Here is a 72,089-nt window from a genome sequence, read left to right as displayed (position 1 = left end):
ACCCACACCGAGTCATTCCCTCGACTCGTCTTGGGAAAACCGGTAATGAAATCCATGGAAATGCTTTCCCATTTCCCTTGAGGAATCTCCCATGGATGTAGTCCTCCAACCTTAAGACGTTCATGTTTATTGACCTGGCACTTACTGCATTTCAGCAAATAAGTTTGGGCATCCTTAAACAAACTAGGCCAATAAAACTGTCTTTTTACTAGTGCATAGGTCTTCTGAATCCCGGGATGACCCGCACTTGGACTGTCATGACTTTCTTTAAGAATTTGGGTCCGAAAGTCACCAATAGTTGGTACACATACTCTACCCTTGTAGAGTAAGTACCCGTCGTCAATGGAGTAATAAGCATCTTTCTCCCCCGACGAAGTTTATCACTTTCCTTTGAAGCCGTGGCAGTCAAAGGTGATGAAGTGCCTACGTCAGAGCTCTCCGGCTCCAAACTATACCGAGAAGACACGGCTAGTCTCTCCGGACTAACCCTAGCTTCCCTTCCTGTTGCACCTTCAGCCAGTCTCTCCGGGGACTAGCAATCCATGCCAACGAGGGAGGTGGTCGCGTCTGTGAAGAAGTGCATACGCGTACAGCGTGCCAGACCTCTGTAAAAGATGGATCGTGCTCACATAAACCACGTAGTGACTCCAAGAAATCATTCTTGAAGACTGTGAAACTAAGTTCGTTAATTTGTGGCATGCGACTAAGTGCATCTGCCACCATGTTATACTTACCTTTCTGGTAACGTATCTGAAGGTCAAACTCCTGTAGAATCTCCGCCCATCGAGCTTTTCTACCCTTCAGCTCATTTTGACTTGAAAGCCATTTCAGACTTTCATGGTCCGTCCCCGGACCTCAAAAGTAGCACCATATAAATAGTGTCTCCACTTTTTCAGTGCATGAACTATCGCTAGTAACTCTCGCTCGTAAGCCGAGTAGTTACGTTGCGCACGATCTAACTTTTTACTCTCAAATGCAATTGGGCGTCCCCTTTGCATAAGTATGGCCCCAATGGCCTCATTACTAGCGTCTGTTTCCAAAACAAATGGCTCATTTGGATCGACAATAGTCAAAATAAGTGCAACTTCTACGGTCACCTTGAGCTTATCAAAGCTCTTCTGTTGGGCTTCCCCCCAACTAATGTTTTAGTTTTTGACCGTAACTGGTGGGACTGCGATCTTTGCGTAGTCCTTCACATACTCTTGGTAGAACCCTGACATGCCAAGAAAAATCTGCAGTTCCTCAAGATTCTTCGGCACTGGCCATTTAAGAATAGCCTCTACTTTTTCTGGCTCCATCCGCGTACCATCGGCGGATATAATACGTCCAAGGTAGTGAATTTTTATTCAAAAAATTCACATTTGCTCTTCTTTGCAAATAGTTTGTGCTTTCGACTAGACGCAAATGTTCTATGTGTTCTTTCTGTGTCTTACTGTACACAAGAATATCATCTAGGAAAACTACTACGAATTTTCCTACATATGGATGTAAAATGCTGTCCATCAGCGTCATAAACATCGCTGGAGCATTGGTTAGCCCAAATGGCATAACCAAAAACTCAAAACGCTCGAAACGGATCCTAAATGCTGTCTTCGCAACATCTTCTTGTTTAATTCTAACCTGATGATATCCTGATCTCAGGTCCATCAGAAGCACACGTGCATAATAGCCTCCACGATTCACACAAGATAGTTTGCATGCTTTTGTGGAGCATGTATGGATGGTGATTAGTAAGATTGTGCCTCGAGAGGATGAGAAAATGCACGGATATAGACAATGCTCTCTCCTAAGCCTCCTTTGCAATCGAGTGTGGTTGGATAAGCACATTGGTCCTATGTTCATGGTGGCCAACTATGGTGAGATGATAGATTTGCTACAAGAGGGTGATGTATTTACCATTATTGTGTTGAGAATATAATAGCGAGGGAGTAGACTGCTATCTCATGAGTTGCACTAGGGAAAAATGCATCATCAACCTGGATACGATGGATAATCATGGATTGTCTTTTAATGCCCACATAGCATGATTGTGGCAAGCCGATTCCACTAGTAGATTGGACATTGTTTGGGGGAGTCTTGGGATCTAGTAGTGATAAGGGAGTTAGAGGCAGTTCAATACTTTCATCTATTGCTTGGTGTCACGCTCACTCTTAATCGAGTACAGAGTCACCAACTTGGATCTTGCTTGCATTTTTGGCTTTGATTCGTGACCATGAGAGAATTTTAGAGTATTTGAGAGCTAGAGAGGGTGTTGATGGATAGATCTCTATATTGATAGGGAATCTACTTTTACCATCATAGTACTATTTCTTTTTTTATGGTTGTACTTTTAGAGGAATTTCATATTTGCTCATATTGAAATTTCTTCTACCTCGATTTTATCTTTGTACTTTATCAGTGCAGCCATAAGTAGCTCCCAAATGAAGGGTAAGGTGAGTGCCACACCTCGCATCCTTTCCATAGCACCACATGCACTTAGAGTTGGCTCTAGTAGATAGCAAAGTTTAGATGCCAATGAGGTTGGTGCTTTGTGAGACCGAGTAGTGGTCGTCTAGCTAGCGATGATCACCTACTAGGTGAAGACACTAGAGCCTTGATAGAAATATTATGGGAGAGGCGAAGTCGCATGCCTTACTAGTTTTCAAAAAGGTTTTGCACAAGAGAGTCACAAGAGGAGTGTTCATTGAGCACGATGCTTGGTTTCTTGAAATCACCAAAACCGAGTTGTATTCTCAACTTTTGGCAGCATTTCCAAAATCAAAATTGGGCAGAGGTAATCTAAGGGGTGTAATCCTTGGTTTGTGAGTTGCTAATGCGACCCGTATTTTTTTCACTACCATGTTAAGTTCTAACTATTTTATAATGTGTTCCATTCTTTTAGTGGGCATTAAGAGCTGCCTCATAGGCCTCGTCATTTCCTCCACTCTGTTTTGTGTGCAAGCACGGAGGATACCCATTACCATATGATGCCTTGTGTGGAGAAAACTTTCACATCATGTGGTTCACTTGCACGGCTACAGATGATAGATCTTGATGCAAGTGACCAAGAGATAGTGACATGGTGACGCTATGACTATGTGACATTTAGGCCACCCCTATATATGGCACACTCAATGTGCTAAGTGGCAGGATTAATGTCAGTTCAGAGCATGCATGGTAGAGTTCCCTATTGGTGTGGTTGTCTCTATGGTCGATTTTGGAGAGAACTACACCTTCACACCTTTTCAAGGGATACAATCTGAGTATTACTTCTAAGAGTAGCTAATGGTTATATTTCATATTATTTGTTTCACATTTGAGCTATATTACTTACTTGATTTTTTTGAACTAATCACCTCTCTCCCTAACCTCGCCAGGTTGCTATTATGGTCCACATTAGCTATCAACATCATTCAAGGGCACATATAGATGGGATAGGGAGTACCACTGAGGCGCATGCCATTGTTCAGGAGTATCATTTCTACATCAGTGTGATCGCTGACATGATGCACATTTTGTGTAACAATGTTATAAGAGCTCTCACATTATGCATAGAGCTCTCTTTCAACTCTATGAGATCTATGCATGTATAAGGGCTCTTATCTTATGCATAGAGTTCTCTTTCAGCTCTATGCACAAGTTAGAGCCCTTATGTGCAAATGCATAGAGGCTTTATAAAATTCATGAGAGCTCAATGCATTTCCATAAGGTCCCTTACCTTATACATGCATAGAGGGCTCTACCAAGTCATGGATATATATCTCTATGCATTTAGCACTCTATGCATGCATAGGGATCTGTATGAGCTCTATGAATATGCATAGAGGTATCTACCAAATACATAAGTACTCTATGCATAAGGTAGAGAACTCTATGCACTCTTCTATGAGCTCTGTTTGTATGCATAAGGATCTTCCCTATGAGCTCTATGAATTCATAAAGTTCTCCACGCATGCATAAGGGCTTTCTATGTACGTATAGAGCTCTCTACGAACTCTATAGATGCATAGAGTTCTCTATGCATGGATATAACTCTCTACACATTCATAGAGATCTCTATATGAGCTCCATATATACTTAGAGAGCTCAATCTCTCATGCATGTATAGAGTGCTATCAATCATGCACATAAATAAATTTAATTTATGCATATTTGTATAAGGGATTTCATAGAGGCCTCTATGCCTATGCATTTTGCATCTATATAGGCCTACGCATATGCCTTACCATATGCATGTGTCTTTACTTTATGCCTTGCATCACACAAATCGAGAAGTAATGTAGCACTTTGAATGCTCTTTCTATCCAATTGTTATGTGTTGTAAGTTGAGAAGTAATGTATCACTTTGAATGCTCTTTATGTCCAATTTAATGTGTTGTAAGTTGAGCTGGGGGTGCCTTAATTGCTACACTTCTTATTTATCTCCTTCTGTTTGAGAAAGTTTGCTTTGGATTATCCTCGTTTTAATCTTACGTCTTCTCCTTTAACTTTCTCTTATGCAGTTCGGTGTGAGCTTAATATCCTCTTGGAGTATTGCCTCGATTACTTACACTTCTTATTTATCTCCTTCTGTTCGAGAAAGTTTGCTTTAGATTATCCTCGTTTTAATCTTACGTCTTCTCCTTTCCTCAAAAGTTTCATGGGCTTCAACACTTTCTTTAGGGACATCTTTGCCTTCTACTTCTTTGATAAGGACTTCACTTTCTTCTTCATCTGTTGATTCTTTGGGCATGATACGTGGGACAAATGACTAAAATTTTCCTTTGTTGTCCTTATAGAAGATCTCAAAGACAACGATGATTGGACCCAGGTTTGAATGCTTGGACGAGAGGTCGAGGACATCGATCCGAAGCCCTATCCTCTTTCTTTTTTCTTTTTCACTCCGATACTCTCACTAAGGATGGTGGTGAGATGGCCTAACAAGAGCGAACAGGAGAGAGAGAGAAAGAGAGAGAGAGACGAATGGTTAATTGTATTATCGTTGATGAAGTTCGTACATCCGTTTTGACTAGGCATATTATTCAATAGATCTAGTTAAGCATTAAAATTCTATTATGGTCGATTACATTCCCAACGTTGGACGCAACGGGCAAACTGGCAGCTGGTCACGTTGTCGTGGACGGTGACGGAGATAGTACCTGATCTGTCGGAGAATCAGCGAGTGAGGGCGAGGGAGAGGGAGAGGGAGGGAGTATGGCGGGATTGCCGCTGGGACCTTGGACGGCTAAGGACGGAACTGCAGCGGCTGCTCTTGGGGAAGGCGACAACGTAGGCGAGATGGATAGGAATATGGGGGCCTCCACAGGCGCCGAGTTGGTGGGAGAAGGTACGGTAGGCGGCGTTGCGGACGGCGAGCTGGGAGTTGTAGCGGTAGTACTGCTAGAGGAGCTGCTGGACGCGGGCGGTGGTGCTGAGGCTGTTGAGGACGGTGACGCCAGTGACGGGGTGTTTTGTGGAGTGGAGGGCGAAGAGGGCGCCGGCGCTTCTACTAGGACTGACGGCGACGGAGCCAGCTTAGATGAGTGCAGTGGCGGAGGTGAAGCTTGGGCAGCGGCGAGGGGATACGGAGTGGGACGTGGGGCTGCGAGTAGTGTGGGCAGGGGTGGACAGTGGCCGAGCTGAGGAGGGCTGGCGGTGACTGACGTAGTGATGCGGCGGTGGCAAATGAGGATAGGCCCGCTGTTCAGAGTGTCCCGGCCCATACGTCGTGAGGGGTACTCCGGGAGGCAGGTGGCGGGAACCCTGGCACACATTAGCTACGACCAGCAGAAGTAGTGGCAGAAGCATTGCCGAAACCGATGAGGCCCCCATCTCTGTGCTGTGTGCGCGTGTGTGTGTGTGTCTCTGGGGTTCTCATGTGGCACCCTAAGGGCTTCCTTTTATACTCGCGTAAACAGCCAGGCACCATTCTTTACCAACTCCCACTCAGCTCTCGCGTTGACTGGCCAAGCTGCCAAAGGCTTTTATAAACGAAAAATACACTTGTTGGGCCTCTTCACACGTGGTCAAAAGTTTTGAGAGGACGGCTACCCTTGATGACAAATGTTATGGTGAAAGGCCGGTGTGAAGTTTTCAACAATGAAAAATGAAAGCTTGTATATTCCTTGGTATAATTGTCTCCACTACTAGGTGTGCTCTTTTTAGGATGGTCCTACATCTATGGGTGTGAGGGATTGTCTCTCTCTCTCTCTCTCTCTCTCTCTCTATGCAGCCAACGTTTTAGTTAAGGATGTTTTTAAACTTGCAAAGGAAAACCCTTCCTGACAAATGGGATTGGCACAACTTCACACAGTGAACTTTTTAATTAAGGATGATTTCAAACATGCAAAGGAATCCCTTCATGAAAAATGGACATGTGTGAAGTTCCATCATTGAAAAATCAAATCTTGGATAATCCTATCTAAAATTGTCTCTACTATTTTTGAACAAAGGCATCCTATTAGGATGATTCCTTCTAATTACATCCATTGCCTATTCTAGATAGGAAGTGGTAGCGTATTTTCATGGGTTTCATTATGGGTTTGCCTAGAACTAGGAAAGGCTTTAATACTATTTTTGTCTTTGTGGATGGATTATCTAAGATGGCACATTTTGTTCCTACTATGAGCAAGGTTGGAGCTCTACAAGTAGCAAAATTATTTATTGACAATGGCTTGCCAGAATCCATTGTGTCAAATAGAGATCCATTGTTTACATGTAGTTTTTTGGCAACATGTTTTTAGTCAACTTGGCACGCAACTCTACTTGAGTAGCGGTGATCATCCACAGACTGATGGTGGTCAGAGCAAGAGAGTCAATAAAGTCTTGGAGGATATGTTAAGAGCTTATATCAAAGAATGACAGAGTGACCGAGAAAAGTATTTACCTTTATTTAGAGTTTGCATATAATTTATACAAGCATTCCTCTACAAACTTTTCTCCATGTGTCTTGAATTATGGGTATAATCTATTGATGCCAGATACAATTAGATTACCTCAGAAGACACCAGTGCAACTGAATTTCTATCTTAGATGCATATAAATTTAGCTAGAGCTCGAGATTATATCCATCAGGCTATTGATCGAGCGGTTAAGTATACTAATCCTAAGAGGATAGCTCATTCTTTTACAGAGGGAGAAAAAGTGTATCTTCTTATTCTTCAGACAATTGAAACATATACTACACAATACAATCCCAATAGAATGTGGAGTAGATTACTTTGTTCCAAGTTCTCAATGCACACATAGCCTATCAATATACATGTGGCAATTTAGGTCTTTGCATTACATATTGATTTTATTGCTAGAATGTATAATACCTCACATGCGTTTATCTATAGATTGCTCAAACAATGTGACTATATTTTCATAACTAGAGGTTTATAAGTATTTGTGTTTAGCTTTAGAATGCTTCTTAGCACATTTTTCTTTTTCAATATCAAACTTTGACTCGGATACTTTCTTTATAGGTTTATGAAGTCCCTTAAAGTCATGCCTAATGTATCCATTCTCTCTTCTCATTTGGTGCCCTATGCGATCTAATCAATATCAATATAGGTATGTAACTTAAACCTTTATCTCAAGCCCATATTTTGTTTTCCATCTGATGTTCATAACTGAAAAGAAATAAAAACCTCAGGGTATATATAATAAATCTTAGAGCATTTATAATATTTAAGAAAGAAATGTTCTCACTCATAGAGCATACATATTAAATCTTAGAGCATTCATAATATTTGAGAAAGAAACGTTCTCACTCAGAGAGTAAACCAATATCTAGATAAAGAAGCACTTATTGGATATTTTTAGATAAGGCTTCGTATCCCTTGAGTAGCTTAACTAAAATTTCCTGGAGGTCGAAGAGAGAGGAGAGCTAGCATAGTAGTGCTACAAACTGTTCGTCTTTCATATCTAGTAATCAAGGAGAGGAACTATGCGGATGCTTTGGCTACTTAACGGGCTATTGTGGTGGTCATAAGCATCTCCCAAATGAAGGGTAAGGTGAGTGCCACACCCCGCACCCTTTCCATAGCACCACCAATAGTGAGAAACGGTTCAAAACATGTATCGAAAGATCACAGGTCAAGAATACCTAATGGAGAACCTGCCCTTTTGGGGATGAACTACCATATGCTGCTATATTCAAATTAGATCTAGTACTAAAGTGGAGTGAAGACATCTCCAAGTATCTAGCCTATGGATTTCTATAGGTGACAAGCCATTGAACAAGGATAAGATGCAACAACTTATCAAGTTGGCGGCACCTTACCAATTAATAGTTGGTCGATTGTATAAGCTAGGCAAAGATCACATGCTTAGATAGTGTGTCAGGAGGATGAAATCCTAACCATTTTAGAAGAAGCTCAAAGTGGAATTACCAATGATGGACATTTTGTGGGAAACGTAACAGCGAGAGAAAGATCTTACAAACAAGGTATGTTTGGTGATGCCATGGAATTCATGAAACAGTGTGATGAATGCCAATGCTTTAACATTCCCCATGGACAAGACAGAATGCCTTTGGTCTGATCATTGTGCAACAATCTTTTGAAGAAATGGGGAATAGACTTCGTTGGACCCACCACTGACCCAGAAGCGACTATTTTATAAAGTGGGCAGCAAAAGCAAAAGCAATATGAAAGGTGAATGCTCGTACAATTGCTAAATTCTGATACAAGCATATCATATCAAGGTCTAGGTGTCCCCTAGAGCTAGGTAGCAGCAATAGGGGCTTCCATTTTACTAATAAGGTCATTGAACATCTATTGATTCAATTTTTGGTGATGTACCGAAAGTTGGTGGCATCATTTCTAGACCTGAAAATTGAGAAAAGGTCATTTGTGGGGTGTAAGAATTGGTTTGTGAGGTACTCACAATAATGCGATACATGTTATTGTGTCACTACCATGGTGAGTTCTAACTATTTTATGATGTGTTCCATTCTGTTAGTAAGCATAGAGAGTTGTCTCATAGTCCTCCTGATTTCATCAACTCCTTTTATGTGCACGCACAGAGGATTCCCATTACCATATGATGCCTTGTGTGTGGAGAGCAGTTACACATCATGTGGTTCACACACAGCTATAGATGGTAGACCTTGATACAAGTAACCAAGAGATAGTGACATGGCAATGCTATGAGTATGTAACACATCACCTCCAAGGTGATGGGTGTATTCCAGGAAGTTGGCTTGTGGACAAACAATGCATACACCATTTCATAGTGACATTTAAGGAGAAAATCTACCCCTATATATGGCACACTCATTATAACAAGTGGGAGGATCCTCAATTTTGAGCATGCCTGGCATGGTGTGGTTTTTTCTATGGTGGTCAATTTTGGAGAAAACTATACATTCTTACCTTTTCAGGAGATACAATCTGAGTATTGCTTCTTGGAGCAAGTAATGGTTATATTTTATATTATTTGTTTCATATTTTAGCTATATTATTTAATTGATTTTTGCGACCTAATCACCTCTCCCCTAATATTATTTGTTTCATATTTGAGCTATATTACCTAATTGATTTTTATGACCTAATCACCTCTCCCCCTAACCTCACTAGGTTCCTATCATAGTCCTCATTAGCTATCTGCATGCAAAGGCACATGTAGATGGGATAGCAAGTAGCCCGAGGCCCATGCCATTGTTCGAGAGTATCAATTTTACATCACTGGATGATCGCTCACATGATGCACATTTTGTGCAACACTATTTCCATCTAAATCATGCTTTTTTTTAAAGATCCTGGGGTCACATGGTGTCAGCAATGGGTTTAGTCAGATGATTATGGTGCATAGTTCAAGTGGGCACAACAGTTCTATTAGCTCTACAGGTGGTACTTGTAGTTCTCAAGGATCTGTAAATAACCTAAATTCACTAGAACACCTTAAAAAATATAATAACCAAGACTTGTTTTATGGGTTTATAGGTGGCATATACAGTCTAGTATCCCAGTGATTTGAAGCTTCGTTGAGACTGGTCACAGAAGGAAGGGTAAGCATGATGGTGCAGGTGCATGTTTGAAACAAAGACCATATTAGGGAGTTTGGGAAAATCCCCTTACCTTGGGAGTTTTCTTTTTAATCTACTTTTTGGTGTATCTTGAGCATACCAATTCCAAAGTTTTCAGAGAATGTGGATCTAGAAATTACTCTTCAAGAGCTTTCTAATGATATGTCACATGAGGGGGTTTTGACAAAATCTTAAAAGGGTTTAGCATGACCCCATTTTTTTCACTACAAGGGATCCGGCTCATACCCGCGCTCCTAGCCGCTAAAAATGACTTGTGAAAAAAAGTAGCGGGCCCGTGTGTATCAGCACGTGTATAATCGCGGCCACAGACATACGTGTAAAAGCGCGTGTATAGGACTTCCCAGACGCGCTCATACACGGGTGTATACACGTGTTCTGTTCAGTTCAGATGTACTCAGACACGTTGATACATGCGTCTATACACGCGTTTTTTTAATTTAGATGCGCTTATACACACGTAATTGTCAGTTTTGACGCGTTTATACACGCGTATTTTATAGATTATCCGCGTATATACACGCAATTTTTAGCAGTTCTGACGCGTTTATACATGCGAACAGAGAGCAAAAAAAAAATCCAGAGAGTGCTATTTGGTGCCTGAATACTGTTCCAGCATTCCAGCATCCAATAACACTCTCTGGATTTTTTTTTTTGTGCATTAGACCATCCACGAAGAACATATGCACGAGGGAAATTAAGACAAGAACGACATGAATGCATACATTGTCAATACACGATTCAAGACAGACATGAATGTAATACTATCGATTCATGATTCAATATTACTATCAAAATTTCACACATATATACAAGGGAGTCCATATCTCGAAGTAGCCCATGGCTTCAGTTTACAAAAAAATATATACAACCACATCCTCAATATGGAATGTGATACTATAAGTCTGAGTACTACTCAGACCCAGATGATGACTCGGTGCTCCCTCCATGCTCAGATGAGCTCACATCGGTCGGAATGTTCGATGAGTAGTGCTCACGTCCACCCTCTGCAGTGGCGGCGGGTGGATCATCAGCAGCTTGTGCCTGTTCAAGTAATATATAGTATATAAGTATATATATATGTAGTTCAATAAACCAAAATCATTTGTTTAGAATTTTCAAGTACCTGTCGACCGTATGGTCTCATGGCCATCTCAAACTGCCCGTCTGTAATACGTCCCTCGGCTCTGAAGATGGCCCACGTGTCACGTTTGCTATGCCGGCGAGCATACGCAGTATCGTGGGTTGTGGGCTTCCTCCCCGTAACCCGTCCTCCCTGTATCATAATCAACACAATTTGTAAGATTAAAACAATCATAGAATCAATGAATTAAGTAAACAATCAAATAAAGTGGCAAGATACTTATGAACTTTGCCTCCCATGACTCGACGCCGCCAGATCCGAAATGCGAAGATCCAATGGTCTCCATCTGGATCCGTCGTGCCTCCACATGCTGCCTGCTCTTCACGCCACCCTCTGCTCGTTTCTTTGCCTCCTTCCACTCGTGTTTGTGCGTAGTGGCAGGTTTCTTGGCAGGATAGCCACCCGCAGCTACATTTAGCCGGTCATCGTACGTGAGTTTTTTAAGGTGAGATCTTTTATTACTTAAGATCTCCCTTATTCGCGTCCTTCCCCATACATCCGAGAATGTAGCATGTGGGGGATTGGGGTACCGACTATGTACAGCCTCTATCACCTCCCCAACTAATCGGCTATTTTGATCTTTAAATTTAATAAAACAATTTCTATATGAGTTTGATACTACCCCACGCATGTACTCCATTACCTCCCTCCCCCTCGCATCCATCACTATCCCGCCCCTATCCGTCACATCATAGCAGATCACTCTCTCCACCTCTCTCATCTCCTCCTCTTCCGAACTGTCTCCTCTAACTCTTCTCCCTCTATCTCCTCTCTCACCGCGTGCCCTACTACCTCCCCCACCTCCCCCACCTCCCCCACCAAAGCACCCGTCGCATCCTCCACTCCCACTCTTCCTACTGCTGCGGGTGGAGTCACGACTGGGGGATTGTCTACGTGACGGTGGCTGTGAGCCCTAACGTGACGGTGGCTCTGAGGGAGCACGTGATGGTGGCTGTGAGGGTGTGCGTGAGTGTGTCTGGGACGACGAGGTATGTCTCCTCGGTGGACGTGGAAGAGGAGAAGCTGCATGCCGTCCCGTCGGACTCGTAGGCATAGACGGCACTGGAGTGCCCTGGATACTCGCAGTAGGGGTATAGACACCAGGCAGGGAAGGAGGGGGATGGGCATACATATACTCTGTAAGCTCAACTGGACCAGGATGGCGCCCAAAATGATTTAGCATCTCCATCAGCCAATTGCTGTACGCAAATGGATCGGATGAAGAACCTGGAATATCCATAAAGAACCTGCAAAAATAATCCTCATGTACATCATGGGCTGTCTCTTGACTCACACAAATATCATCATTCAAGTCACCTATCAGCCTGCAAATCATAGAAACAGGAAACGCAGTCTCGTGTATACACCCGTCCAGAAACGCGTGTATACACCCGTCAAAAAATGCGTGTATACACCCGTCCATAAACGCGTGTATATCCGCGTGAACAGACTCTGCAGACAGGATACACGCGCTTTTACACGCGTTTCTACACGCGACCTGCGTAAAATTTTTTTTGAAAGGAACTGACCTCCGACAAAGTGTCCTTATAAAAGGTCCACTGTCGCCCCTATCAGAGTCGTTCACCCAAAATCGTGTGCACAGAAGCAAAAGGACGGAGACAAACCCAAAAAGCAAAGAGAAAATAGCATAAACAAATCTGAGGAAGGAGACAAGGCAAAGGACAAACTGACTCACCTCTGAAAAAGTGAGTCTTCTTTCTTGCTCGGTTTCCTCCCGTGTGTGCTCCTTCTCTGCTCCCTCCTTGCACTTAGGTTTCGTTTCTGTTAGAAGAGGCGAAAACGAAAGCAGTGTTGATATGTTAGTTCAAAATCTTTATTTGGGGAAGGCGGGCTATTTTTAGTTTAAATAGACCGTCGCGTTTATAAACGCGTGTATCTTCGCGTGTATGATAATTTAGCTGCGTTTATACACGCGTTTTGCAGGAATTACCCGCATTAATACACGTAATTTTTAGGAAATAGCCGCGTTAATACACGCAATTTTTAGGAACTAGCCACGTCAATACACGCGATTTTTATACTTTCATTAAAAACATATTATGATTTTGTGTTTTCTGGATTGTACATAGGATGTCATCAACCTCTTCAAGCAGTTCTGGGGAAGATGAGACAATGCGTCATCGTAATCGCGATGTGTGGTTGGGACAACAGATCAAATGTATGTGTAATCGATGTCAAGGATGCATTGTACGAGCACGTCGAATTACCTTGAATCACATCTCCATGTATGGAAAATGGAATCAAACAGGTTTAGTGCAAAAGATTGGAAGCGTATTTGGGAGTCTACAACTATTCTTCCTCCAGATGGCATGAACAGGTATAGTAATGTTTTTTCAATCGTGTTTTGTGTAGTCTCTAATTGGATTAAAGGTCACATAGAGCAATCCCTTGTGTAGGTACTCCATTTTCTTTCGGCTGCCATATCGGACCCATCTTAAGATCAACCATCTTCTTGATCCCATGCACATCTTCAAGAATGTGGGATCTGGTATTTGGGAACATATTATTGGTAAACGAGACAATGTTAGCGTACGTGAGGACTTGCGGGTCGCAGGACGTATGCGTCAAGCTTGGCCACGAGAGGTGGGTGGGCACGTTCGTCTTCCGCCTGCACCATGGATTATATCAAAGAAAGAGGAGAAGCAGGTAAAGCAGGCCATCACCACTTTGCATACTCCCACTGGATGCATGAGATCATTGAAGGGAGCCTTTACAACCACTAAGAAAAGAGGCGTTGAGCAACTATATGGGTTGAAGTCCCACGATTGGCACAAGATGCTTCAAGTAAGTGTTTTCCAAGTCTTGTACATTGAAATTAAATTTTGTAATGCCATAAACCATACATACATGTGCTCTTATGTGCGCAGTTCATACTACCTACTAGCATCGACCATTGTGCAAATAAGAGTTTGAAAAAATGTATTTATAAGATGGGCGAGCTTGTGAGGTATGTAAAACCCATGTCAGATCACCCTTCATTATATCTTGCAAAATGAATGTGCATGAGGTATAACGTACTATTTATTTATTTTTCAGATATGTTAGTTCCAAAGCAATTGATCCAGCCACGTTGGATGATGCGCGTGTTATGGCAGTGGAGGTGGTTTGTTTGGTAGAGGAGACTTTTCCGCGAACCATTCTCACAAGTCAACTACATCTCATTGTGCATTTAGTGGACGAAATCGCTTTATGTGGTACTGTGCATGCACGTTGAATGTTCTTCCTAGAGCGCTTACAAATTGATCAAATGGATATTGATGTTGATCGTTTGGCAAGGATGGATCTTATTGAAGATGAGATCGAACCCTAACCAATCCTTCACTGTACGTTCTAAATTGATGACATTTCTATCATCTCATATGCATGATTTATTTTTGAATATATTTCATTGTTGTAAATGCATGTAGTGGGATTGTGTAATAATGTATACTGTAATGTACTATGAGATGGTTTAAAGAAAATAGTTCTTAATTTTCTAAAGGAATTCAGTTTTTCTTCAGTTTTTTTTTCAGTTTTTCTTTACCATGCGTGTATTAATCCGTGTATGGTGGCGTGTATTAATCCGTGTATGGTAGCGTGTATTAATCCGTGTATGGTAGCATGTATAGATGCGTGTATTACTGCGTGTATATAAATGCGTTTATACACGCGTTGATAAATGCAAATATACACGCGAACTTAAATGATAAAATACACGCGCCCGATTCTATTCAAATACAGGCGCGACCATACACGCGCTCGTAATTTATCGCGTGTATGAAACGCGTATATGGCAGCACTATCTTGTAGTTTTTTGTCTTACAAAACGAGAATTGGGATTTTCCCAAACTTTGTAATATGGTCTTAACACACTTTAAGGTGTCGACAAGATGCTGAGCGATTCAGAGATGCATGCCAGGTGGTCGACTGGTGTTCCCAACATTTGTGTGGGAGAAGAGCATCATCCTAACCCTTACATGTTGCTCAGATTGTCATGAGATGTTTTTGGTGTGTGGATGGTGCCTTTATTGACCATAGAGGCCCACATGATTGTGACACAATACCAGGCACCTTGGGCTTACATTCCATCAGAAGCACAGGTGCATAATAGCCCCCACGATTCACACAAGATAGTTTGCATGCTTTTGTGTAGCATGTATGGATGGTGATTAGTAAGATTGTGCCTCGAGAGGATGAGAAAATGCACGGATATAGACAATGCTCTCTCCTAAGCCTCCTTTGCAATCGAGTGTGGTTGGATAAGCACATTGGTCCTATGTTCATGGTGGCCAACTATGGTGAGATGATAGATTTGCTACAAGAGGGTGATGTATTTACCATTATTGTGCTGAGAATATAATAGCGAGGGAGTAGACTGCTATCTCATGAGTTGCACTAGGGAAAAATGCATCATCAACCCGGATACGATGGATAATCATGGATTGTCTTTTAATGCCCACATAGCATGATTGTGGCAAGCCGATTCCACTAGTAGATTGGACATTGTTTGGGGGAGTCTTGGGATCTAGTAGTGATAAGGGAGTTAGAGGCAGTTCAATACTTTCATCTATTGCTTGGTGTCACGCTCACTCTTAATCGAGTACAGAGTCACCAATGCATATAGCACTCTATGCATGCATAGGGATCTGTATGAGCTCTATGAATATGCATAGAGGGATCTACCAAATACATAAGTACTCTATGCATAAGGTAGAGAACTCTATGCACTCTTCTATGATCTCTGTTTGTATGCATAAGGATCTTCCCTATGAGCTCTATGAATTCATGAAGTTCTCCACACATGCATAGGGCTTTCTATGTACGTATAGAGCTCTCTACGAACTCTATAGATGCATAGAGTTCTCTATGCATGGATATAACTATCTACACATTCATAGAGATCTCTATATGAGCTCCATATATACTTAGAGAGCTCAATCTCTCATGCATGTATAGAGTGCTATCATTCATGCACATAATTAAATTTAATTTATGCATATTTGTATAAGGGATTTCATTGTGGCCTCTATGCCTATGCATTTTGTCAATATAGGCCTATGCATATGCCTTACCATATGCATGTGTCTTTACTTTATGCCTTGCATCACACAAATTGAGAAGTAATGTAGCACTTTGAATGCTCTTTCTATCCAATTCTTATGTGTTGTAAGTTGAGAAGTAATGTATCACTTTGAATGCTCTTTATGTCCAATTTAATGTGTTGTAAGTTGAGGCTAGTAAAAAACAAACCATAAAATAGGAAACATCACACTCAAACATAAACTAAAAAAATTTATTATTCTAAAAATCATCAAAGTAATATCATAGACTCAGATATACATTCTAAACTCTAAATACGTGAAGCCTCTAAGAATTATTTCAAGGGAGCATTACACACACACACACACACACATAAGAATAATTAAATAAGCAAATGAAGGACACCAGACACAATTACTTACACCCATAGATCTAGACAAGACGGGTATTGTGGCGCAGCCACACCGTAGCTTCTAGGTGATGATAGTGATGGATGGAAATCTGGTAGATGGACGAAAGACTATTGCAGGGATGAAAATACACGCTTCTCCCCACTTATCATTTATCAAATCAAGCTCAAGCTTAGTATAAGGCTTCCCCTATAGCCCAAAACAAAAGCCTAGGCTTAAATACCAAATGTTAGGCCTCCATGCAAGGCAACCTATGTCCTTGAATCAAGCCTCATGCAAAAACTGTGAGAGAGAAGAAGATGAACTCAAGAATAGTAAAAAGAAACATAGCTTGGCATACCATGTTTAACCACCTAACCATTATTATACCAATGACCCAGTGTGTACCTTCCCAGCCACACGCCGCCTATTTACTACTTCTGCTGGTCGTAGCTAATGTGTGCCAGGGTTCCCGCCACCTGCCTCCCAGAGTACCCCTCACGACGTATGGGCTGGGACACTCTGAACAGCGAGCCTATCCTCATTTGCCACCGCCGCATCACTACATCAGCAGTCACCTCCATCCCTCCTCAGCTCGGCCAACCACTGTCCACCCCTGCCCACACTACTCACAGCCCCACGTCCCACTCCGTATCCCCTCTTGCGGCTGCCCAAGCTTCACCTCCGCCACTACACTCATCTAAGCTGGCTCCGTTTCCGTCAGTCCTAGTAGAAGCGCCGGCGCCCTCTTCGCCCTCCACTCCATAAAACACCCCGTCACACTGGCGTCACCGTCCTCAACAGCCTCAGCACCACCACCCGCGTCCAGCAGCTCCTCTAGCAGTACTACCGCTACAACTCCCAGCTCGCCGTCCGCAACACTGCCTACCGTACCTTCTCTTGGTGATGCCATGGAATTCATGAAACAGTGCGATGAATGCCAATGCTTTAACATTCCCCATGGACAAGACAGAATGCCTTTCGTCCGATCATTGTGCAACAATCTTTTGAAGAAATGGGGAATAGACTTTGTTGGACCCACCACTGACCCACAAGCGACTATTTTATAAAGTGGGCAAAAGCAAAAGCAATATGAAAGGTGAATGCTCGTACAAATGCTAAATTCTGATACAAGCATATCATATCAAGGTCTAGGTGTCCCCTAGAGCTAGTTAGCAGCAATAGGGGCTTCCATTTTACTAATAAGGTCCTTGAACATATATTGATTTAATTTTTGGTGATGTACCGAAAGTTCGTGGCATCATTTCTAGACCTAAAAATTGAGAAAAGGTCATTTGCGGGGTGTAAGAATTGGTTTGTGAGGTACTCACAATAATGCGATACATGTTATTGTCACTACCATGGTGAGTTCTAACTATTTTATGATGTGTTACATTCTGTTAGTAAGCATAGAGAGTTGTCTCATAGTCCTCCTGATTTCATCCACTCCTTTTATGTGCACGCACAGAGGATTCCCATTACCATATGATGCCTTGTGTGTGGAGACCAGTTACACATCATGTGGTTCACTTACACGGCTATAGATGGTAGACCTTGATACAAGTAACCAAGAGATAGTGACATGGCAATGCTATGAGTATGTGACACATCACCTCCAAGGTGATGGGTGAATTCCAGGAAGTTGGCTTGTGGACAAACAATGTATACACCATTTCACAGTGACATTTAAGGAGAAAATCTACCCCTATATATGGCACACTCATTATACCAAGTGGGAGGATCCTCAATTTTGAGCATGCCTGGCAAAGTTCCCTATTGGTGTGGTTTTTTCTATGGTGGTCAATTTTGGAGAGAACTATACCTTCTTACCTTTTCACGAGATACAGTCTGAGTATTGCTTCTTGGAGCAAGTAATGGTTATATTTTATATTATTTGTTTCATATTTTAGCTATATTATTTAATTGATTTTTGCAAACTAATCACCTCTCTCCTAATATTATTTGTTTAATATTTGAGCTATAGTACCTAATTGATTTTTGTGACCTAATCACGTGTCCCCCTAACCTCACTAGGTTCCTATCATAGTCCTCATTAGCTATCTGCATGCAAAGGCACATGTAGATGGGATAGCGAGTAGCCCGAGGCCCATGCCATTGTTCGAGAGTATCAATTTTACATCACTGGATGATCGCTCACATGATGCACATTTTGTGCAACACTATTTCCATCTAAATCTTGCTTTTTTTTTAAGATCGTGGGGTCACATGGTGTCAGCGATGGGTTTATGATTGTGGTGCACAGTTCAAGTCGGCACAACAATTCTATTGGCTCTATAGGTGGTACTTGTAGTTCTCAAGGATCTGTAAATAACCTAAATTCACTAGAACATCTTTAAAAGTATAATAACCAAGACTTGTTTTATGGGTTTATAGGTGGCATATACAGTCTAGTATCCCAGTGATTTGAAGCTTCTTTGAGATGACTGGTCATAGAAGGAAGGGTAAGCATGATGGTGCAGGTGCATGTTTGAAACAAAGACCATATTAGGGAGTTTGGGAAAATCCCCTTACCTTGGGAGTTTTCTTTTTAATCTACTTTTTGGTGTATCTTGAGCATACCAATTCCAAAGTTTTCGGAGAATGTGGATCTAGAAATTACTCTTCAAGAGCTTTCTAATGATATGTCACATGAGGGGGTTTTGACAAAATCTTAAAAGGGTTTAGCGTGACCCCATTTTTTTAATCTTACAAAACGGGAATTGGGATTTTCCCAAACTCTGTAATATGGTCTTAACCCTGTAAGGTGTCGACAAGATGCTGAGCAATTCAGAGATGCACGCCAGGTGGTTGAGTGGTGTTCCCAACATTTGTGTGGGAGAAGAGCACACAATACCAGGCACCTTGGGCTTACATTCCATCAGAAGCACATGTGCATAATAGCCCCCACGATTCACACAAGATAGTTTGCATGCTTTTGTGGAGCATGTATGGATGGTGATTAGTAAGATTGTGCCTCGAGAGGATGAGAAAATGCACGGATATAGACAATGCTCTCTCCTAAGCCTCCTTTGCAATCGAGTGTGGTTGGATAAGCACATTGGTCCTATGTTCATGGTGGGGCCAACTATGGTGAGATGATAGATTTGCTACAAGAGGGTGATGTATTTACCATTATTGCTGAGAATATAATAGCGAGGGAGTAGACTACTATCTCATGAGTTGCACTAGGGAAAAATGCATCATCAACCCAGATACGATGGATAATCATGGATTGTCTTTTAATACCCACATAGCATGATTGTGGCAAGCCGATTCCACTAGTAGATTGGACATTGTTTGGGGGAGTCTTGGGATCTAGTAGTGATAAGGGAGTTAGAGGCAGTTCAATACTTTCATCTATTGCTTGGTGTCACGCTCACTGTCAATCGAGTACAGAGTCACCAACTTGGATCTTGCTTGCATTTTTTGTTTTGATTCGTGACCATGAGAGAATTTTAGAGTATTTGAGAGCTAGAGAGGGTGTTGATGGATAGATCTCTATATTGATAGGGAATCTACTTTTACCATCATAGTACTATTTCTTCTTTTATGGTTGTACTTTTAGAGGAATTTCATATTTGCTCATTGAAATTTTTTCTACCTCGATTTTATCTTTGTACTTTATCAGTGCAGCCATAAGTAGCTCCCAAATGAAGGGTAAGGTGAGTGCCACACCTCGCATCCTTTCCATAGCACCACATGCACTTAGAGTTGGCTCTAATAGATAGCAAAGTTAAAATGCCAATGAGGTTGGTGCTTTGTGAGACCGAGTAGTGGTCGTCTAGCTAGCCATGATCATCTACTAGGTGAAGACACTAGAGCCTTGATAGAAATATTTTGGGAGGCGAATTCGCATGCCTTACTAGTTTTCAAAAAGGTTTTGCACAAGAGAGTCACAAGAGGAGTGTTCATTGAGCACGATGCTTGGTTTCTTGAAATCACCAAAACCGAGTTGTATTCTCAGCTTTTGGCAGCATTTCCAAAATCAAAATTGGGCAAAGGTCATCTAAGGGGTGTAATCCTTGGTTTGTGAGGCGCATGCCATTGTTCAGGAGTATCATTTCTACATCAGTGTGATCGCTCACATGATGCACATTTTGTGTAACAATGTTATAAGAGCTCTCACATTATGCATAGAGCTCTCTTTCAACTCTATGAGCTCTCACATTATGCATAGAGCTCTCTTTCAACTCTATGAGCTCTATATGCATGTATAAGGGCTCTTATCTTATGCATAGAGTTCTCTTTTAGCTCTATGCACAAGTTAGAGCCCTTATGTGCAAATGCATTGAGGCTTTATAAAATTCATGAGAGCTCAATGCATTTCCATAAGGTCCCTTACCTTATACATGCATAGAGGGCTCTACCAAGTCATGGATATATATCTCTATGCATTTAGCACTCTATGCATGCATAGGGATCTGTATGAGCTCTATGAATATGCATAGAGAGATCTACAAAATACATAAGTACTCTATGCATAAGGTCGAGAACTCTATGCACTCTTCTATGAGCTCTATTTGTATGCATAAGGATCGTCCCTATGAGCTCTATGAATTCATAAAGTTCTCCACGCATGCATAGGGCTTTCTATGTACGTGTAGAGCTCTCTACGAACTCTATAGATATATAGAGTTCTCTATGCATGGATATAACTCTCTACACATTCATAGAGATCTCTATATGAGCTCCATATATACTCAGAGAGCTCAATCTCTCATGCATGTATAGAGTGCTATCATTCATGCACATAATTAAATTTAATTTATGCATATTTGTATAAGGGATTTCATAGAGGCCTCTATGCCTATGCATTTTGCGTCTAAAAAGGCCTATGCATATGCCTTACCATATGCATGTGTCTTTACTTTATGCCTTGCATCACACAAATTTAGAAGTAATGTAGCACTTTGAATGCTCTTTCTATCCAATTCTTATGTGTTGTAAGTTGAGAAGTAATGTATCACTTTGAATGCTCTTTATGTCCAATTTAATGTGTTGTAAGTTGAGCTGGCCTTAATTGCTGCAAACCTTTCCACTATCTCTTACTAACTCAAAGCTAGTAAAAAAGAAACCATAAAATAGGAAACATCACAATCAAACATAAACTAATAAAAATTATTATTCTAAAAATCATCAAAGTAATATCATAGACTCAGATATACCTTCTAAACTCTAAATACGTGAAGCCTCTAAGAATTATTTCAAGGGAGCATTACACACACACACACACACACATAAGAATAATTAAATAAGAAAATAAAGGACACCAGACACAATTACTTACACCCATAGGTCTAGACAACAAGGGTATTGTGGCGCAACCACACCTTAGCTTCTAGGTGATGATAGTGACGGATGGAAATCTGGTAGACGGATGAAAGACTATTGCAGGGATGAAAATACACGCTTCTCCCCACTTATCCTTTCTCAAATCTAGCTCAAGCTTAGTATAAGGCTTCCCCTATAGCCCAAAACAAAAGCCTAGGCTCAAATACCAAATGTTAGGCCTCCATGCAAGGCAACCTATAACACCATATTCGTGAGTTTGGGAATCTCCCAAGTCCCATTTTTGTAATACTAAGAAGGTGGGACCTGATTAACATGTCTATAAGTTTCTCAAAACCCTATCATGTGACCTATCATTGGAAAGCGCTTGAAAAGAGGGATCTATTAAGCTTTAAAGCGCACAATTTGGAGTAATGGTGTTCAAGTTATGGTAAATCCAAAGTTTTGACCATGTGTCCCAAACTTATGGGAAATTCCCATATTCCCCAATATGGTGTTCTATGTCCTTGTATCAAGCATCATGCAAAAATTGTGAGAGAGAAGAAGATGAGCTCAAGAAGAGAAAAAAGAAACATAGCTTGGCATACCATGTTTAACCACCTAACCATTATTATACCAATGACCCCGAGCATCCCAGTGTCTACCTTCCCAACCACACGCCCCCTATTCGCTACACATCACTAGGTCTTTGGCCTACAACCGTCACGCACAAACATTACCCACTCACACTTACAATTATAAGTGATGATGTGCAATAGTATGTTACCATTGGTTTTCCCACACAACGTCTGCATGTCCCACGCAGTACTGATGTGTAGATCCCATGTAATAGTGTGTATACGTTCCATGTGTAAGGATCATAACAGTAGGTGTGTGTTGTACTAAATATAAAATAAAACACACCTCAAGAGAGGAAGGCCAAAACCTCAAGGAAAAATAACGTCGACGATGTATGTAAAATTATGACCAAGTCTCCTTAATGCTAGCTATTATTCTTTACTAGTTATTGATGTAGCGCCTATTGCTACTGTTCCTTGTTTTTCTAGTTATGGATATAGCCTTTTCATACAAAAGGTCACGAAGCTCAACATGTGGTTGCTTGTAGAAAACACTCCACGAAGAAGTGGTTTTGCCATGATTTTTTTGTCGATAAGAGACCTAAGTCATATAATGGTTATAGAATAACTGATATAGTGTGGATATGGGGATCACTTTGGGACATGTTCATTACAACCTACCTAAAAGAACTTCATTTGTAAAAAATTATGCATACAACTTATGTTGTAAATTGGATCCTCGGAGAGAGACAGAGACAGAAATAGAGATAGAGACACAGAGAGACAGAGAGAGAGAGAGAGAGAGAGAAACAGAGATAGACACACACACACACACACACACACACAGAGTACGTGGGTGTGTAGGTATTTATTGTTCTGAATATAGAATGAAACACACCTCAAGAGAGGAACGCCAAAAACTCAAGTAAAATGACGTCGAGGATGGAGACAAATTTTTGACAAAGTCTCCTTAATGCTAGCTATTGCTCTTTACTAGTTATTGATGTAGCCTATTGCTATTATTCTTTGCTAGTTATTGATATAGCCTTCTCATACCAGGTCACGAAGCTCGATCTGTGGTTGCTTGTAGACTTGGGAAGTTCACTATATGTAAATCTAGTAGATCACGTGTGTTCAAGACCTATATCTAAAACTCCTTCCCTGTGTGTTGTAAGTTGAGCTGGGGGTGCCTTAATTGCTACAAACCTTTCCACTATCTCTTACTAACTCAAAGCTAGTAAAAAACAAACCATAAAATAGGAAACATCACACTCAAACATAAACTAAAAAAAATTATTATTCTAAAAATCATCAAAGTAATATCATAGACTCAGATATACATTCTAAACTCTAAATATGTGAAGCCTCTAAAAATTATTTCAAGGGAGCATTACACACACACACACACATAAGAATAATTAAATAAGTAAATGAAGGACACCAGACACAATTACTTGCACCCATAGGTCTAGACAAGATGGGTATTGTGGCGCAGCCACACCGTAGCTTCTAGGTGATGATAGTGATGGATGGAAATCTGGTAGATGGACGAAAGACTATTGCAAGGATGAAAATACACGCTTCTCCTCACTTATCCTTTCTCAAATCAAGCTCAAGCTTAGTATAAGGCTTCCCCTATAGCCCAAAACAAAAGCCTAGGCTCAAATACCAAATGTTAGGCCTCCATGCAAGGCAACCTATGTCTTTGTATCAAGCCTCATGCAAAAACTGTGAGAGAGAAGAAGATGAACTCAAGAATAGCAAAAAGAAACATAGCTTGGCATACCATGTTTAACCACCTAACCATTATTATACCAATGACCCCGAGCATCTACTAGTGTGTACCTTCCCAGCCAGACACCACTCACACGCCCCCTATTCGCTACACATCACTAGGTCTTTGGCCTATAACCGTCATGCACAAACATTACCCGCTCACACTTATAATTATAAGTGATGATGTGCAATAGTATGTTGCCATTGGTTTTCCCACACAACGTCTGCATGTCCCACGCAGTACTGATGTGTAGATCCCATGTAATAGTGGGTATACGTTCCATGTGTAAGGGTCATAACAGCAGGTGTGTATTGTACTAAATATAAAATAAAACACACCTCAAGAGAGGAAGGCCAAAACCTCAAGGAAAAATAACGTCGACGATGTATGTAAAATTATGACAAAGTCTCCTTAATGCTAGCTATTATTCTTTACTAGTTATTGATGTAGCGCCTATTGCTATTGTTCCTTGTTTTTCTAGTTATTGATATAGCCTTTTCATACAAGGTCACGAATCTCAACATGTGGTTGCCTGTAGAAAACACTCCACGAAGTGGTTTTGCCATGATTTTTTTGTCGATAAGAGACCTAAGTAATATAATGGTTATAGAATTAACCATATAGTGTGGATATGGGGATCACTTTGGGACATGTTCATTACAACCTACCTAAAAGAACTTCATTTGTAAAAAATTATGCATACAACTTATGTTGTAAATTGGATCCTTGGAGAGAGACAGAGACAGAGACAGAAATAGAGATAGAGACACACACACACACACACAGACAGAAACAGAGATAGAGACACACACACAGAGAGTACTTGGGTGTGTAGGTATTTATTGTTCTGAATATAGAATGAAACAAACCTCAATAGAGGAAGGCCAAAAACTCAAGTAAAATGACATCGAGGATGGAGGCAAATTTTTGACAAAGTCTCCTTAATGCTAGCTATTGCTCTTTACTAGTTATTGATGTAGCCTATTGCTATTATTCTTTGCTAGTTATTGATATAGCCTTCTCATACGAGGTCACGAAGCTCGATGTGTGGTTGCTTGTAGACTTGGGGAGTTCACTATATGTAAATTAGTAGATCACGTGTGTTCAAGACCTATATCTAAAACTCCTTATCTGTAGATTTTTTATATTTGAAATAAATCCTTTTTCAATACAAATCTGTAATATTTTTTTCAAAAACATATTAATGGTTCCCTTTTGTAAATACATTTCTCTCAAAAAATAAAATAAAAAATGTCCATATGTTTATGAACTCAGGTGATAGGTTACATACTTTATAAGTGAACCCCTTGAGCTTGTAGAAAACACTCCACAAAGTGGTTTTGCCATGATTTTTTGGTCACTAAGAGACCCGTGTAATATAATGGTTGCAGAATGACCCAAATAGTGTGAATATGGGGATCACTTTGGGAAATGTTCTTTACAACCAACCTAAAAGAACTTCATTTGTGAAAACTTATGCATCCAACTTATGTTATAAATTATTGGATCACTGTAGATTATATCCCTAGTAATGCTCTTTTATTACAATTGAAATAATTAAGCTTTAACTACAAAAAGATCCTAACAATTATCCTTGTTCAATGGCTTGTCACCTATAGAAATCCATAGGCTAGATACTTGGAGATGTCTTCACTCCACTTTAGTAATAGATCTAATTTGAATATAGTAGCATATGGTAGTTCATCGGCAAAAGGGTAGGTTCTCCATTAGGTATTCTTGACCTCTGATCTTCCGATACATGTTTTGAACTGTTTCTCACTATTGGTGGTGCTATGGAAAGGATGCGGGGTGTGGCACTGACCTTACCCTTCATTTGGGAGATGCTTATGACCACCACAATAGCTCGTTGAGTAGCCAAGGCATCCGCATAGTTCCTCTCCTTGATTACTAGATATGAAGGACAAACAGTTTGTAGCACTGCTATGCTAGCTCTCCTCTCTCTTCGACCTCCAAGAAATTTTACTTATGCTACTCAAGGGATACGAAGCCTTATCTAAAAATATCCAATAAGTGCTTCTTTATCTAGATATTGGTTTACTCTCTGAGTGAGAACATTTCTTTCTCAAATATTATAAATGCTCTAAGATTTAATATGTATGCTCTATGAGTGAGAACGTTTCTTTCTTAAATATTATTTAAATGCTCTAAGATTTATTATATATACCCTCAGATTTTTATTTCTTTTCAGTTATGAACATGGGCTTGAGATAAAGGTTTAAGTTACATACCTATATTGATATTTATTAGATCGCATAGGAAGTTTGATATTGGAAAAGAAAAATGTGCTAAGAAGCATTCTAAAGCTGAACACAAATACTTATAAACCTCTAGTTATGAAAATATAGTCACATTGTTTGAGCAATCTATAGATAAACGCATGTGAGGTATTATACATTCTAGCATACATTCTAGCAATAAAATCAATATGTAATGCAAAGAACTAAATTGCCACACGTATATTGATAGGTTATGTGTGCATTGAGAACTTGGAACAAAGTAATCTACTCCACATTCTATTGGGATTGTATTGTGTAGTATATGTTTCAAATGTCCGAGGAATAAGTAGAAACACTTTTTCTCCCTCTGTAAAAGAATGAGCTATCCTCTTAGGATTAGTATACTTAACCGCTCGATCAATAGCCTGATGGATATAATCTCGAGCTCTAGCTAAATTTAATTGCATCTAAGATAGAAATTCAGTTGCACTGGTGTCTTCTGAGGTAATCTAATTGTATCTGGCATCAATGGATTATACCCATAATTCAAGACACATGGAGAAAAGTTTGTAGAGGAATGCTTGTATGAATTATATGCAAACTCCAAATAAAGGTAAATACTTTTCCCGGTCACTCTGTCATTCTTTGATATAAGCTCTTAACATATCCTCCAAGACTTTATTGACTCTCTTGCTCTGACCACCATAAGTCTATGGATGATCACTGCTACTCAAGTAGAGTTGCGTGCCAAGTTGACTAAAAACATGTTGCCAAAAAACTATGTGTAAACAATGGATCTCTATCTGACACAATGGATTCTGGCCAGGGATTTAATATTCACGTGATCACAAGATTTTTTGTGATAATAATACATGTGAACAAGTTATTCACATGTTCTCATGTTACCGTTCACAAAATAACAGGTCACGTTGATCACAAGATTTTTTGTGATAATAACACATGTGAACAAATTATTCACATGTTCTCATGTTACCGTTCACAAAAAAACAGGTCACTTGCCATTTGGGAACCCCTTAAAAGTTTGGCTACACATGGGAATAAGCTATTCACATGTTCTCAAGTTACCATCTTCACATAATAGCCGGTCAGTGGCCACCTAAGAAGATTTTTTATGCCCGACAAAGATAATTTTTTTAGGCCCTTGTGAAAGCTTTGTGAATATAACATGTGATCACAAGATTTTTTGTGTTATTAACATATGTTATTAACATGTTCACATGTTTTCGTTTACGTCAGTGAAATCCTTGATTCTGGCAAGCCATTGTCAATAAATAATTTTGCTACTTGTAGAGCTCCAACCTTGTTCATAGTAGGAACAAAATGTGCCATCTTAGATAATCCATCCACAAAGACAAAAATAGTATTAAAACCTTTCCTAGTTCTAGGCAAACCCATAATGAAACCCATGAAAATATGCTACCACTTCCTCTCTAGAATAGGCAATGGATGTAATTAGAAGGAATCATCCTAATAGGATGCCTTTCTTCAAAAATAGTAGAGACAATTTTAGATAGGATTATGCAAGATTTGATTTTTCAATGATGGAACTTCACACATGTCCATTTTTCATGAAGGGATTCCTTTGCATGTTTGAAATCATCGTTAATTAAAAAGTTCACTGTGTGAAGTTGTGCCAATCCCATTTGTCAGGAAGGGTTTTCCTTTGCAAGTTTAAAAACATCCTTAACTAGAACGTTGGCTGTATAGAGAGAGAGAGAGACAGAGAGAGAGAGAGAGAGAGACAATCCCTCACACCCATAGATGTAGGACCATCCTAAAAAGAGCACACATCTTAGTTTCAAGAAGTAGTAGTGGAGACAATTATACCAAGGAATATACAAGCTTTGATTTTTCATTGTTGAAAACTTCACACCGTTTTCACCATAACATTTGTCATCAAGGGTAGCCGTCCTCTCAAAACTTTTGACCACGTGTGAAGAGGCCCAACAAGTGTATTTTTCGTTTATAAAAGCCTTTGGCAGCTTGGCCAGTCAACGCGAGAGCTGAGTGGGCGTTGGTAAAGAATGGTGCCTGGCTGTTTACGCGAGTATAAAAGGAAGCCCTTAGGGTGCCACATGAGAACCCCAGAGACACACGCGCACACAGCACAGAGATGGGGGCCTCATCGGTTTCGGCAATGCTTCTGCCACTACTTCTGCTGGTCGTAGCTAATGTGTGCCAGGGTTCCCGCCACCTCACGACGTATGGGCCGGGACACTCTGAACAGCGGGCCTATCCTCATTTGCCACCGCCGCATCACTACGTCAGTCACCGCCAGCCCTCCTCAGCCCACACTGCTCGCAGCCCCACGTCCCACTCCGTATCCCCTCTTGCCGCTGCCCAAGCTTCACCTCCGCCACTGCACTCATCTAAGCTGGCTCCGTCGCCGTCAGTCCTAGTAGAAGCGCCGGCGCCCTCTTCGCCCTCCACTCCACAAAACACCCCGTCACTGGCGTCACTGTCCTCAACAGCCTCAGCACCACCGCCCGCGTCCAGCAGCTCCTCTAGCAGTACTACCGCTACAACTCCCAGCTCGCCGTCCGCAACGCCGCCTACCGTACCTTCTCCCACCAACTCGGCGCCTGTGGAGGCCCCCATATTCCTATCCATCTCGCCTACGTTGTCGCCTTCCCCAAGAGCAGCCGCTGCAGTTCCGTCTTTAGCCGTCCAAGGTCCCAGCGGCAATCCCGCCATGCTCCCTCCCTCTCCCTCTCCCTCGCCCTCACTCGCTGATTCTCCGACAGATTAGGTACTATCTCCGTCACCGTCCACGACAACGTGACCAGCTGCCAGTTTGCCCGTTGCGTCCAATGTTGGGAATGTAATCCACCATAATAGAATTTTAATGCTTAACTAGATCTATTGAATAATATGCCTAGTCAAAACGGATGTACGAACTTTATCAACGATAATACAATTAACCATTCGTCTCTCTCTCTCTCTCTCTCTCTTTCTGTGCTTCGCTCTTGTTAGGCCATCTCACCACCATCCTTAGTGAGATTATCGTCGTGAAAAAGAAAAAAGAAAGAGGATATGGCTTCGGATCGATGTCCTCAACCTCTCATCCAAGCATTCAAACCTGGGTCCAATCATCGTTGTCGTTGAGATCTTCTATAAGGACAACAAAGGAAAACCTCAACATGATCTTACATAAAAAAGAAGGTAAGGAAAATTTTAGTCATTTGTCCCACGTATCATGCCCAAAGAATCAACACATGAAGAAGAAAGTGAAGTCCTTATCAAAGAAGTAGAAGGCAAAGATGTCCCTAAAGAAAGTGTTGAAGCCCATGAAACTTTTGAGGAAAGGAGAAGACGTAAGATTAAAACGAGGATAATCTAAAGCAAACTTTCTCGAACAGAAGGAGATAAATAAGAAGTGTAAGTAATCGAGGCAATACTCCAAGAAGATATTAAGCTCACACCCAACTGCATAAGAGAAAGTTAAAGGAGAAGACATAAGATTAAAACGAGGATAATCCAAAGCAAACTTTCTCGAACAGAAGGAGATAAATAAGAAGTGTAAGTAATCGAGGCAATACTCCAAGAGGATATTAAGCTCACACCCAACTACATAAGAGAAAGTTAAAGAAGAATATTTTGTAGAATCAGAAAGACGAGCCCCAAATCTTTTTGGAACACAAAAAAGGAGACACAACTAGAAATGAAGCCCAAATCATACGACCGAGAGTGTACTAAAAAATATACATGTGTATATGTTTTAAGGAATATACACATTATTTCTTGTTCACGCAACTAGTGTAAGTTGAATACACTAGTAGCTAATAAATAGGATACCTCCCATAAATGTAAACATTCTCACAATGAGAGCATGTACCAAAGTGCAGTTACCCCCATATCCACATTGTTAGGATCTTTTTGTAGTTAAAGCTTAATTATTTCAATTGTAATAAAAGAGCATTACTTTGGATATAATCTACAGTGATCCAATAATTTATAACATAAGTTGGATGCATAAGTTTTCACAAATGAAGTTCTTTTAGGTTGGTCATAAAGAACATTTCCCAAAGTGATCCCCATATGCACACTATTTGGGTCATTCTGCAACCATTATATTACACGGGTCTCTTAGTGACCAAAAAGTCATGGCAAAACCACTTTGTGGAGTGTTTTCTACAAGCTCAAGAGATTCACTTATAAAGTATGTAACCTATCACTTGAGTTCATAAACAGATGGACATTTTTTATTTTATTTTTTGAGAGAAATGTATTTAAAAAAGGGAACCATTAATATGATTTTGAAAAAAACATTACAGATTTGTATCGAAAAAGGATTTATTTTAAATATGAAAAATCTACAGATAAGGAGTTTTAGATATAGGTCTTGAACACACGTAATCTACTAGGTTTACAATTAGTGAACTCCCCAAGTCTACAAGCAACCACACATCGAGCTTCATGACCTCGTATGAGAAGGCTATATCAATAACTAGCAAAGAATAACAGCAATAGGCTACATCAATAACTAGTAAAGAGCAATAGTTAGCATTAAGGAGACTTTGTCAAAAATTTGCCTCCATCCTCGACGTCATTTTACTTGAGTTTTTGGCCTTCCTCTATTGAGGTGTGTTTCATTCTATATTCAGAACAATAAATACCTACACATCCACGTACTCTGTGTGTGTGTGTGTGTGTGTGTGTCTATCTCTCTTTCTGTCTCTGTGTGTGTGTGTGTGTGTCTCTATCTCTATTTCTGTCTCTGTCTCTGTCTCTGTCTCTCTCCAAGGATCCAATTTACAACATAAGCTGTATGCATAATTTTTTACAAATGAAGTTCTTTTAGGTAGGTTGTAATGAACATTTCCCAAAGTGATCCCCATATCCACACTATATGGGTTATTCTATAACCATTATATTACTTAGGTCTCTTATCGACAAACAAATCATGGCAAAACCACTTCGTGGAGTGTTTTCTACAAGCAACCACATGTTGAGCTTCGTGACCTTGTATGAAAAGGCTATATCAATAACTAGAAAAACAAGGAACAGTAGCAATAGTCGCTACATCAATAACTAGTAAAGAATAATAGCTAGCATTAAGGAGACTTTGTCATAATTTTACATACATCGTCGACGTTATTTTTCCTTGAGGTTTTGGCCTTCCTCTCTTGAGGTGTGTTTTATTTTATATTTAGTACAATACACACCTACTGTTATGACCCTTACACATGGAACGTATACACACTATTACATGGGATCTACACATCAGTACTACGTGGGACATGCAGACGTTGTGTGGGAAAACCAATGGCAACATACTATTGCACATCATCAGTTATAATTATAAGTGTGAGCGGGCAATGTTTGTGCATGACGGTTGTAGGCCAAAGACCTAGTGATGTGTAGCGAATAGGGGGCATGTGAGTGGTGTCTGGCTAGGAAGGTACACACTAGATGCTCGGGGTCATTGGTATAATAATGGTTAAGTGGTTAAACATGGTATGCCAAGCTATGTTTCTTTTTGCTATTCTTGAGTTCATCTTATTCTCTCTCACAGTTTTTGCATGAGGCTTGATACAAAGACATAGGTTGCCTTTCATGGAGGCCTAACATTTGGTATTTGAGCCTAGGCTTTTGTTTTGGGCTATAGGGGAAGCCTTAAACTAAGCTTGAGCTTGATTTGAGAAAGGATAAGTGGGGAGAAGCATGTATTTTCATCCCTGCAAAAGTCAATTCGTCCATCTACGAGATTTTCATCCGTCACTATCATCACCTAGAAGCTAAGGTGTGGCTGCTCCACAATACCCTTCTTGTCTAGACCTATGGGTGCAAGTAATTGTGTCTAGTGTCCTTGATTTACTTATTTAATTATTCTTATGTGTGTGTGTGTGTGTAATGCTCCCTTGAAATAATTTTTAGAGGCTTCACGTATTTAGAGTTTAGAATGTATATCTGAGTCTATGATATTACTTTGATGATTTTTAGAATAATAATAATTTTTATATGCATACAAACAGAGCTCATAGAAGAGTGCATAGAGTTCTCTACCTTATGCATAGAGTACTTATGTATTTGGTAGATCCCTCTATGCATATTCATAGAGCTCATATAGATCCCTATGCATGCATAGAGTGCTAAATGCATAGAGATATATATCCATGACTTGGTAGAGCCCTCTATGCAGGTATAAGGTAAGGGACCTTATGGAAATGCATTGAGCTCTCATGAATTTTATAAAGCCTCTATGCATTTGCACATAAGGGCTCTAACTTGTGCATAGAGCTCAAAGAGAACTCTATGCATAAGATAAGAGCCCTTATACATGCATATAGAGCTCATAGAGTTGAAAGAGAGCTCTATGCATAATGTGAGAGCTCTTATAACATTGTTACACAAAATGTGCATCATGTGAGCGATCACACTGATGTAGAAATGATACTCCTGAACAATGGCATGCACCTCGGAGGTACTCCCCCTATCCCATCTATATGTACCCTTGAATGATGTTGATAGCTAATGTGGACCATAATAGTAACCTGGCGACGTTAGGGAGAGAGGTGATTAGGTCAAAAAAATCAAGTAAGTAATATAGCTCAAATGCGAAACAAATAATATAAAATATAACCATTACCTACTCTGAGAAGTAATACTCAGATTGTATCCCTTGAAAAGGTGTGAAGGTGTAGTTCTCTCCAAAATCGACCATAGAGACAACCACACCAATAGGGAACTCTACCATGCATGCTCTGAATTGACAATCCTACCACTTGGCTTATTGAGTGTGCCATATATAGGGGTGGCTTTGCTCCCTAAATGTCACATAGTCATAGCGTCACCATGTCACTATCCCTTGGTCACTTGTATCAAGATCTATCATTTGTAGCCGTGCAAGTGAACCACACGATGTGAAAGTTTTCTCCGCACAAGGCATCATATGGTAATGGGTATCCTCCGTGCATGCACACAAAAGAGAGTGGAGGAAATCACGAGGCCTATGAGGCAGCTCTCAATGCCGACTGAGAGAATGGAACACATTATAAAATAGTTAGAACTTAACATGGTAGTGAAAAAAATACGGGTCACATTGTCATGAGCAACTCACAAACCAAGGATTACACCCCTTAGATGACCTTTGCCCAATTTTGATTTTGGAAATGCTGCCAAAAGCTGAGAATACAACTCGGTTTTGGTGATTTCAAGAAACCAAGCATCGTGCTCAATGAACACTCCTCTTGTGACTCTCTTGTGCAAAACCTTTTTGAAAACTAGTAAGGCATGCGAATTCGCCTCCCAAAATATTTATATCAAGGCTCTAGTGTCTTCACCTAGTAGGTGATCATCGCTAGCTAGACGACCACTACTCGGTCTCACAAAGCACCAACCTCATTGGCATCTAAACTTTGCTATCTACTAGAGCCAACTCTAAGTGCATGTGGTGCTATGGAAAGGATGCAAGGTGTGGCACTCACCTTACCCTTCATTTGGGAGCTACTTATGGCTGCACTGATAAAGTACAAAGATAAAATCGAGGTAGAAGAAATTCCAATATGAGCAAATATGAAATTCCTCTAAAAGTACAACCATAAAAAAAGAAATAGTACTATGATGGTAAAAGTAGATTCCCTATCAATATAGAGATCTATCCATCAACACCCTCTCTAGCTCTCAAATACTCTAAAATTCTCTCATGGTGGTCACGAATCAAAGCCAAAAATGCAAGCAAGATCCAAGTTGGTGACTCTGTACTCGATTAAGAGTAAGTGTGACACCAAGCAATAGATGAAAGTATTGAACTGCCTCTAACTCCCTTATCACTACTCCCCCAAACAATGTCCAATCTACTAGTGGAATCGGCTTGCCACAATCATGCTATGTGGGCATTAAAAGACAATCCATGATTATCCATCGTATCTGGGTTGATGATGCATTTTTCCCTAGTGCAACTCATGAGATAGTAGTCCACTCCCTCGCTATTATATTCTCAGCACAATAATGGTAAATACATCACCCTCTTGTAGCAAATCTATCATGTCACCATAGTTGGCCACCATAAACATAGGACCAATGTGCTTATATCCAACCACACTCGATTGCAAAGGAGGCTTAGGAGAGAGCATTGTCTATATCCGTGCATTTTCTCATCCTCTCGAGGCACAATCTTACTAATCACCATCCATACATGCTCCACAAAAGCATGCAAACTATCTTGTGTGAATCGTGGGGGCTATTAGGCACGTGTGCTTCTGATGGAACGTAAGCCCAAGGTGCCTGGTACTGTGTCACAATCATGTGGGCCTCTGTGGTCAATAAAGGCACCATCCACACACCAAAAACATCTCATGACAATCTGAGCAACATGTAAGGGTTAGGATGATGCTCTTCTCCCACACAAATGTTGGGAACACCACTCGACCACCTGGCATGCATCTATGAACCGCTCGGCATCTTGTCGACACCTTAAAGTGTGTTAAGACCATATTACAGAGTTTGGGAAAATCCCAATTCCTGTTTTGTAAGAAAAAAAAATGGGGTCACTCTAAACCCTTTCAAGATTTTGCCAAAACCCCCTCATGTGACATATCATTAGAAAGCTCTTGAAGAGTAATTTCTAGATCCACATTCTCCGAAAACTTTGGAATTGGTATGTTCAAGATACACCAAAAAGTAGATTAAAAAGAAAACTCCCAAGGTAATGGGATTTTCCCAAACTCCCTAATATGGTCTTTGTTTCAAACATGCACCTGCACCATCATGCTTACCCTTCCTTCTGTGACCAGTCTCAAAGAAGCTTCAAATCACTGGGATACTAGAGTGTATATGCCACCTATAAACCCATAAAAGAAGTCTTGGTTATTATATTTTTCAAGATGTTCTAGTGAATTTAGGTTATTTACAGATCCTTGAGAACGACAAGTACCACCTGTAGAGCCAATAGAACTGTTGTGCCGACTTGAACTGTGCACAACAATCATCTGACTAAACCCATCGTTGACACCATGTGACCCCAGGATCTTTTAAAAAAAATCAAGATTTAGATGGAAATAGTGTTGCACAAAATGTGCATCATGTGAGCGATCATCCAGTGATGTAAAATTGATACTCTCGAACAATGGCATGGGCCTCAGGCTACTTCGCTATCCCATCTACATGTGCCTTTGCATGCAGATAGCTAATGAGGACTATGATAGGAACCTAGTGAGGTTAGAGGGAGAGGTGATTAGGTCTCCTGAAAAGGTAAGAAGGTATAGCTCTCTCCAAAATTGACCACCATAGAAAAAACCACACCAATAGGGAGCTTTGCCAAGCATGCTCAAAATTGAGGATCCTCCCACTTGGTATAATGAGTGTGCCATATATAGGGGTAGATTTTCTCCTTAAATGTCACTGTGAAATGGTGTATACATTGTTTGTCCACAAGCCAACTTCCTGGAATACACCCATCACCTTGGAGGTGATGTGTCACATACTCATAGCATTGCCATGTCACTATCTCTTGGTTACTTGTATCAAGGTCTACCATCTATAGCCGTGTAAGTGAACCACAGGATGTGTAACTGCTCTCCACACACAAGGCATCATATGGTAATGGTAATCCTCTGTGCATGCACATAAAAGGAGTGGATGAAATCAGGAGGACTATGAGACAACTCTCTATGTCTACTAACAGAATGGAACACATCATAAAATAGTTAGAACTCACCATGGTAGTGACAATAACATGTATCGCATTATTGTGAGTACCTCACAAACCAATTCTTACACCCCTCAAATGACCTTTGCTCAAATTTTCAGGTCTAGAAATGATGCCACAAACTTTCGGTACATCACCAAAAATTGAATCAATAGATGTTCAATGACCTTATTAATAAAATGGAATCCCCTATTGCTAACTAGCTCTAGGGGACACCTAGACCTTGATATGATATGCTTGTATCAGAATTTAGCAATTGTACGAACATTCACCTTTCATATTGCTTTTGCTTTTGCCAACTTTATAAAATAGTCGCTTCTGGGTTAGTGGTGGGTCCGACGAATTCTATTCCCCATTTTTTCTAACGATTGTTGCACAATGATCGCGACCAAAGGCATTCTGTCTTGTCCATGGGGAATGTTAAAGCATTGGCATTCATCACACTATTTCATGAATTCCATGGCATCACCAAACATACCTTGCTTGTAAGATCTTTCTCTCACTGTTACATTTCCCACAAAATGTCCATTCACTGGTAATTCCACTTTAAGCTTCTTCTAAAATGGTCAGGATTTCATCCTCCTGACACACTGTCTAAGCATGTGATCTTTGCCTAGGTTATACAATTGACCAACTATTAATTGGTAAGGTGCCGCTAGCTTGATAAGTTGTTGCATCTTATCCTTCTTCAATGGCTTGTCATCTATAGAAATCCATAGACTAGATACTTGGAGATGATGACTTCACTCCACTTTAGTACTAGATCTAATTTGAATATAGCAGCATATGGTAGTTCATTGCCAAAAGGGCAGGTTCTCCATTAGGTATTCTTGACCTGTGATCTTCCGATACATGTTTTGAACCGTTTCTCACTATTGGTGGTGCTATGGAAAGGATGCGGGGTGTGGCACTCACCTTACCCTTCATTTGGGAGATGCTTATGACCACCACAATAGCCCGTTGAGTAGCCAAAGCATCTGCATAGTTCCTCTCCTTGATTACTAGATATGAAAGACCAACAGTTTGTAGCACTGCTATGCTAGCTCTCCTCTCTCTTCGACCTCCAAGAAATTTTAGTTAAGCTACTCAAGGGATACGGAGGTCCCAGCGGCAATCCCACCATGCTCCCTCCCTCTCCCTCTCCCTCGCCCTCACTCGCTGATTCTCCGACAGATTAGGTACTATCTCCGTCACCGTCCACGACAACGTGACCAACTGCCAGTTTTCCCGTTGCGTCCAATGTTGGGAATGTAATCCACCATAATAGAATTTTAATGCTTAACTAGATCTATTGAATAATATGCCTAGTCAAAACGGATGTACGAACTTCATCAATGATAATACAATTAACCATTCGTCTCTCTCTCTCTCTCTCTCTCTCTTTCTGTGCTTCGCTCTTGTTAGGCCATCTCACCACCATCCTTAGTGAGAGTATCGGCGTGAAAAAGAAAAAAGAAAGAGGATATGGCTTCGGATCGATGTCCTCGACCTCTCATCCAAGCATTCAAACCTGGGTCCAATCATCGTTGTCGTTGAGATCTTCTATAAGGACAACAAAGGAAAACCTCAACATGATCTTACATAAAAAAAGAAGGTAAGGAAAATTTGTCATTTGTCCCATGTATCATGCCCAAAGAATCAACAGATGAAGAAGTAAGTAAAGTCCTTATCAAAGAAGTAGAAGGCAAAGATGTCCCTAAAGAAAGTGTTGAAGCCCATGAAACTTTTGAGGAAAGGAGAAGACGTAAGATTAAAACGAGGATAATCTAAAGCAAACTTTCTCGAACAGAAGGAGATAAATAAAAAGTGTAAGTAATCGAGGCAATACTCCAAGAAGATATTAAGCTCACACCCAACTGCATAAGAGAAAGTTAAAGGAGAAGATGTAAGATTAAAACGAGGATAATCCAAAGCAAACTTTTTCGAACAGAAGGAGATAAATAAGGAGTGTAAGTAATCGAGGCAATACTCCAAGAGGATATTAAGCTCACAACCAACTACATAAGAGAAAGTTAAAGAAGAATATTTTGTAGAATCAGAAAGACGAGCCCCAAATCTTATTGGAACACAAAAAAGGAGACACAACTAGAAATGAAGCCCAAATCATGCGACCGAGAGTGTACTAAAAAATGTACATGTGTATATGTTTTAAGGAACATACACATTATTTCTTGTTCACGCAACTAGTGTAAGTTGAATACACTAGTAGCTAATAAATAGGATACCTCCCATAAATGTAAACATTCTCACAATGAGAGCATGTACCAAAGTGCAGTTACCCCCATATCCACATTGTTAGGATCTTTTTGTAGTTAAAGCTTAATTATTTCAATTGTAATAAAAGAGCATTACTAGGGATATAATCTACAGTGATCCAATAATTTATAACATAAGTTGTATGCATAAGTTTTCACAAATGAAGTTCTTTTAGGTTGGTCGTAAAGAACATTTCCCAAAGTGATCCCCATATTCACACTATTTGGGTCATTCTGCAACCATTATATTACACGGGTCTCTTAGTGACCAAAAAATCATGGCAAAACCACTTTGTGGAGTGTTTTCTACAAGCTCGAGGGGTTCACTTATAAAGTATGTAACCTATCACCTGAGTTCATAAACAGATGGACATTTTTTATTTTATTTTTTGAGAGAAATGTATTTACAAAAGGGAACCATTAATATGATTTTGAAAAAAACATTACAAATTTGTATTGAAAAAGGATTTATTTTAAATATGAAAAATCTACAGATAAGGAGTTTTAGATATAGGTCTTGAACACACGTGATCTACTAGGTTTACATATAGTGAACTCCCCAAGTCTACAAGCAACCACACATCGAGCTTCGTGACCTCGTATGAGAAGGCTATATCAATAACCAGCAAAGAATAATAGCAATAGGCTACATCAATAACTAGTAAAGAGCAATAGCATAAGGCTACATCAATAACTAGTAAAGAGCAATAGCTAGCATTAAGGAGACTTTGGCAAAAATTTGCCTCCATCCTCGACGTCATTTTACTTGAGTTTTTGGCCTTCCTCTATTGAGGTGTGTTTCATTCTATATTCAGAACAATAAATACCTACACACCCACGTACTCTGTGTGTGTGTGTGTGTCTATCTCTGTTTCTGTCTCTCTCTATGTGTGTGTGTCTCTATCTCTATTTCTGTCTCTATCTCTGTGTCTGTCTCTTTCGAAGGATCCAATTTACAACATAAGTTGTATGCATAATTTTTTACAAATGAAGTTCTTTTAGGTAGGTTGTAATGAACATGTCCCAAAGTGATCCCCATATCCACACTATATGGGTTATTCTATAACCATTATATTACTTAGGTCTCTTATCGACAAAAAAATCATGGCAAAACCACTTCCTGGAGTGTTTTCTACAAGCAACCACATGTTGAGCTTCGTGACCTTGTATGAAAAGGCTATATCAATAACTAGAAAAACAAGGAACAGTAGCAATAGGCGCTACATCAATAACTAGTAAAGAATAATAGCTAGCATTAAGGAGACTTTGTCATAATTTTACATACATCGTCGACGTTATTTTTCCTTGAGGTTTTGGCCTTCCTCTCTTGAGGTGTGTTTTATTTTATATTTAGTACAATACACACCTACTGTTATGACCCTTACACATGGAACGTATACACACTATTACATGGGATCTACACATCAGTACTGCGTGGGACATGCAGACGTTGTGTGGGAAAACCAATGGCAACATACTATTGCACATCATCACTTATAATTATAAGTGTGAGCGGGTAATGTTTATGCGTGACGGTTGTAGGCCAAAGACCTAGTGATGTGTAGCGAATAGGGGGCGTGTGAGTGGTGAGGTACACACTAGATGATCGGGGTCATTGGTATAATAATGGTTAGGTTGTTAAACATGGTATGCCAAGCTATGTTTCTTTTTGCTATTCTTAAGTTCATCTTCTCCTCTCTCTCAATTTTTGCATGAGGCTTGATACAAAGACATAGGTTACCTTGACAACCACTACTCGGTCTCACAAAGCACCAACCTCATTGGCATTTTAACTTTACTATCTATTAGAGCCAACTCTAAGTGCATGTGGTGCTATGGAAAGGATGCGAGGTGTGGCACTCACCTTACCCTTCATTTGGGAGCTACTTATGGCTGCACTGATAAAGTACAAAGATAAAATCGAGGTAGAAGAAATTTCAATGAGCAAATATGAAATTCCTCTAAAAGTACAACCATAAAAGAAGAAATAGTACTATGATGGTAAAAGTAGATTCCCTATCAATATAGAGATCTATCCATCAACACCCTCTCTAGCTCTCAAATACTCTAAAATTCTCTCATGGTCACGAATCAAAGCCAAAAATGCAAGCAAGATCCAAGTTGGTGACTCTGTACTCGATTAAGAGTGAGCGTGACACCAAGCAATAGATGAAAGTATTGAACTGCCTCTAACTCCCTTTTCACTACTAGATCCCAAGACTCCCCCAAACAATGTCCAATCTACTAGTGGAATCGGCTTGCCATAATCATGCTATGTGGGCATTAAAAGACAATCCATGATTATCCATCGTATCCGGGTTGATGATGCATTTTTTCCTAGTGAACCTCATGAGATAGCAGTCTACTCCCTCGCTATTATATTCTCAGCACAATAATGGTAAATACATCACCCTCTTGTAGCAAATCCATCATCTCACCATAGTTGGCCACCATGAACATAGGACCAATGTGCTTATCCAACCACACTCGATTGCAAAGGAGGCTTAGGAGAGAGCATTGTCTATATCTGTGCATTTTCTCATCCTCTCGAGGCACAATCTTACTAATCACCATCCATACATGCTCCACAAAAGCATGCAAACTATCTTGTGTGAATCGTGGGGGCTATTATGCACGTGTGCTTCTGATGGAATGTAAACCCAAGGTGCCTGGTATTGTGTCACAATTATGTGGGCCTCTATGGTCAATAAAGGCACCATCCACACACTAAAAACATCTCATGACAATCTGAGCAACATGTAAGGATTAGGATGATGCTCTTCTCCCACACAAATGTTGGGAACACCACTCGACCACCTGGCGTGCATCTCTGAACCGCTCAGCATCTTGTCGACACCTTAAAGTTAGTTAAGACCATATTAGAGAGTTTGGGAAAATCCCAATTCCCGTTTTGTAAGATAAAAAAAATGGGCCGGTCACGCTAAACCCTTTTAAGATTTTGTCAAAACCCCCTCATGTGACATATCATTAGAAAGCTCTTGAAGAGTAATTTCTAGATCCACATTCTCCAAAAACTTTGGAATTGGTATGCTCAAGATACACCAAAAAGTAGATTAAAAAGAAAACTCCCAAGGTAATGGGATTTTCCCAAACTCCCTAATATGGTCTTTGTTTCAAACATGCACCTGCACCATCATGCCTACCCTTCCTTCTGTGACCAGTCTCAAAAAAGCTTCAAATCACTAGGATACTAGACTGTATATGCCACCTATAAACCCATAAAACAAGTCTTGGTTATTATATTTTTAAAGATGTTCTAGTGAATTTAGGTTATTTATAGATCCTTGAGAACTACAAGTACCACCTGTAGAGCCAATAGAACTGTTGTGCCGACTTGAATTGTGCACCACAATCATCTGACTAAACCCATAGCTGTGACCCCAGGATCTTTTAAAAAAAGCAAGATTTAGATGGAAATAGTGTTGCACAAAATGTGCATCATGTGAGCAATCATCCAGTGATGTAAAATTGATACTCTCGAACAATGGCATGGGCCTCGGGCTACTCGCTATCCCATCTACATGTGCCTTTGCATGCAGATAGCTAATGAGGACTATGATAGGAACCTAGTGAGGTTTGGGGGAGAGGTGATTAGGTCACAAAAATCAATTAGGTAATATAGCTCAAATATGAAACAAATAATATTAGGGGAGAGGTGATTGGGTCGCAAAAATCAATTAAATAATATAGCTAAAATATGAAATAAATAATATAAAATATAACCATTACTTGCTCCAAGAAGCAATACTCAGATTGTATCTCCTGAAAAGGTAAGAAGGTATAGTTCTCTCCAAAACTGACCACCATAGAAAAAACCACACCAATAGGGAGCTTTGCTAGGCATGCTCAAAATTGAGGATCCTCCCACTTTGTATAATGAGTGTGCCATATATAGGGGTAGATTTTCTCCTTAAATGTCACTGTGAAATGGTATATACATTGTTTGTCCACAAGCCAACTTCCTGGAATACACCCATCACCTTGGAGGTGATGTGTCACATACTCATAGCATTGCCATGTCACTATCTTTTGGTTACTTGTATCAAGGTCTACCATCTATAGCCGTGTAAGTGAACCACATGATGTGTAACTGCTCTCCACACACAAGGCATCATATGGTAATGGGAATCCTCTATGCGTGCACATAAAAGGAGTGGATGAAATCAGGAGGACTATGAGACAACTCTCTATGCTTACTAACAGAATGGAACACATCATAAAATAGTTAGAACTCACCATGGTAGTGACAATAACATGTATCGCATTATTGTGAGTACCTCACAAACCAATTCTTACACCCCACAAATGACCTTTGCTCAATTTTCAGGTCTAGAAATGATGCCACAAACTTTCGGTACATCACCAAAAATTGAATCAATAGATGTTCAATGACCTTATTAGTAAAATGGAAGCCCCTATTGCTGCTAACTAGCTCTAGGGGACACCTAGACCTTGATATGATATGCTTGTATCAGAATTTAGCAATTGTACGAGCATTCATCTTTCATATTGCTTTTGCTTTTGCCTACTTTATAAAATAGTCGCTTCTGGGTCAGTGGTGGGTCCAACGAAGTCTATTCCCCATTTTTTCAAAAGATTGTTGCACAATGATCGGACCAAAGGCATTCTCTCTTGTCCATGGGGAATGTTAAAGCATTGGCATTCATCGCGCTGTTTCATGAATTCCATGGCATCACCAAACATACCTTGTTTGTAAGATCTTTCTCTCACTGTTACGTTTCCCACAAAATGTCCATCACTGGTAATTCCACTTTGAGCTTCTTCTAAAATGGTCAGGATTTCATCCTCCTGACACACCATCTAAGCATGTGATCTTTGCCTAGCTTATACAATTGACCAACTATTAATTGGTAAGGTGCCACCAACTTGATAAGTTGTTGCATCTTATCCTTGTTCAATGGCTTGTCACCTATAGAAATCCATAGGCTAGATACTTGGAGATGTCTTCACTCCACTTTAGTACTAGATCTAATTTGAATATAGCAGCATATGGTAGTTCATCGCCAAAAGGGCAGGTTCTCCATTCGGTATTCTTGACCTGTGATCTTCCGATACATGTTTTGAACCGTTTCTCACTATTGGTGGTGCTATGGAAAGGATGCGGGGTGTGGCACTCACCTTACCCTTCATTTGGGAGATTCTTATGACCACCACAATAGCCCGTTGAGTAGCCAAAGCATCCGCATAGTTCCTCTCCTTGATTACTAGATATGAAAGACAAACAGTTTGTAGCACTGCTATGCTAGCTCTCCTCTCTCTTCGACCTCCAAGAACTTTTAGTTAAGCTACTCAAGGGATACGAAGCCTTATCTAAAAATATCCAATAAGTGCTTCTTTATCTAGATATTGGTTTACTCTCTGAGTGAGAACGTTTTTTTGTCAAATATTATAAATGCTTTGAGATTTAATATGTATGCTCTATGAGTGAGAACGTTTCTTTGTTAAATATTATAAATGCTCTAAGATTTATTATATATACCCTGAGATTTTTATTTCTTTTCAGTTATGAACATCAGATGGAAAACAAAATATGGGCTTGAGATAAAGGTTTACGTTACATACCTATATTGATATTGATTAGATCGCATAGGGCACCAAATGAGAAGAGAGAATGGATACATTAGGCATGACTTTAAGGGACTTCATAAACCTATAAAGAAAGTATCCGAGTCAAAGTTTGATATTGGAAAAGAAAAATGTGCTAAGAAGCATTCTAAAGCTAAACACAAATACTTATAAACCTCTAGTTATGAAAATATAGTCACATTGTTTGAGCAATCTACAGATAAACGCATGTGAGGTATTATACATTCTAGCAATAAAATCAATATGTAATGCAAAGAACTAAATTGCCACACGTATATTGATAGGTTATGTGTGCATTGAGAACTTGGAACAAAGTAATCTACTCCACATTCTATTGGGATTGTCATTAGGGAAAAACGGAGCTCATTTTGGGGCCCTGTAAGAAATTCACTATTTTTCGATTTATTTCTCTCCTAAAAGATCTCAAAAATAATAAAATATGGAAACGTGGCTCAGAACTGTCAGTAAGGACCACTGAACTGTCAGTTCAGAAAAGAATAAGATAATCTTTTGTCTAACTAACATGATTTTGCATTAAATATCTCCTTAATTTTTTTTGTTTCTCGAAGATTTCGCATCTCTTTTGACGACGTGTGCAGGCCTCTCATAAAGAATCCATCACTGAACTTAATGATTGTATGGATACCGCCACACTTCCACAATTCATGTTACAAAAAGACTATGAGATTGACAAGCCAACTTTGCAACCTCAGAAGCACAAAAATGGTCGATACTAGTGAAGTACAATCTCAGAAGAAGCGATTATATCATCTTCACATCGACTTAGAAGAACAATATGCTCCAGCACAAAAAAGACGAAAGGATACGGTGCTAAATGCTCAACAGCGGGAAAATATGAGAAGAGAAGGGCTCCAACATATTGACTTATGGTGTGATGGAAATATATATCCAAAATGTCTAGTACAAAACTCTACACCTCCATTTGTCAATCTAACCACACTATTGAGGTTTGCGGGCGATGGACAAAATGGACTTCTTGGTTATATTTCAGCACAGTCTGCATTTGCAGAAACATATAAAACAATGTACCTACAAGAAAAGGGAGCCAGGATTCAAGAGATAGCTATTCGTGCAAAATTGGAGCAGCAGTTGCAGAATGAAATTGAGGAGCATGCAAAGAGTAAAAAAGAGTTAACAAGATCAAGAAGGAAGAGAACCATGCTTGGAGACAGACAACGAAGTAGGAAGATTAAAAACATTGCAAATTTGAAGGCTGGGACTGGTGGATGCAAGCGAAGAATTCAGGAAGCAAGGTTAGTTTGCAATTTTTTATTTTTTAAACTCAAAAATACTCTCAAATGACTATATGTATTTTGTCCATTAATGCAAAACAGGATTGGAAGTGTTGAATAATATAGGCATATTATGTTGTTACTATATTGTTACTATAGGAAATTATTGGAGCCTGCAAAAGAAAATATGGATCCCAACCTTCTTCCAGTTAAACAAATGAAAGGATTGCTTTCTTGTGGTGTAGCAAAAGGTTTGATTGAAGAAAAAAATACAAAACAATCAAACGCAATGTTGTAGAGGACTTTATATCCAATAATCAAGTTGATGGTACTACAATCCAAGAGGCTCTTGATGTTAGTGGAGTTAGCAGGAAGGGATATAGTTCGATTTTCCATGCGATATCCTCAACTTTGAGAGATCAAAGGATTAAACGAGTTTTACTGCCAAATCCAGCAACAGTGTGGAAGATAAGAGGTCATTTGAATGAAAGTATAGATGAGTTTATTGGACCATATATCCATATTGAAGATATATTTCATGGTGCTAAAGGAACCACTGTGTATGACCCTTGGAACAATATATTTATAGATCTATAATAACTTCAAAGAAGAATGGTCGAGTTTTATGGAATAACATTTGAAGAGTGCAAAGGCATTTTGAAATTTGTTATCAAACTGGATGAGTGTGAGGTTGTAAAGGAAAAGAAAATGGAAAGGATTACTATCACATTGATGAATGGAGCACTTGATACATCATTGAATGAAGCGAGTTCGAAGTATTTTAGTGTGCAGTCGGAGAAACACATATGGTGGTTGGGCTCATTCCAGGTATGATCATTTTTTATTTCGTACTTGATTTTAGTCAATGTTTTCAAATCTTTTATAGTAAGACTTTTGTTTTGTATAATCACAGGTAAAGACCGAAGACCATGAAACACTAGATTGGGTGTTTCACCACACGGAAATACCAAGAATAATTAAAAGACAGGTGCAAGGAGAGAATCTCCATGTTGCAGGAAAAGGTGATTTTCAAGTAGAGTGGCACATGGCGGGGGATCTTAAAACACTTAAGTGCATGTATAACGTTAGTAAAGGAGGTAACTCAAAGTCTCCTTGTCTTTACTGCAAAGAATCAGCGCAAGTAATGGATTCTAAATGGTGGAAGAGAGCACCTAATAGAGATAAAGTTGACCCTGACTTCAAGGCCATTCTTGACATTCCACTATGTAATGTTCACATATGCACATTGCATGCTCTATGTCGAATTATTGAGAAATTGGTATTTTTGTATATTAGATTTGCTTGGAAACTCCGTCCCGAAAGAAATAGAAAGGATGCTCTTCATGCATTGGAAAAAGTGTTATCCGATATAGGTCTGCATGGAGGTGATGTTCATATCACAGAGGTTTTAAAAAAGTCTAGCAATGGCAAGGAGGTACCAATCAAGCCCTCTATTAGTGGTGTTAAGGCAAGAAGATTCTTGTCTCGACCCAAACACAATAGTAAGCAAGTAAGGCAAGGTAGAACAGTTTCAAGGATTAGTTATGGATTGTGGAAGCAAGTCCATAATGCCGTGAAAGATCATGAGGCAGATGGGGAAGCACGAAATGTGAAGGCAGAGGTGTGGAGGTCTCTTGATCAACTCTTCATGTTTTGTGACAATGTAACATGGACAAAGAGTGATTACAAGAACTTTGAAGAGGCAATAAAACATTTTGGGAAGTCAATGAAAGACGCATGGACAGCCTGCAATATAACTCACTACATGGTAAAGTGATGTCTTCTTCTTTTACTTAAGTGTGATCCTCTTTTCTTTTATAACTTACTATGCATTCTTATGTCTTTGTGAAAACAGCATATCATCTACAACCACCTTCCCTATTTTGTCAAAAAGTATGGATGCCCAGCAATTTGGTCTACCCAAGGCATGGAGAAGTCTCACTACATGGCACGTAATGCATTTTTCAGACACACACAACACTATGGAGGGAGTCAAAAGGCAAATAGTCTGAAGGAAGTCTTCCAATGGTTTTACCGAGGCATTCTACAAAGGCTGCATGCTAAAAGAAAAGTTGCTAGCTCCAAATTCAAGCTTGCTTTTATTCTAGCCCAAAAGCAAAGACGAAGACAAACTTTGGACAATTCAATGGCAGCAGAGAGACATAGACAGTGGAGGGATTCGAAGATATTTAGAAACCATAAATGGACAAGTAAACATGAATAGCAGTTTGTAACTTATTGGTGTTATGTCCACATGTTTTCAAACTCAATCAATAGATTTTTATTCTGTGGAACAAGTGACTCTTGGTGTAATGCCTATATGTTTTGAGACTCCATCAAAAGTAAGTCTTTTGTGAAACATGTGATCTATATTAACAAGCATCAATACATCCATATATTAACACACAAAAAATTCAATCAATACTACTTAATTATGCTAGACATACTGTTGATCCTTACCAATAAAATACTGAGTGTCAAACACTTTTAGAAGCTTTTGAGTGTGGGAAGAGTACTGAAGTGTCGTACGGTGATGGGACAAATGCAAAAGGGTACTGATCGTCCGTACGGACAAGGAACTGATGAGGATCAAAGACTTTGTACAAATCAGTTCAACTTCAACATAATGTTTGTGCTATATTTGATGACTAAATCCTATTACTCCCAAGGCTTGCGAGTCGGAACTCTCTTTTTGAACTTGATTGGACTCTTTTTCTTCCTTATTGGCTTGATGTCGACTTTCTGTTTATCAATGCTTGCCTCTGTTGCTTGTCTGAGAGGGGTATCCTTGTCTTCAGCTATCTCCACCTGTTCTTCTTCTTGGATTGTGTGGCCTGATGCAATCATGGGTGGCTCTCGAAACCTTATGAGCTTGTGTTTTCCATAGCCCTCTAGACATTTGGGCTCCTTAACACCACATGCTAATGCATAAGAAGTGTAAGACAAAAAGTAAGAGGCCCTAGAGGCCTGCTTATTCACATAATCCCCAAATATATCTATGGCGGACAACCTCTCTATTAAAATGATCTTTTCCTTTTGCCATGGAAGATCATGTCCACCTAATACCCTAGACAAACATTTAAAGAAGTAAACAATGGCTTCTCCATTGTTGCTCAACTGCCTATGGTAAATCAAGATCTAGATCATGAATATAATGAGCTAGGCTTGACATTTTGCCAAACCCAGCTGGCCTGCTTCCACTTGATCTCTGGAGGAATGTGTCATCCTCAATTTGTAGCTGCCATGTATCAAAAGATTATAGTGAGACAATGATACATAACTACAAAACATTTAAACACAACATAAAGTATTTGATTTGAAGTAATAATATCATACCCTCTCATTTTCATCAGCAACAAGAAGTTCATCTTTCCAAAGATTTATTCCTCTCCCCTCCAGTCCAACCTCTTCCTTAAGTTTTTCCTTATGAAGTGATGAGAGATTCATAGCTTCCTGGGTGAGCTGGAAGGCAGCTTCATCTGGCTCTTGGAAACTTTTAGCCTCTTTGAAACAAATAGTAAGGGCCTCTGCAGGATCAAAGGTTGTTTCCAAAGCTAGCAGTGAATGGTCATCCTCTATGCCAACCTCCTTGTCAAGCCTTGAAGCCTGGGCAATAAGGGAAATGGCATAGTCCTCCCTCAAATTGAACATACACTCTATATCATGGAGGAAAACATAATCTTTACCACCAATCAAGACACCTGGAAGCATGGGCACTGCATAGTTACTGCTCTGAACATCAAAATCTTCAACTGGCTGTGCTGCCCTAAGAGTTTCAGTCCTCAGTTGAACAAGGTCAAGAGCAGCCACTTGCAGCCCCTCATCCTCGAGGTTGATATCTTCTTCCTGCTCTGCCATATCTGTTGCCATAGGAATATCCTCTTTTACCTCCGCTACAGATATATCTTCTTCTTCAGTCTCCTGCCCTTGCTCTTCTAGAGATTGCTGTTGAAAGACAATGTACATAAGGAATGCCATGTTTTCCTCAAGCACTCTACACTTTCTGGTGTGCAAGTTACAGCTAAATTTATATTCCTCAGGCAGGCTGTCAAACCTTCTATTCACATGGTACCTCAGCTTGTCAATGGAGACAATATGATTTAAATGCACAAAAATCTTTTCACCTTCCACAATCCTTCCTGCCTCTGTCAGTTGTTTGAAGGTATCCCAATGGTCTGAAAGGAAATCTCTGTGATGGTCCAAAAGAGAGCTCATAGTGAACTCCCTGTTGAAAATACTGTGGTATATGTGGAAGTTCCTTTGAGCCTTGCACTTGTGAAGAAAGTCAAATAGGAGCAAATCTGGAGATTTGTCCTCTTCTGGTTCCCTTTGTTTTGAAAGGGAAGACTCACCTTTCTGCTCTAGTCTCTTGCTTTTGCCTGAAGCAAAATTTATAAAGCATGAATTCTATATGCTCACATATGCAATCAGATAATGTATAGGATATCACCAAACAAAACTCTTCATAAGCACACATGAATCACCTGGTGATTGCTGTGGTCTGAGTATAGCAGCAGAAAAGTCCAACTTCCTCTTGAAAGGAGGGACCTGAGGATCAATTGTTCCAAAGCAAAAACAGTTCTCATCATCAAGAAAGACATCTCCATGGACATAGAAAGCAAAACAATGAGCAAACAGTAAAAACCAAAAGAGACACAAGACTTTGCAACAAAACGCGATGCAGATCCATTTGAAAAATGTAAAGTGCTCTCCTCGCATTTTGTTGCAAATTCTAAATTTCTACTGACATCCATTTCCAATCAAATGCTAGGGATATCTCACAATGTTCAGGACAGTAAATGATGCCAGGAGGAATTCCCCACAGTGCAAAAGAGATTAAAAGAAGGAGGAAAAAATAAAAACTAAAACAAATATCAGAATTTGCAGGAAAACGCGATTTGGAGCATTTGGAAAATGTAAACCACTATAATCGCATTTTGTTGCAAAATTCTAAATCCTACTCATATCCATCTCTAATCAAATCCTAGGGTGATCTGCTAGATTTCTAGGCACTGAGATTTAAGAATTCTACAGATGGAAGAAATATATATCAGAAAACATTGGAAAGGGTATAGATCTCTGACCTTTCTTTTCCTCTTCCATACTGTTGGAATAGCCCTGGAGATTCTCCTGCTCTCTTCCAAAACTGAGCTGTAGCACTGGTAACCTGGAGATCTAGTAATGGTAGTAGTGTTCAGACAGGTTGCAGAGTGGATGGAGTGTGTTGGGTAGAAAGTGGTCAAAGTGGGAAAGAAAAGGATGATGGGAGGGTGCTGGCAGGGATGGAATACGGGGAGGAAAAAGTGTTAATGGATCTAATTATGAAATCATGATTGGCACGATTTCCAAGGCAAAAAGTGACCCACAAATTTCAAATTCCAAAAGATCTGGTGGGACCCACACGTGTTAAAAAACGACTATATCTCACACGTGTGGTATTTAATAACTCAATTATTTGTATTTTGTAATAATCTACTCTCCTAACTCAGTTCTCTTGCATCTCTACCTCCCTACTCTACACCATCAGCATCCAGACCAGCAGAGGTTCATACCCAGCACAGGATACTCATCATCAGCACAGCACACTTGCAGATAGCTTCCAGGTTAGTAAGAAAATCTTTTTCCTTTTCTTCTTGTTTAATAGTATATTAGGGTAAGGAATTGATTGATGTGATGTAGGTTACATATTATGATAAATATTATATGCATTTTTTAGATTTTCTCCACTGCATGTAGAAGCAGGAAGACTTTTTATTTGGGCCTGTTGAATGAGAGTTTGATCACTTCTTGATGTCCATAGGCTCAATCCATGTTGCACCAAGCTGCATACACACTGAAATGACTAAAGGCATGCTGAAGTATGTTGTCTCTAGAATTTGCAGCAAAACGCGAGGAGAGGATTTTAGAAATCTCAAAATAGTCCAAATCGCATTTTGTTGCAAATTTTAAAATGCTTCTTCATCCACCCATTTCAAGGCTGCATAGTTCTTCTATAAACTCAATACATATTGTTTGTAGTTGGAAAGATAGAGAATTCATCATAGGAATGCAATAGCATGTTGTTTCAAGTATTTGCAGAAAAACGCGATTTTGAGCTGTTACAAATTTCAAATCATCATAATCGCGTTTTGTTGCAAATTGTTCAATTTTGCTTTATCCAATTTGTCATCACCTTCTTTAATCATTCTATGTTCTCCATGTTTCTAATCTTTTACTATTGCTTTGTATGGACCTTTTCAGAGTGATGGCAATAACCAAGGCAACTGCAAGGAGGTCTGGCAAGGGGCCAGGGCTTGCAGCACCAGCAGCTAGGGCTGATGTCAAGGAATCTAGTGTGCCTACAAAAGGAAGAGTTGCACATGGCAGGAAGGGGAAGCCAATGAGCATGCTGCAGCAAAAGTCCAAGAGGTTAAAGCATTCTGCTGGTGTGCTAAAGGAGATCAGGAAACAGCAAAAAGCTATAGTCTTTGCAATCCCCAAGGCACCTTTTCAGAGGCTAGTGAGAGAAATTTGTGGTAGCTGGCACCTTGGTTTCAGGTGAAACAGGACTGCCATTCTTTCCTTACAGGAAATGGCAGAGGATTACTTGGAGAAGTACTTTGAAGATGCAATGCTTGTAGCAGCCCATGCTCACAGGGTAACTCTGATGGCCAAGGACTTCAACACATTGTCCAGAGTGAGGTGGAGGTATGACAAGCTGGTCCATCCTATGGAATGGCAGGACATTAAAATGAGAGACATATTATTAATTCCACCTACAAGGAAATTGAAGGCAGACAAGGTGAAGGTTGTTGAAGTTACCCACTCAATGAGCACCAGAGGGAAAGCTGCTTATGAGGAGTCACTGAAGCAGCAAATAGAGGAATCCAAATCTGCTATAAATGTGGAGACTGTACAGATGGAGCTACAGATACAGAGAAGGTTGCAGGAGCTGGGCCCTAACATAGTTGTCCATATTGAAGATGATTTTTCAGAGAATAATTTTGACTTGACAAGAGCATGCTTGGTAGCATTGGCTCATAAGAATGAGTATTGCTCAGATACTATCATTCTTGCAATGCTCTAGTAAGTGTCTTTTATTTTACATTTGTTTGCAAAACAATCCTTATTGTACCTCCTCCCTTACACCTTACCTTAATTATTGTTTTGTCCAATGTAGCATGATGAGAAGCTGGCTGAACCATGCTGTACAGCATACAGTTTATATTATTGATCCTGCAATTTCCTTCAAGTTAAGAGATCCAAAGGAAACTCCCATGGATATTTCCAATTGGTTCAGACACTGTGATTTTGATCATGTTGATATTTTGCTACTTCCATACCATAACAAGTATGTGTGTGGCTGCTTCTTTTGGGATTTTCCTTCAAGATTGAGTACTCTTGTAGCCTTTGATTTCTTAATGCTTTTTTCCTTATGCAGTGACCACTGGAGCTTTGCTTCTATTGACATCCAGCAGAAGCAATGCTTTTTATTCAACTCTCTTAGAAACACACACAGAGAGGTTAAATTGTAAGTGGTTTGTGTGCTATTTTTAACTTTAAACTTCATTATTTGGATTTAATGCACACTAACTGAATTATATGTATTGCAGTTGTATTAGAAGACTTCTAGATGCATTGGATCAGTGTCCTCCTAATGTCAATCTTTTGGATTCAATAGAGCCAATAGATTTAGAGGTAGAAAGTTGCTCCCTCTACTGATGTCTATTTCATGCTATGCCTTTGAACTTATTGAATAATTTTATTTTGTTCAGACATTAACAGTTTCTAACATATCTTTCCAACTATCCAGACACCACAATAAGATGATTCAAGTAGCTGTGGCTGGAGAGTACTGATTAGTGCCAAATATATACTTTCAAGCTATTTTGAGATAGGACAGCCAGAGCTTGTAAGAAAAAATAATTTTCATTTAGCTTCAAAAAATTTGATATTGGTACAAAGTGTTCTAAATCATCATATCTCATTGCAGATGAGAGAAGATAGCTTCAACTCGAGCTATGTGTATAGTTTCAGAGCTGATATAATTTGGAAGTTTTTGAAGTATGCCTTCCCCAAACCTATTGTACCAGCTACTGTCGAGTTAGGTGAGAGCTCTAAAGTCTGAGAAGGTGTCATACACCTTGATGACACAGATGATGCAGATGTGGTGCCACAAGAACAAGGACCTAGTGCTGATGAGGAGAAGCCACAAGAACAAGGACCTGCTGCTGCTGATGTTATTGAGGAAATGATGGAGCAACAGCAAACAGATGCTCCAAGGGCAGTAGAGGAGACAATGGAGCAGCACCAAGAGACTGTACACGACAAGATGGAGCAACAGAAAGTAGATTCTCCAAATAAAGATGATACGGTGAGCTTGGACCATGTAGAGCAGCCTCTAGATCAGCCTGTAGATAAATAGAAAATTGTTGTCAAGAATATGTTCTACATATATAATTAAACACTTCTGTATAGAATTTTACATTTCTGAATATAATACCTTTGTTTATGGAGTCTGTGTTATCTCAATTTTAAAATTTTCAATGTCTTTGCATTTTATTGATCTCTCTCTTCTTTTGAGCACCTGCAAAAAAGCAATATGAAACAATAGGGTAAAGTAAACTAATAGCAGTGCTTAATGAGACTAGGATAAGTCACATGGTATACCTTCTTATTGTTGTAGATAAATAAAAAGTCCTTTGAAATAGAACCTTCTGTCTCAAATAGAATGTCATTGCGCAATTGAGCTAGGGAGCAACATTGTCTTAATGTGATATTGACTAGCACATCACCATTCTCAACAACATCAATATCAAGAAGTTTATTTTCTGCACCAAAAGAATCTTCATCTTGATCCATAGGGACTAGTTTTGTACCTAGCATTCGACTGCGCTTATAATAAAAAGAAAAAATGAAATTTTGTGATGCAACCATGTACTTCAGTTGCATAGAAGGTTGGATAACCTCACAAAACACTGAACTACATGTCTTCTTATCCCAACCTTTATCCAAAAATTGTGGCATGCATGCCAAACTTGTTGCTTTAACTGTGAACATTGTTTTTGAAACCTTCACTGGAAAGGTATTAAACAAGTCTACAAAAACTGTGAGAGGCATGCACAAAGAAATTTTTATTATCCTTGTGGCAATATTGGGCCTCAGAGCTTTCTGTACTTCTTTGAAAAGCTTGGCTCTATATGCCTCTGTAACACTAAAATGTGGGAGAGGCCAATCCACTGAATTCCATGCTGGAAGGTCTTGTTTTCTTAACACACCATGTGTGTTTGCATTGTCCAGCAACTGATAAAAATGATCAGTAAAAAATATACCGGATTGAGCTAGCTCTGTTGCACATCGACCTTCGTATTGTTGTTCTCCTATCGATCCATGCAAAACATCTATAAATCCCAGAATACAATCGATGTTTTGCCATGTCTCATACAATGAAGGGTATAAATCTGAAATAAAATAACACAAGAATATCAATAAGCAAAGAAAGAAAGCTTTGTCTTAAAAATCCATGCACCTCATAAAGAACAAAACCACAATAGAAAAATATACAATTAGGCCTGTGTTGCGGAAGATCATTTGGATAGTCTCGCAAGACAAGTTCTTTATGCATGTACACATGCTGAATCAAAACTTCTTTCACCGATATCTTTCCTCTGGTGATTTTAAAATCTCGTACTCTTCCCTTCTGTCTCAAATAGAATGTCATTGCACAATTGAGCTAGGGAGCAACATTGTCTTAATGTGATATTGACTAGCACATCACCATTCTGAACAACATCAATATCAAGAAGTTTATTTTCTGCACCAAAAGAATCTTCATCTTGATCCATAGGGACTAGTTTTGTACCTAGCATTCGACTGCGCTTATAATAAAAAGAAAAAATAAAATTTTGTGATGCAACCATGTACTTCAGTTGCATAGAAGGTTGGATAACCTCACAAAACACTGAACTACATGTCTTCTTATCCCAACCTTTATCCAAAAATTGTGGCATGCATGCCAGACTTGTTGCTTTAACTGTGAACATTGTTTTTGAAACCTTCACTGGAAAGGTATTAAACAAGTCTACAAAACCTGTGAGAGGCATGCACAAAGAAATTTTTATTATCCTTGTGGCAATATTGGGCCTCAGAGCTTTCTGTACTTCTTTGAAAAGCTTGGCTCTATATGCCTCTGTAACACTAAAATGTGGGAGAGGCCAATCCACTGAATTCCATGCTGGAAGGTCTTGTTTTCTTAACACACCATGTGTGTTTGCATTGTCCAGCAACTGATAAAAATGATCAGTAAAAAATATACCGGATTGAGCTAGCTCTGTTGCACATCGACCTTCGTATTGTTGTTCTCCTATCGATCCATGCAAAACATCTATAAATCCCAGAATACAATCGATGTTTTGCCATGTCTCATACAATGAAGGGTATAAATCTGAAATAAAATAACACAAGAATATCAATAAGCAAAGAAAGAAAGCTTTGTCTTAAAAATCCATGCACCTCATAAAGAACAAAACCACAATAGAAAAATATACAATTAGGCCTGTGTTGCGGAAGATCATTTGGATAGTCTCGCAAGACAAGTTCTTTATGCATGTACACATGCTGAATCAAAACTTCTTTCACCGATATCTTTCCTCTGGTGATTTTAAAATCTCGTACTCTTCCCTTCTGTCTCAAATAGAATGTCATTGCACAATTGAGCTAGGGAGCAACATTGTCTTAATGTGATATTGACTAGCACATCACCATTCTGAACAACATCAATATCAAGAAGTTTATTTTCTGCACCAAAAGAATCTTCATCTTGATCCATAGGGACTAGTTTTGTACCTAGCATTCGACTGCGCTTATAATAAAAAGAAAAAATGAAATTTTGTGATGCAACCATGTACTTCAGTTGCATAGAAGGTTGGATAACCTCACAAAACACTGAACTACATGTCTTCTTATCCCAACCTTTATCCAAAAATTGTGGCATGCATGCCAGACTTGTTGCTTTAACTGTGAACATTGTTTTTGAAACCTTCACTGGAAAGGTATTAAACAAGTCTACAAAAACTGTGAGAGGCATGCACAAAGAAATTTTTATTATCCTTGTGGCAATATTGGGCCTCAGAGCTTTCTGTACTTCTTTGAAAAGCTTGGCTCTATATGCCTCTGTAACACTAAAATGTGGGAGAGGCCAATCCACTGAATTCCATGCTGGAAGGTCTTGTTTTCTTAACACACCATGTGTGTTTGCATTGTCCAGCAAACTGATAAAAATGATCAGTAAAAAATATACCGGATTGAGCTAGCTCTGTTGCACATCGACCTTCGTATTGTTGTTCTCCTATCGATCCATGCAAAACATCTATAAATCCCAGAATACAATCGATGTTTTGCCATGTCTCATACAATGAAGGGTATAAATCTGAAATAAAATAACACAAGAATATCAATAAGCAAAGAAAGAAAGCTTTGTCTTAAAAATCCATGCACCTCATAAAGAACAAAACCACAATAGAAAAATATACAATTAGGCCTGTGTTGCGGAAGATCATTTGGATAGTCTCGCAAGACAAGTTCTTTATGCATGTACACATGCTGAATCAAAACTTCTTTCACCGATATCTTTCCTCTGGTGATTTTAAAATCTCGTACTCTTCCCTTCCATGATGCCAAGAAAATATTTTTTGTCTGGGGTCTCTTTCTTTTACTAGGTTGCATGAGCACCCATGCTCCTTTCGAAACAGTAAACCTTTCGCAAGTTCCTTCCGTTTTGACTGTACTTGAATTCTCTACCGAAGAAATAGAAGAAGCAGGTCGACGGGGTAAGGATGTGTGGTATAATTCTGCCTTCATAGCATTATCATCCAGAGAGCGTCTTCCACAAGAACGACCATAGTTTTTATTCACCATGGATACCTTGTGAATCTGTAACCACAGCAAAGTAATGTAAACAAGATAACAAAGTGAAGTTTCAAGAAAGAGAAAGTAGGCAGACAGATAGTTGAGAAGAAACATCTTACTCTAAGCCAAACTGGATCAAGGGAGCAGTTTTGGAAAAGAAGAGGTTGCTGCACAATGAGGTAGTGGTGTAGAATGGTAGACCTTTCGAAGGAAAGGCAGCACAACAATTCAAAGTTCAAAGGGAGGTGGAAGCGGGAAGGCCCTTGTTAGAGAAAATGTCAGACTAGATTCTATCTTCATGTCCAAAGATCTTGTGAGAATAAAAAACCAATCTCCACATTAATGTAGCACGCTTGTACCTACATAAAATATTGTTTCTTTTATCTATTTTCTTTTATTTTTGTGAATTTCCAACGTTACGTTGGCCCTCTGTTCATTGGTTGAGAGCTTATTTTTCCAAACCGTAAAAGGCCCCAAAATGAGCTCCCTTTTTCCCTAATGATTGTGTAGTATGAAAAGATGCAGGGGGGAAGAGACCTTGAGCTCTTGCAAGCACACACACACTCACAAAACCCTAATAGAGAACACACAAAGTGAGAGGCTGAAAATCTTCTTCTTCTCTACTCAACACTCAACACACCATATACAAGAATAAGAGTACTCATAATATGAAAGGTACTCAACCAATACATACACGGGTTCTCTATAGTGTGAACCCAACTAAATGAGCTGGCGCTATAACTATGCCAGTCTCTAGAATGGCTGTCACACAGCCTGCCATCCCACTGGCCGCATATCACCCAAGATCTCACCAACCATGCCAGTGGTGTAAGTGTGGGGCCTATCCCCCAGGCGGGTCATCAGTGTCCACCGCCTCACTAGATGAGCTCGATATCTCAACACTCCCCCTCGAGCTCAACTCCATCTCATGTACACCAGCAAAGCCCTGAATCTGCGAAGCTTCTCTGTACCCAATGCTTTGGTGAAGATGTCAGCTACCTGATCCTCTGTGCTGACATAAACAAGGTCAAGATCTCCTGCCAAGACCCTCTCTCTGACAAAGTGGTAGTGGACCTCTATGTGCTTCGTACGAGCATGAAAGACTGGGTTCCTGGCCAACTGTATACTGCTAATGTTGTCACAGAAAATGACAACTTGTCTATCCACTAATAGACCCAAATCTGCAAGTAGCTTCCTCAACCAAGCTACCTCACATGCTGCCATAGCAGCTCCTCTGTACTCGGCCTCTGTACTCGATAGAGCAACCATTGGCTGCTTCTTGCTGCTCCAAGTCACAGCAGCACTCCCCAAAGAAAACATGAAGCCACTGGTTGATCTTCTAACTGAGATACTACCAGCCCAATCAGCATCTGTGTACCCATGTACACATATCTCTGTCCAGTCTCATAGAATAGTCCACAATGCAAAGTAGACTTCACATACCTCAGTATGCGTCTCACTGCATCCAAATGCGGTTTCCGTGGAACCTGCATAAACTGACTCGCCAACCCAACAGCATAGCTCAAATCTAGTCTGGTGATCGTCATGTAGATCAAACTTCCTACTATGCGTCTGTACATAGTAGGATCCTCCAAGATCTCTCCTGAATCTGCACTCAACTTGCCATTCTGATCCAATGGCATGGAAACAGGCTTACAGCCTGTCATACCATACTTGGACAACATGTCCAAGCCATACTGTCTCTGCAGTAATCCAATACCATGTGGTGACCTAATCACCTCAATGCCCAAGAAATATCTGAGCTCCCCCAGATCCTTCATCTCAAACTTCTGTCTTAGCAAGATCTTTACATCAAAGATCTCTGCATGATGGTCCCCCGTAATGATCAAGTCATCTACATAGATGACAACAAGCACAACCCCTCTATCACCATGTCTCACATACAATGAGAAATCTGCATTGGCTACATGAAAGCCAATAGTGACAAGATATTCAGAAAACTTGTCATACAAGGCTTTCTTCAACCTGTAAACATGCTCGGGGTGACCCACATCCTCATATCCAGGTGGCTGCAACATATACACCTCTTCTTGCAAATCCTCATGCAAGAATGCATTCTTTACATCCATCTGATGTAAAGACCATTGCTTTGACGCAGCCACTGCTATCACAACTCTCACCATTGCCATCTTGGCAACTGGGCTGAAAGTTTCCTCATAATCAATCCCATATGTCTGTGCATATCCTTTGGCTACCAATCTAGCCTTGTACCTGTTTATGCTTCCATCACTGTTATGTTTAACTTTGTACACCCACTTGCATCCAAAGGCTTTCTTGCCTTCAGGCAATTGCACTAAATCCCAAGTCTCATTTCCATATAGTGCATCCATCTCCTCATCCATAGCTTTCTCCCAACACACATTTCCAACAGCCTCATCAATGCATGTGGGCTCAACAACCTGCACAACCTTTGCCATATATGCATAGTGATGTGCCACATAACCGTCATATGTAAATCTCTGCACAGGGTTCTTCACTCTCCCTCATCTTCACAGCTTTTCATTCATGGCTTCCATAGCCTTCTTTACACCGTGTTCTCATAGCTGGGATCCCAAGCTCCTCATCAAGGCTCATATCTGAGCCACTAGACTCTCCATCAACATGAGAATGCCCTGCAGAAATGTCAGGCATACCAAGGGGCTCAACCACTTTCTCTTTTCCTTTACATGATGTACTAATCACATTTGCAGGGCTGGTATTATGACGCAGCCTGCCACTCCATGGTCTATCAACAAACCCACTAGATGAGGACTCTCCTGGTCCACTCAAAGACTGTGATTGCTGACCTGCATTCTGTACAACCACACTTCCACTCACATCAGCCCTAACATCTTCTTTTTCAGCAGCATACCAGCTGCTCATCTCATCATCAAAGACAACATCCCTGCTTACCCTCAACTCACGTGTAGCAGGGTTATAACACCTGTATCCCTTTTGCTCAAGGGAGTATCCAATAAACACACATTTTTCAGCTTTTGGATCCAGCTTAGTTCTCAGCTCATCTGGCACATGCACATATGCAATGCATCCAAAGACTTTCAGATGAGACAAATCTGGTTTTCTGCCAGTAAACCTCTCCTCTGGAGTTACATCATGTATGGCTGCAGTTGGAGTCTTATTCATGATGTATACTACTGTAGAAACAGCCTCAGCCCAATAGCAATGCAGCATATTCTTCTCTTCCATCAATGCTCGCGCAATCTCAGCAATGTGCCTGTTTTTCCGCTCAGCAACTTCATTTTGCTGCGGAGTGTATCTGCATGTGAACTGTCTCCGAATACCATTCTTCTTCAAAAATTCAGAGAACTCATTGGAGAAGTACTCTCCCCCTCCATCTGACCTTAGGCACTTTACATATTTCCCTGTTTGCTTTTCAACCAAAACTCTGAAATTCTGAAAGTGAGTGAACACCTCACTCTTCTCCTTCATGAAATATACCCACACTTTCCTTGTGTGGTCATCAATGAAAGTCACATAATACCTGCAGCCTCCCATAGATATGGTCTTCGTAGGACCCCATACATCTCTGCACATTTACATGTCCAATCCTTTTATGCCAAATGTCTGTGTCTGCAACAATTCCTAAACCATTTGCAAACATCGCAGCACTCATTTCAGGCATGTCTACATTCAACGTAAACATTCTGCCCACTCTGTTGCCTTTTGCAACCAACCTGCACTTGTCTTTGAAATCTTCAACATAACACCCATCAGGGTTAAACCTAACCTGCAAACCCTGCTCAATCATCTGGCCAACTGAAACCAGATTCTTTGTTATGTTCGGTACATGAAGTACATCTGCAAGGTACTTCACTTTGCCATCCTGCATAGACAATGGCATATCTCCAACATGGGCAATTGGATGAGCAGTGTCATCCCCTGTTTCCACAAAACCTGGTCTTTCCGGGTTTTTCATCTCCTTGAACCACTCCCCATGACTTGTCATGTGGTTCGAAGTGCCTGAATCCACATACCATACATTATCTTTTTGTGTTGCATCAGCATTTTCAGACATGGCATTCACGACATGCTGCATAATAAACAACCTTTCATTATCCTCATTATTTCTGCTTGAGGATGCATAGTTGTTTTGCTGCACTTTCCCATTTTGCATGTCAGCCTGCTTCTTATAACATTCTGCCTGCACATGTCCAGGCTTACCACAATAATAGCATTCACGTGCATCATTATATTGCCTTTGCCAATTTCCACGGCCTCTTTGACTCCCCCTGCCTCTGAATTTGCCTCTTCCACCTGCGTGTTGTTGTTGTTGTTGTTGATTCTGGGACTGTTGTTGTTGCTGCTGCTGCTGGCCATAATTCTGATTACCTGTTCGGCCACCTCCTTGACCGCGTCCATGGCCTCTTCTACCTCGTCCTCTTCCTGAACTCGTGTAGAAGGCCTGTTGCTCTGAACTGTTTTTGCTTTGTGAAGACTGTTGGTCTTCACCCAAGTTCTTCTCTTCGGTAATTAGCATAGACACCAAATTTGTAAAGTTGGGAATGTTTTCTCGAGTCTGAATAGACGTCTTGAACGCCTTGTATTGTGGCTCGAGACCACGTAGGCAGACTTCCACCTTGTCATCATCATCTACTGACACACCAATAGATGCAAGGGATTCCACAATACCCTTTATCTTCAATGCATAGTCATTCACAGACATGCTCTTTTTCTCCACAATATGAAGTTCATTCTTCAACTGTATCTTACATGCCTTGGTATTTGTTTCATAGAGCTTTACCAAGGTGTCCCACGCCTCCTTGGGGGGGGACTTGGCATCCATAATGTGCCCAATCATGGTGTCCTGTATACTAATGGATAGCCAATACATAACCTTCCTGGCTCCTTGGTTCTAGTCTTTAAACTCTTTCACATCTGCAGCAGTCGGATTTATATCCGGTATCTCCGGTGCCTCTTCATGCTCACCTTCTATGTAGTCCTAATAGCCTTTACCCATCAGGAAATTCGTCAACCTGAACCTCCAAGCATGGAAGTTATTCTTATCAAGCTTCTCAGCTACAATCTAAGTTATCCCATCATTTGACATCTTGTCAAACACACAATTTTACCAAAAACTGCACTCTGGTTTTTTTGCACAAACTGCTAGATTTTTTGCACAGCAGTACTGTAGTACTCTCAAATGTCACAACCAGTGACTTCAATGTGCATACATATACCCAATGGTAACTGTAGACCTCTTTGCAGCACCCACAGTGTCTGCACAGTCAATCTGTCTTCCTGCAGTTCTTAAAACAGAGTTCTGCAGAGAATCGATGACTTACCCGCAGTACTCGAAATCGCCTGCTTTCTGAAAAACGGAGGTCCAGACGCGCCCGAAACGCATTTTCGGCCCGAAAATGTCAGTCCGATAGTTGCCGGATATAAATCCGACTGCTGCAGATATAGTTGCCCTATAGCTTTACTCCCGCGAAGAAAGCTCCTCAATCAGAGATCGTTTGCCGGTGCCTCCCGTAGACCTCCCGACAAGGGTGTAGTCACCGACACAAATAGGGAAGAGTAGTTGAAGCTCTTACCCTCGTACCGCTTCCTGTGGTTCTCTTGCTTGCAGCTTAGCCCTTAGCACGAACCAGGCTCTGATACCATGAAAAGATGCAGGGGGGAAGAGAGCTTGAGCTCTTGCAAGCACACACACACTCACAAAACCCTAATAGAGAACACACAAAGTGAGAGGCTGAAAATCTTCTTCTTCTCTACTCAACACTCAACACACCATATACAAGAATAAGAGTACTCATAATATGAAAGGTACTCAACCAATACATACACGGGTTCTCTATAGTGTGAACCCAACTAAATGAGCTGGCGCTATAACTATGCCAGTCTCTAGAATGGCTGTCACACAGCCTGCCATCCCACTGGCCGCATATCACCCAAGATCTCACCAACCATGCCAGTGGTGTAAGTGTGGGGCCTATCCCCCAGGCGGGTCATCAGTGTCCACCGCCTCACTAGATGAGCTCGATATCTCAACATAGTATATGTTTCAATTGTCCGAGGAATAAGTAGATACACTTCTCTCCCTCTGTAAAAGAATGAGCTATCCTCTTAGGATTAGTATACTTAACCACTCGATCAATAGTCTGATGGATATAATCTCGAGCTCTAGCTAAATTTAATTGCATCTAAGATAGAAATTCAGTTGCACTGGTGTCTTCTGAGGTAATCTAATTGTATCTGGCATCAATGGATTATACCCATAATTCAAGACACATGGAGAAAAGTTTGTAGAGGAATGCTTGTATGAATTATATGCAAACTCCAAATAAGGGTAAATAGTTTTCCCGGTCACTCTGTCATTCTTTGATAAAAGCTCTTAACATATCCTCCAAGACTTTATTGACTCTCTTGCTCTGACCACCATCAGTCTGTGGATGATCACCGCTACTCAAGTAGAGTTGCGTGCCAAGTTGACTAAAAACATGTTGCCAAAAAACTACGTGTAAACAATGGATCTCTATCTGCTGACACAATGGATTCTGGCAAGCCATTGTCGATAAATAATTTTGCTACTTGTAGAGCTCCAACTTTGTTCATAGTAGGAACAAAATGTGCCATCTTAGATAATCCATCCACAAAGACAAAAATAGTATTAAAACCTTTCCTAGTTCTAGGCAAACCCATAATGAAACCCATGAAAATACGCTACCACTTCCTCTCTAGAATAGGCAATGGATGTAATTAGAAGGAATCATCCTAATACGATGCCTTTCTTCAAAAATAGTAGAGACAATTTTAGATAGGATTATCCAAGATTTGATTTTTCAATGATGGAACTTCACACATGTCCATTTTTCATGAAGGGATTCCTTTGCATGTTCGAAATCATCCTTAATTAAAAAGTTCACTGTGTGAAGTTGTGCCAATCCCATTTGTCAGGAAGGGTTTTCCTTTGCAAGTTTAAAAACATCCTTAACTAGAACGTTGGCTGCATAGAGAGAGAGAGAGAGAGAGAGAGAGAGAGAGAGAGAGAGAGAGAGAGAGAGAGAGAATCCCTCACACCCATAGATGTAGGACCATCCTAAAAACAGCACACATCTTAGTTTCAAGAAGTAGTAGTGGAGACAATTATACCCAGGAATATACAAGCTTTGATTTTTCATTGTTGAAAACTTCACACCGGCCTTTCACCATAACATTTGTCATCAAGGGTAGCCGTCCTCTCAAAACTTTTGACCACGTGTGAAGAGGCCCAACAAGTGTATTTTTCGTTTATAAAAGCCTTTGGCAGCTTGGCCAGTCAACGCGAGAGCTGAGTGGGCGTTGGTAAAGAATGGTGCCTGGCTGTTTTCGCGAGTATAAAAGGAAGCCCTTAGGGTGCCACATGAGAACCCCAGAGACACACACACACACGCGCACACAGCACAGAGATGGGGGCCTCATCGGTTTCGGCAATGCTTCTGCCACTACTTCTGCTGGTCGTAGCTAATGTGTGCCAGGGTTCCCGCCACCTGCCTCCCGGAGTACCCCTCACGACGTATGGGCCGGGACACTCTGAACAGCGGGCCTATCCTCATTTGCCACCGCCGCATCACTACGTCAGTCACCGCCAGCCCTCCTCAGCTCGGCCACTGTCCACCCCTGCCCACACTACTCGCAGCCCCACGTCCCACTCCGTATCCCCTCTTGCCGCTGCCCAAGCTTCACCTCCGCCACTGCACTCATCTAAGCTGGCTCCGTCGCCGTTAGTCCTAGTAGAAGCGCCGGCGCCCTCTTCGCCCTCCACTCCACAAAACACCCCGTCACTGGCGTCACCGTCCTCAACAGCCTCAGCACCACCGCCCGCGTCCAGCAGCTCCTCTAGCAGTACTACCGCTACAACTCCCAGCTCGCCGTCCGCAACGCCGCCTACCGTACCTTCTCCCACCAACTCGGCGCCTGTGGAGGCCCCCATATTCCTATCCATCTCGCCTACGTTGTCGCCTTCCCCAACAGCAGCCGCTGCAGTTCCGTCTTTAGCCGTCCAAGGTCCCAGCGGCAATCCCGCCATACTCCCTCCCTCTCCCTCTCCCTCGCCCTCACTCGCTGATTCTCCGACAGATCAGGTACTATCTCCGTCACCGTCCACGACAACGTGACCAGCTGCCAGTTTGCCCGTTGCGTCCAACGTTGGGAATGTAATCGACCATAATAGAATTTTAATGCTTAACTAGATCTATTGAATAATATGCCTAGTCAGAACTTCATCAACGATAATACAATTAACCATTCGTCTCTCTCTCTCTCTTTCTCTCTCTCTCCTGTTCGCTCTTGTTAGGCCATCTCACCACCATCCTTAGTGACAGTATCGGCGTGAAAAAGAAAAAAGAAAGAGGATAGGGCTTCGGATCGATGTCCTCGACCTCTCGTCCAAGCATTCAAACTTGGGTGCAATCATCGTTGTCTTTGAGATCTTCTATAAGGACAACAAAGGAAAACCTCAACATGATCTTACATAAAAAAGAAGGTAAGGAAAATTTTAGTCATTTGTCCCACGTATCATGCCCAAAGAATCAACAGATGAAGAAGAAAGTGAAGTCCTTATCAAAGAAGTAGAAGGCAAAGATGTCCCTAAAGAAAGTGTTGAAGCCCATGAAACTTTTGAGGAAAGGAGAAGACGTAAGATTAAAACGAGGATAATCTAAAGCAAACTTTCTCGAACAGAAGGAGATAAATAAGAAGTGTAAGTAATCGAGGCAATACTCCAAGAGGATATTAAGCTCACACCCAACTGCATAAGAGAAAGTTAAAGGAGAAGACGTAAGATTAAAACGAGGATAATCCAAAGCAAACTTTCTCGAACAGAAGGAGATAAATAAGGAGTGTAAGTAATCAAGGCAATACTCCAAGAGGATATTAAGCTCACACCCAACTGCATAAGAGAAAGTTAAAGAAGTATATTTTGTAGAATCAGAAAGACGAGCCCCAAATCGTATTGGAACACAAAAAAGGAGACACAACTAGAAATGAAGCCCAAATCATGCGACCGAGAGTGTACTAAAAAATGTACATGTGTATATGTTTTAAGGAATATACACATTATTTCTTGTTCATGCAACTAGTGTAAGTTGAATACACTAGTAGCTAATAAATAGGATACCTCCCATAAATGTAAACATTCTCACAATGAGCATGTTCCAAAGTGCAGTGACCCCCATATCCACATTGTTAGGATCTTTTTGTAGTTAAAGCTTAATTATTTCAATTGTAATAAAAGAGCATTACTAGGGATATAATCTACAGTGATCCAATAATTTATAACATAAGTTGGATGCATAAGTTTTCACAAATGAAGTTCTTTTAGGTTGGTCGTAAAGAACATTTCCCAAAGTGATCCCCATATTCACACTATTTGGGTCATCCTGCAACCATTATATTACACGGGTCTCTTAGTGACCAAAAAATCATGGCAAAACCACTTTGTGGAGTGTTTTCTACAAGCTCGAGGGGTTCACTTATAAAGTATGTAACCTATCACCTGAGTTCATAAACAGATGGACATTTTTTATTTAATTTTTTGAGAGAAATGTATTTACAAAAGGGAACCATTAATATGATTTTGAAAAAAACATTACAGATTTGTATCGAAAAAGGATTTATTTTAAATATGAAAAATCTACAGATAAGGAGTTTTAGATATAGGTCTTGAACACATGTGATCTACTAGGTCTACATATAGTGAACTCCCCAAGTCTACAAGCAACCACACATCGAGCTTCGTGACCTCGTATGAGAAGGCTATATCAATAACTAGCAAAGAATAATAGCAATAGGCTACATCAATAACTAGTAAAGAGTAATAGCTAGCATCAAGGAGACTTTGTCAAAAATTTTCCTCCATCATCGACGTCATTTTACTTGAGTATACAAAGACATAGGTTGCCTTGCATGGAGGCCTAACATTTGGTATTTGAGCCTAGGCTTTTGTTTTGGGCTATAGGGGAAGCCTTATACTAAGCTTGAGCTTGATTTGAGAAAGGATAAGTGGGGAGAAGCGTGTATTTTCATCCGTGCAATAGTCTTTCGTCCGTCTACCAGATTTCCATCCGTCACTATCATCACCTAGAAGCTAAGGTGTGGCTGCGCCACAATACCCTTCTTGTCTAGACCTATGGGTGCAAGTAATTGTGTCTGGTGTCCTTCATTTACTTATTTAATTATTCTTATGTGTGTGTGTGTGTGTGATGCTCCCTTGAAATAACTTTTAGAGGCTTCATGTATTTAGAGTTTAGAATGTATATCTGAGTCTATGATATTACTTTGATGATTTTTAGAATAATAATTTTTTTTAGTTTATGTTTGAGTGTGATGTTTCCTATTTTATGGTTTGTTTTTTACTAGCTTTGAGTTAGTAAGAGATAGTGGAAAGGTTTGCAGCAATTAAGGCACCCCCAGCTCAACTTACAACACATTAACTTGGACATAAAGAGCATTCAAAGGGATACATTACTTCTCAACTTACAACACATAAGAATTGGATAGAAAGAGCATTCAAAGTGCTACATTACTTCTCAATTTGTGTGATGCAAGGCATAAAGTAAAGACACATGCATATGGTAAGGCATATGCATAGGCCTATATAGACGCAAAATGCAGAGGCATAGAGGCCTCTATGAAATCCCTTATACAAATATGCATAAATTAAATTTAATTATGTACATGAATGATAGCACTCTATACATGCATGAGAGATTCAGCTCTCTAAGTATATATGCAGCTCACATAGAGATCTCTATGAATGTGTAGAGAGTTATATCCATGCATAGAGAACTCTATGCATCTATAGAGTTCGTAGAGAGCTCTACACGTACATAGAAAGCCCTATGCATGCGTGGAGAACTTTATGAATTCATAGAGCTCATAGGGAAGATCCTTATGCATACAAACAGAGCTCATAGAAGAGTGCATAGAGTTCTCTACCTTATGCATAGAGTACTTATGTATTTGGTAGATCCCTCTATGCATATTCATAGAGCTCATACAGATCCCTATGCATGCATAGAGTGCTAAATGCATAGAGATATATATCCATGACTTGGTAGAGCCCTCTATGCATGTATAAGGTAAGGGACCTTATGGAAATGCATTGAGCTCTCATGAATTTTATAAAGCCTCAATGCATTTGCACATAAGGGCTCTAACTTGTGCATAGAGCTGAAAGAGAACTCTATGCATAAGATAAGAGCCTTTATACATGCATAGAGCTCATAGAGTTGAAAGAGAGCTCTATGCATAATGTGAGAGCTCTTATAACATTGTTACACAAAATGTGCATCATGTGAGCGATCACACTGATGTAGAAATGATACTCCTGAACAATGGCATGCGCCTCGCGGGTACTCCCTATCCCATCTATATGTGCCCTTGAATGATGTTGATAGCTAATGTGGACCATAATAGCAACCTGGCGAGGTTTGGGAGAGAGGTGATTAGGTCAAAAAAATCAAGTAAGTAATATAGCTCAAATGTGAAACAAATAATATAAAATATAACCATTACCTACTCTGAGAAGTAATACTCAGATTGTATCCGTGGAAAAGGTGTGAAGGTGTAGTTCTCTCCAAAATCGACCATAGAGACAACCACACCAATAGGGAACTCTACCATGCATGCTTTGAACTGACAATCCTGCCACTTGGCACATTGAGTGTGCCATATATAGGGGTGGCTTTGCTCCCTAAATGTCACATAGTCATAGCGTCACCACGTCACTATCTCTTGGTCACTTGCATCAAGATCTATCATATGTAGCCGTGCAAGTGAACCACATGATGTGAAAGTTTTCTCCACACAAGGCATCATATGGTAATGGGTATCCTCCATGCATGCACACAAAAGAGAGTGGAGGAAATCACGAGGCCTATGAGGCAGCTCTCAATGCCCACTAAGAGAATGGAACACATTATAAAATAGTTAGAACTTAACATGGTAGTGAAAAAAATACGGGTCGCATTGTCACGAGCAACTCACAAACCAAGGATTACACCCCTTAGATGACCTTTGTCCAATTTTGATTTTGGAAATGCTGCCGAAAGCTGAGAATACAACTCACTTTTGGTGATTTCAAGAACCCAAGCATCGTGCTCAATGAACACTCCTCTTGTGACTCTCTTGTGCAAAACCTTTTTTAAAACTAGTAAGGCATGCGAATTCGCCTCCCAAAATATTTCTATCAAGGCTCTAGTGTCTTCACCTAGTAGGTGATCATGGCTAGCTAGACGACCACTACTCGGTCTCACAAAGCACCAACCTCATTGGCATTTTAACTTTGCTATCTATTAGAGCCAACTCTAAGTGCATGTGGTGCTATGGAAAGGATGCGAGGTGTGGCACTCACCTTACCCTTCATTTGGGAGCTACTTATGGCTGCACTGATAAAGTACAAAGATAAAATCGAGGTAGAAGAAATTTCAATGAGCAAATATGAAATTCCTCTAAAAGTACAACCATAAAAGAAGAAATAGTACTATGATGGTAAAAGTAGATTCCCTATCAATATAGAGATCTATCCATCAACACCCTCTCTAGCTCTCAAATACTCTAAAATTCTCTCATGGTCACGAATCAAAGCCAAAAATGCAAGCAAGATCCAAGTTGGTGACTCTGTACTCGATTAAGAGTGAGCGTGACACCAAGCAATAGATGAAAGTATTGAACTGCCTCTAACTCCCTTATCACTACTAGATCCCAAGACTCCCCCAAACAATGTCCAATCTACTAGTGGAATCGGCTTGCCACAGTCATGCTCTGTGGGCATTAAAAGACAATCCATGATTATCCATCGTATCCGGGTTGATGATGCATTTTTCCCTAGTGCAAGTCATGAGATAGTAGTCTACTCCCTCGCTATTATATTCTCAGCAATAATGGTAAATACATCACCCTCTTGTAGCAAATCTATCATCTCACCATAGTTGGCCACCATGAACATAGGACCAATGTGCTTATCCAACCACACTCGTTGCAAAGGAGGCTTAGGAGAGAGCATTGTCTATATCCGTGCATTTTCTCATCCTCTCGAGGACCCAATCTTACTAATCACCATCCATACATGCTCCACAAAAGCATGCAAACTATCTTGTGTGAATCGTGGGGGCTATTATGCATGTGTGCTTCTGATGGAATGTAAGCCCAAGGTGCCTGGTATTGTGTCACAATCATGTGGGCCTCTATGGTCAATAAAGGCACCATCCACACACCAAAAACATCTCATGACAATCTGAGCAACATGTAAGGGTTAGGATGATGCTCTTCTCCCACACAAATGTTGGGAACACCACTCGACCACCTGGCGTGCATCTCTGAACCGCTCAGCATCTTGTCGACACCTTAAAGTGTGTTAAGACCATATTAGAGAGTTTGGGAAAATCCCAATTCCCGTTTTGTAAGATTAAAAAAATGGGCCGGTCACGCTAAACCCTTTTAAGAATTTGTCAAAACCCCCTCATGTGACATATCATTAGAAAGCTAATTTCTAGATCCACATTCTCCGAAAACTTTGGAATTTGTATGCTCAAGATACACCAAAAAGTAGATTAAAAAGAAAACTCCCAAGGTAATGGGATTTTCCCAAACTCCCTAATATGGTCTTTGTTTCAAACATGCACCTGCACCATCATGCCTACCCTTCCTTTTGTGGCCAGTCTCAAAGAAGCTTCAAATCACTGGGATACTAGACTGTATATGCCACCTATAAACCCATAAAACAAGTCTTGGTTATTATATTTTTAAAGATGTTCTAGTGAATTTAGGTTATTTATAGATCCTTGAGAACTACAAGTACCACCTATAGAGCCAATAGAACTGTTGTGCCGACTTGAACTGTGCACCACAATCATCTGACTAAACCCATCGCTGTGACCCCAGGATCTTTTAAAAAAAGCAAGATTTAGATGGAAATAGTGTTGCACAAAATGTGCATCATGTGAGCGATCATCCAGTGATGTAAAATTGATACTCTCGAACAATGGCATGGGCCTCGGGCTACTCGCTATCCCATCTACATGTGCCTTTGCATGCAGATAGCTAATGAGGACTATGATAGGAACCTAGTGAGGTTAGGGGGAGAGGTGATTAGGTCACAAAAATCAATTAGGTAATATAGCTCAAATATGAAACAAATAATATTAGGGGAGAGGTGATTAGGTCGCAAAAATCAATTAAATAATATAGCTAAAATATGAAATAGATAATATAAAATATAACCATTACTTGCTCCAAGAAGCAATACTCAGATTGTATCTCCTGAAAAGGTAAGAAGGTATAGTTCTCTCCAAAATTGACCACCATAGAAAAAACCACACCAATAGGGAGCTTTGCTAGGCATGCTCAAAATTGAGGATCCTCCCACTTGGTATAATGAGTGTGCCATATATAGGGGTAGATTTTCTCCTTAAATGTCACTGTGAAATGGTGTATACATTGTTTGTCCACAAGCCAACTTCTTGGAATACACCCATCACCTTGGAGGTGATGTGTCACATACTCATAGCATTGCCATGTCACTATCTCTTGGTTACTTGTATCAAGGTCTACCATCTATAGCCGTGTAAGTGAACCACATGATGTGTAACTGATCTCCACACACAAGGCATCATATGGTAATGGGAATCCTCTGTGCGTGCACATAAAAGGAGTGGATGAAATCAGGAGGACTATGAGACAACTCTCTATGCTTACTGACAGAATGGAACACATCATAAAATAGTTAGAACCTTTGCTCAATTTTCAGGTCTAGAAATGATGCCACGAACTTTCGGTACATCACCAAAAATTGAATCAATAGATATTCAATGACCTTATTAGTAAAATGGAAGCCCCCATTGCTGCTAACTAGCTCTAGGGGACACCTAGACCTTGATATGATATGCTTGTATCAGAATTTAGCAATTGTACAAGCATTCACCTTTCATATTGCTTTTGCTTTTGCCCACTTTATAAAATAGTCGCTTCTGG

Source organism: Cibotium barometz, chromosome 8 (assembly GCF_041138505.1).
Source record: "Cibotium barometz isolate CiBa-2024 chromosome 8, ASM4113850v1, whole genome shotgun sequence".
In the NCBI taxonomy this organism is placed as follows: Eukaryota; Viridiplantae; Streptophyta; class Polypodiopsida; order Cyatheales; family Cibotiaceae; genus Cibotium; species Cibotium barometz.
The sequence above is the reverse complement of the archived record's forward strand: the minus strand, read 5'-3'. Positions refer to the sequence as shown.